This window comes from Chelonia mydas, chromosome 14, assembly GCF_015237465.2.
Source record: "Chelonia mydas isolate rCheMyd1 chromosome 14, rCheMyd1.pri.v2, whole genome shotgun sequence".
Lineage (NCBI taxonomy): Eukaryota > Metazoa > Chordata > Testudines > Cheloniidae > Chelonia > Chelonia mydas.
In genome coordinates, this window is record NC_051254.2 from 15,935,967 (window position 1) to 16,006,656 (window position 70,690).

A 70,690-nucleotide genomic window follows, 5' to 3' on the forward strand; every position below is an offset into this window, starting at 1 on the left:
CCTTGACTCTGGGAGCCAGCCTTACCCCGCTCAGCCCCCACTCCTGGGCTGTTTGCGCACAGCCTCTGGCATGTAAGCCGCTCCTTGGATTGTGCAACCGAATGACATTAGCCAATATCTCCAGTCCCAGACACAACCCTAGGAACCTCCATCTTGCAGTGTCCAGTTATGCCCGCTGGACGCTGCAAGCTTATATGAGTTTGTCAATTTAACAAAGAAATTGATATGCACCAGGCTTGTTATCCCAAGGGGAGTCTCTGACATGCTTCAAATCAAATGCACTGCTTCAGGTAGAATAAACAAATTTATTAACTACAAAGATAGAGTTTAAGTGATTATAAGTGATAGGCTCAGATATGCCTACCCAAGAAGGAGGAGTTGTCATGGTCCATTCAAGGTGTAAACCAGGCCAGTGAGGGGTTGTGTCACTACCTGCCCTGTAACCTTGGGTGCCTCACAATGCTTTACTGTTGTAGCTCCCAACCTGGGCTACTCACAACCAGCCTACCAGCATGTAGGTCACACCCTGAGACTGCCTGGGTTCAGCATCTCTGACCCCAGCTGCTTGTCTACCGCTCCCACCAGCCTGGTCTACAACTTGCAGGTGACCTCAACGCACTCCCAGACCCGAATTTTCCCAACACCCGTGTACTCTGTAATGTCCAGCCCTCTCCTAGCCAGGTCAGTGAAATAATATGGTTAATTTTTTCCTCTAAAGACACAAAAACACATGCCAACTTATGAACTAAACTGTGGGTCAATACGCTCTTCCCTTTAAACACCGCACTGAGTTGGTTTACGGTAAAAATGAAATAAATGTATTAACAAAATATACATAGGATTAAGTGAGTTCAAGAATAAGGAATGAAGACAGTTACAACAAAACAAAACATGCTTCTAAAGGTCTAAAGCTTAATTTAGCAAGATACAGCCTTTGTTCCAGATGGTTTCTCTCACCAGTCATTTTTCTTCCCAGCCATGGCTGACTTTCCCTCAGTCAAGACCCTCCACCAAAGTCCAAGGTGCTGGCTCCCCTTGTCTTCTTAGGTGAACGATCTTTGCCTAAGCAGGTTTCTCACCTATCTTCACTTCCAGAGACTTCAAGCCCCCTCTCCCTGAGGTTGAAGGACCCATCTTTCTCAGCTTGCCCCAGTTCTGGCCTCGTGTCTGTCTAGCGGTGATGCCAAAAATGGCTTCTGTCCTTGCTTATAGCTTTCTAAGTTCAATGACCTTGTTTCAAGAGACAAGGGGATTTCATGCTCTTCTTCCCTTCCTGTGGCCTTCCCATCCCCTATACATAAATGGGGCTTCCATTGTTTTGATTCTATCATGCTTAATTTACACAGGAACCAGGTAAATAGCTACCCCTCCCCTCATCTGGGCGGGAACTATTCCTTATTTTGTTCAGCCACACTCTTTAAAACACTATGAATGAGTATTCATAATTCCTCCTATAGCATTCATACAGGCATTTTACAATATCACCCACCAGTGTATTACAGGCATTCATAAAAGACCTCACATGGTGCACAAATATTGCATTCAATTGATTGATTCAATTGCTTATTATTTGAGGCTTAGCCTCCCTGTCTTTATAGCCCAGTAAACCTTTGAACTAGATTCTTCTGAAAGTGAAACCCAGACCAAGCCTCTCTCTCCTGCTGGGTACAGCCATGCTGTCTCTTCCCCCGCTTGTTAGCTTTATATGCCATGCCAACGTGCCTGGTTTAGACATGCTGACCCCCAACCATCTTGGAGCTTAATAATTCTGTTTACTGCACATGTAAATTGCAAGCCCATTGTATCTACTCAACCCTGTGTCATTTGTATTCAAGACCTGGGCAGACCTGTTTTCCAACTCCCTATGGCATGCCTGGTTTAAACACACTTTAATCATAACTGCAGACTATATTCATAACAATGCACGTCGTGTACTTCCATCACACAAGAATATTAACAATCAGCGAGTTATTTGTTTTCAAATGATACTTCACAAGGCATATTTTGTACCAAGATTATTCCAAAAGCATGTAGGGTGTGAATACAGGGGTGCTTAGCGTCACAGGAGTGGAGAAGAGGACACAAGCAGAGGTTACACGGTGGTTGTAAGAGCCCTTGTGTCCCACACCATAGTGCAGAATGCCTAGCTGGCTTCCCTTGATCTTGGCCAGCTACAGGGTCAGGGAGGCTTGACTAATGCCCACTGGTGGAATGGACTCTGGCAGCCAGGGCACCCAAGAAAATCATAGAAGCCTCATCCAGCAGCCTCTTGGCCCTTGCCACTTACAAACTGATGTGGATTCCTCTGAATTCCTCAGTCGTGGTATGACCATCAGCTGTCGTGGGACAAGAACAATTTCACTAGCGGGTGCTTAGAAGAACCTCCTATCCCATCCCCTCCCCTCCCCCACTCACTCACCACACAGTCGTTGCAGAACGTGGAAGAATAAAAGCAGATGCAGCAGGGAGCACGTGCAGTGATCTGCATAACACCACACAGCCTGTGGTCCCTGCCCTGTCTCCCCATCAGCTGCTTGCAGCCAACATGCTGCAGGACCAAAAGATCTGGACTGGCCATTAGGCGAGCTGGGGATGAAAAACACTTGTTCCCCTTTCATCTTTCCAAAGCCTTCCAGCCACACTCCCTCTTTCACGGGATGCAGTCACGTAGCCATGAAGCAGAAGTGAGACTCCAGGTCGTTGTCCTCTGCTGAAGATTAGATATGGCGTGGAAAATTAAATCCCCCCACGTGACACTCCAAAGCAATGGAGAAGTGCATTTTTATGTCCCTCCGTGCACTGACAGTAACTGAAACTACAATCTCTTTTACTAACCTTGCGATGTCACCAGCTGTCATCTGAGCTTCATCTCTATGAGCAACACAGGTGGGTGAGTGGTGAGCAGCCGAGCCCAGCTCCTGCATAGACAATACCCTCTAGAGTCAAGCCACCGAGAATCTCCTCTAGTCTCCTGGAAGTCAAGGCTCAGACTCACTAATCTCACATGAGGCAGATTTGCATTCACCTCTACAAAAGGCAGAGCCAAGGGGTCTCGACAAATGACATTTTAATTAAAAAAAAAAGACATGAAAGTGCAAGTGAAGGGTGCTGGATTGAAGACTGACTTCATTATGCATGGGACATGGCAGCGTTCACGGCCACATGTGTTGCAACTAGGACGGGCAGGAACCACTCAGACTGGAGGAAATTGTTCCGTCTACATGGCCTAGACGAGGCCTTGGGCTCTCTGCAAAGATGGCCAAAAAGGAGGGTGGCTGAGGGGGCAACTAAGATGTGGCTTTTTAAAATCATCAACTCATTTCACAGAAGGCGCCAAAAAACTGCCACGACAATAATGGCTTCTGGGTACTTGTATTGAGCCCAAATGGGTCAGTTCCAGAACCTGCCATATTAGCAGATGCATAGCCCCGGCACTTGAGTTACATTCCAGCTGTCGTGAGAGCATGGGGAATATCTTCTGTCTTGTAGGTATATATGAAGCCGGATAAGAGAGAGTCTATGAGGTTTATCATATATAATTGGGGGCCTGGTTTTCTTAGGCCCCTTTGAAAAGCCCAGCCTAAGTTCTCAGAGGTTGACACACACACCATAGCTCACTGCAAAGCTCTTACACAATGGGAAGGCCCAGGGTTTATTTCTATTTTGCTCTGATTCTGTGGAATAGGCTCTGGGGCTACACTACTTATTGCCATGCGGACGCAGCAGGAGTGCAATCTCACACCAGCACACCACAAACAATACAAGGCAGGGACCATCTCTAACAGCCCCCCATGCACTCCTTTCACATCAGATGCAATCAGACATTTCTTAAAACAATGCCGGTGCTGGTTCCACTGGACCAGGGGCTTGGGGCTGCAAGTCCAGAAGTCAGAGGCCTCAGAAGCTCAACCACTGCACAGTAAATTGGGCTGGTTCCTCCCCAGCCCACTCACCATGACTTATTCAGTAAAGACCTAGCTCTCCACAATATGTGAAACCACAAGGAAATGAGCTAAGCCAGGAACTCTCCGGTTATAGAGGATGAACAGGGCACTGTAGCTTTCTGCACAGCCTCCTGTTTGTACAACTGGCCTTTCTAAAGGGAGGGCCTGAAGGGGGAGTTGTGTTAATCTTGTCATCAAAGAACAACCAAACATGACACAGGCGATCCCGTTTATTGGAGTAACGAAAATAAATAAGGGTTGGATGGCTCAGAATCTGGGTGGCCCAATTCTAATCTAGCCCTGGTCAGCCAAAACTGAAATTTGTTGCAAGCTGATGGCTATTGGGTGACCTATGAAAGGTTGCTGTCACTGTCCAGTTGCCTGATCATTAAATCAGACTATGAAAAAACGCTGACAATCTCGGCAGGAACAAGGACAAAATGGGCAGAGAGACTTCCTAGTAGGAAAAATACTCCAGGTCCAGGTGGGCTGAGGAGTGGGTTTGTGGGGAATCAGCTCAGTCCCTACTGTAACCGTTCGGTAAACGGAGGATTTCAATCCAGTATCTTTTGGCAATACCACTGTAAATTAATTTACACATGCAGATTAAAGCCCACTAAGCCTTTTTCACCCTGATCTGAATCTTTCCATTTCAAATAGCTATGTCACAGACTTCTAGAAAGAGACTCAAAATATACAGCAGAAGTTTGCAATTTTTTCCACTATAGAACAAACGCCATTATAATATCCAAACGCCCTATAATCCTTATCCTATAGCACAAGGCTCTCCACTCACTTAGCAGGGACTGGCTTACCAATGAAAGAGAAACACTACTGGGCTCTAAAAAGAACATTTTACAATCGTCAGTGACTAATATATGTTTGCAACTTATGGACTTTAGTGCAGTGATGGGAAAATCCTTAGAGATCTAACAGAATCCCTCAGTGGGAACTGAGATACCAGAACACTTCTCTTAGCACATCAAAGTTGCAAAGAAACCCATATATTCTCCACCAGGACCAACGATTTCACCCTGAGGAGATAAGTATTTACAGAGCTCACACATCTTGCCTCTCCACTAAGAACCTCTCCATCTGGAGACACATGAACATAACAGAAACCACTCTGGAGTATTTCATCTGTCATCTAAAAGCTTTCTCCGTGATCCACTTTAAAAAGGCAAAGGCAGACAGGATGGAGTGTTTTCACATGTTTATAAATCCAATAAATACAAGTATAACACCAACCCACCAGAATGGGGCAGGGAAGGAGGCCCAGAGGTGACCGGGAAAACACTGACTTGCAGATGGGAGCATACCAGATAAGTCAGTGGTTCATGCTGATGTGTCAAACAGCTTCTCAATCATCTCGCCCACCTGGTCAACTCTATACTTGATGTACTTCTCAGGGTTCTTGGTGAAGGGCACATTGCCATACCTGCCGAGGGCAAGCAAAACAACCCCAGTGTGACACACAACGGACACTGCACAAAGCCACAGCACCTGGGACTTCCCTTTTCACTACCATCCAGTGCTGCTCTGCTTCTGCCCCCCTCCCAGAAAAACAATATTCCAGCTCCCACATCTTCTGTTTGAGAGGGTGACAGACACTTGGGTAGAGCTCTTCACAGCAAGAATACCTTCTAGCAGGGTTGGTTCAAATGGGTATTCCTGGGTTTCCATTAATATCAAGAGATTTCTCAATGGAGCCCAGCTTTCCACTAGCTAGAACATGGCCACCAGTTGTCTTGCAATTAGAAGCCATTCACGAATGCCGCGATCTAACTGAGAACAATCATATCAGCCAACCTCAGCTTGCAGAATCTCAAGGGCATATTATACAGAGCTGAGGATAGCTTTGGAAAGCCAGAGTGCAGCAAACTGCCTCACTTTTGGTCTGCTCTGGGCCTAGGAGAACTCAGCATATCCCCAGAAGAACCAGGAGAGAGGACACTGCTCCTGGAGAAGAGTGGTCACCTGTGTAAAAAGGCATTGTAGGTCTCTTTCACAATGGTTTTCTGGGCCTTGCGGATTTTGTCCCTCTGCTCCATGTCAGGGATGGCCCAGGCCTTCTGGATTTTACACAACTCCTCCAGGCCGTCATTGAAACCCTTGCCATTAAAACAGGAGAAAACGGTTGGACACAGATGTGTCTAAGTTTCATATGGCGCACTGTGCCAGGCAAGCACAGCTCAGGGTTAGCATTGATCCAGGGAAAGTTCTCTGGCCCCACAAAGGCTTCTTACCTTAAAACGCTCCTTTATCATCTGCCTCTCCTTATCCTTGAGCTGTGAGGAGAGAAGAAGAGACGTTATTTCCCCCTCCCAGTATAAAAGTCCTCACTGCTGCTCACTCTCTGAATTCATGTTTATCTCCACCTGGACTGACCAGCCTTCAGGAGAAAAAGCCAAAGGCTTTATTCCTCAAGAGCCTCCGAAAGGCTTTTAGAATCCCACCACCCACATGGTGCCATCTTTATTCTCATTCATTGGCTCCCACTCCCCACACCAACTCTCTCCTGGAAGTTTGTCTTACATGCTTTAGCTAGGACTCAGGAATGGGAACATGTTGGGGAGGAGAGAATCCCACTTTCAACGAATGTCACTCATCTAAAGATTATATAAATAGGGAAATTTGGGGCCAGGACAGGTATTACTGTGCATGTAGAGCAGTTGTGCTAGGCTCTCAGGAGTTTTACAAGTAGCATCATCTGCCCCTGTTTCAGAGAGAGGCACCGAGCGGTGAAGGGATTTGACTACGGTCACACAGTAAATCTGTGACAGGAGAAAATAGACCCCAAGCCTGATTCCCAATGCACTCTCCACAATGTAACTCTGCCTTCCGGTAGTATTACTGCTTTCCAGAGACATTCGCCCTGGATTTTAAAAATATATATCTATATATAGCAGAGAAAATGCTTTGGCCGATTTCCATTGTCTGAAATTCATCCTTATCTATCACCTCACCTTGACTCCTGATTGAAAGACAGGCAAGTTTCTCTCCGAGATGTATTCTGTTACTTTTAACCAGCTGCAATTGACACGAGAGGGGATGCATTACAGACATAAGAACAGACACTCTGGGTCAAACCAATGGTCCATCTAACCCACTATCCTGTGTTCCAACAGTGGCCAATGCCAGGTGCCTCAGAGGGAATGAGCAGGCAATCACTGAGTGATCTATCCTGTCGTCCACTCCCAGCTGCTGGCAAACAGAGGCTAGGGACACCCAGAGCATGGGGTTGCAACCCTGACTATGCTGGCTAACAGCCATTGACGGATCTATCCTCCATGAATTTATCTAGTTCTTTTTTGAGCCCTGTTATACTTTTGGCCTTCATAACATCTCCTAGCAATGAGTTCCACAGGTTGACTGTGCATCATGTGAAGAAGTACTTCCTTTTGTTTGTTTTAAACTTTCTGCCGATTTATTTCTTTGGGCGACCCCTGGTTCTTGTGTTATGAGAACGAATAAATAACACTTCCTTATTCACTTCCTCCACATCAGTTAAGATTTTATAGACCTGTATCGTATTCCATCTTAGTTCTCTCTTTTCCAAGCTGCAAAGTCCCAGTCTTTTTAATCTCTCCTCACGTGGAAGCTGTTCCACACCCCTAATAATTTTGTTGCCCGTCTCTGTACTTTTCCAATTCTAAGATATCTTTTTTGAGATGAGGTGATCAGATCTGCATGCAGTATTCAAAATGTGAGCATACCATGGATTTATATAGAGGCATGATGATATTTTCTGTCTTATTAGCTATCCCTTATTATCTATAGACAGTGAGTTATCCAGCAAGGAATCTCACAGGAAGCTAGTACATACTCTCCTTAGGGCTAGAGAGTGGGCAGTTTCCACATCACATGTCCAAATGTCTTTCCATGATGAACACTTCCCATACTATGTTAAACTCTTTCAAATCATATTGTTTGTGGTTCCCTTTTATACTGTTCTCTCCCACCACTCAGTTAGGACTGGACATTAAGGTCTATGCAGAGAGTTGACGGTCTCTCAAGCCATAATGAGGGCTAAGGAAAGAGAAAAGAATTAATCCCTCCTGACCTGCGCTGGTAGGTTTGGATCTGCTGCTCAATGTGCTCCCTGTAAGACCTCTCTGCTGTTTTCTGAGTCACGGCCACTAACTGGATTAGCTCAGACCTGGTAGAAGGAGAGAAGAGCTTATTGAACACCCACAGACCAGCTCATCTCCTGCCAACCCACTGTTGCTAATTGGGTGGTGGGGTTTCAAACCTTCATTAGCAAGGCCCCTTGGCCCTTTTTAAATTAACAATCCCCCATTTTGGAGTGACAACATTCAGAACGTACAAGCCGGGACACAGAAATTGCTCCAAGCTGGATGCTTTCCAGTGCTGGATTCTTACTGCTGAGAAGATGAAAGAATCTGATGCACTCAAGAGGCCTGTCTTTTCCTCCCTCTTGTGCAATATAAGAAAGACTTCAAAGGGCAGTTTCAAAGGGGGAAAAATACCAGAGAAGATAAACCAGTGAGGAAATGCATTCAACATATTGGAGTTAAAAAAAAGGGGGGAAAAAAAACAAAAAAAACCCCACAACACTCAACCTAAAGCCCCCACAGCAGTGAAATTCAGTCTGTTTGGAATGCACGGGGATTTGTCGAGAGATGCACTTACTTTTCAAGGGATTTAAGGATGTAATTGTAGTTGTTGTGCAGGAAGATGGCACTCAAAGCTGGGTCCTCATAAACCTTGGATTTACTGAGAAGGTTTAGTTGCAAGTTGCCCAGTACTTTGCCTTAATGAGAAAAAACACATTAATAGAGGAGAAAGGATTTTTAATCAAGACTGCGGAAGATGATGGCCCACAATGCCTTATTATTACAGAAGATAACATACAGGGCTCAATCTTCAAAATCTTTAGGTGCACAACTGAGCACACATCTACTGCATGCAAATCTGCTTAATAATTTGTAGACATAATCATAACCGTGGACATGAATTAGGCGTGCAAAATGCACACAATTGTACATCTACCTTGTCTGAAGTTCCCGCACACAGTTCCTAGTACTCATGCAACCATTTCCTTCAAGGAGCAGCTGAGAGCTCCACAGAGCTCGTACCCCGCTGCACCATTTCCTACAGTGGCATCTCCATGTATTGCATGCCATCATGGATTCCATTAGCAGCAGAGGACCAAATTTGGCCCTCACATCAGCAGCCACTGCTCCCATTGAAATCAATGAATATTCCATCTGCTCGTGCCGGGCTAAATTTGGCCCAGGACCGCTTTTCTGACATCAACCAAGTTTAATGCTGACATGCCCCATCTAAGTGGCTGCTGCATGCTGAATTCAGTAATAGTCTGGCACTTCGGTGCCAGGCCAGAATTACCAGTCAAATAACTTTAACGGCAACTACAACAGCCTTAGCTGTGCCACCCATCTGAACAGTCCAAACACTGCACCAGAGAACATGCCTCGCTGGGCACAAGCAGAGGTGTGGAGAAAGCAATTGAGGGAGAGCTGTGCATGGTACTCACAGATGTAGGTGCTGAGCAGACGTCTGCTAAATTCAGAACTGTAGCTGCTAGCTGAAGAGCTGGTCTCTGTAAGGAAAAGAACCTTAAACCAGTTAACATGCCACCCACGGGGCCTGGTTAGTCTGCCTCTACTCAAACATGTCATTTTATTGTTGCTATGGAATTATAATGCCAGACTCAAGTTGTCAATGAAAATTACTCTCCCTCCTCACCCAGATACGCATCAGATTACTTAGAACAAGAAAGGACAGACTGCACTCAGTTTGACCTCAGTATTTGCACCAACTGCTAGAAAGCCATGCTATGGGACAGACCTATTCCTTCTTTACTATCGTTTTAAGATTAAGAGAATAGGAACTGAGATATAGAAGACACCCTATTAATCAGAAATCAAGCAACTGAATGTAATAAAAGGTCTTTTTTTAGCACTAGATGTTCTCAACCAAGGAACAGAGAAGTTATTTTTGTTAATAGCAAGCACTTATTGTACCGTACCTGCAACATTAATCCAAACAAGCAGCACCACTCTGGAAAGTTTCAGCTAACACCACCCTTGCTGATAGCAGCCTCCCCGGGCTCTGCACAAGCACTGTTCAAGTACCATACCCCATCCACACAGGTGATGGGCTTGGCTTGTGTAAATTCTATTGCCTGCACATGCAAATGTTTTAAAAGTGCACACACAAATATTCTTCTGCAGGCCACATGGTCAGGAAACAGTGTGTGAGCAGAGTCCAACAGAGGCCACTGTCAGAAAACTTGGCCCATAGAATTCCGCATGGCTGTAAGCCAGACCAAGTTTGCTTGAAGGATTGGGAGCCTTTTGAGTTTGTAACAAAATCCCAAACTGCTTTTGGAGCTGGGTCTGATGGCGCCACCAATGAAGCGAAGAGGGTCTTTCCTGCTGTAAGAAGTCTGGACAGCTGTCAAAACAAGAGCTGGGTCTGCAAAGGACAGCATGACAGAACAATTGGGCCAACTCCCCCTGGAAAAGCCTGTCCCCATCAGCATAACAGAGAGCATTCAGTGCAACGATACAGACTTTATCCCATTTTAACTAACATCCTCCCTACAAATTAGCAGCTCATCCACATGTTCACTGTAATACACCACTGACTCTCCTCTCCCACTGAGTCAGGGAGCTTCTGGGTTATTCATTTTTTAAAAAAGACAACTGCTTTTTAATCATTAGATATTGGTTTAAGAATCAACAGAAATATGCAACTATAGTCAAAGGCGATATAACAGGTCGAGTGAGTAACGCACACACTCTGCTTACCTCTGGGATCTAAAGGAATATTGTATGTGTCCCCAAGAACTACAAAGTTTAAGGCAGAGCAGAGAGAAAAGGGGAGGGAGGAGAGAGAAAGAAATGCAAAGTGCAAAAAGACAGGTTAGAGACCACCATCCCTTCAAGAAGAACAAAGCAGATATTAACACAGAGCAGCCACGGAGCTGACAGCAGAGCAGGCAGGATTCGCTCCTTCAAGACAACAGAAATGGTGCTGGAGATTAAGGAGGAAATGTATATTTTGTACTAGCGCAAGGCAGGATGTAATGTAACACTGTCATCACTCAGAGGATAAAAAGTATCACCAAGGGCCTGACCAAACTCCTGTTAAAGTCAATTATTTCAGTGGGATTGGTCCCCCAAGCAACCTGGTTACTGCTGAATAGAACTGAGTGGCTCTGGTCCCCTCCCTTAGCGTGAGCTACATACCTTTCTAGGATATAAGTGGATGAGACAGAGTCTGCCTGGGTATTGTTCAACGCAGGCAGAGAGCTGGTGTTGGTGTTCACCACACTTATTTGTCCTCAGGTGAAAACTCATGTTTGAGTGAAATGTTTCACCAGAGCAAAACACCAGTCAATCACTTCAGACAGAATTAAGAGAGTGGCCACAGCAATAGAAAACTCTACTGAGATGAACAACTCTGCACCGGCAGGGTTAGGTACCCTGTGCTGGGCTAGACTACCAATGGCAGCGGGGTTAATTTCTTTGATTCAATGATAGAATTCCCTCGTGTTGTTGGTGCTGCATGAGAACACTATCGGCAAAGGGAGACAAGTGCTTCTGACACTGGGGATCCTGGAGGAGAGAGGACAGGCTATAATACTTTGGTCACGATTCAGCTCACTGCCAGTTCTGAGGCACCAGATGCCAAGCTGAGTTATCAGCTCTGGAAGCCTGCAAAGGTCTGTAATTATTCTGACCTGTCATTTTACTGAATAAACTCACTGAAGCAGCGTTTTCTCCTGCTGACTTCCACCACCATCTTTCTACACCTGATGGGACAATATGTTATATTTAAAAATTGAATGAGCTTCAGTCTGATGGTTTCCCAGGCATTTCAGGATATGAACCACACTAAAGGCCATTGTAAGCTTTTTGTATGGTCTCCTACGACAATTGTCTTCCCCTGTGACACAGCTGCACTTTCCCTCCCTTTAGTAAATAACGTGAGCCTCACCTTTCAGGAAACAAACAAGAAAATTGAATTTGCACCATCTGTTTGGTCAATGAAAGAGTTAACTCCACAGATGTCTTTCGCCATGAACATAGTTTATCAGGGAAAGAGAGCAGGCGTTAGAGTGGAGGAGGAAATTATGGTATGCTGAGGAGATAGTCGCTGAGATGGGTTAGCCACTGATATGAATATTCTGATTGCTGTTAATGAGAGATGACTGCATGAGGGGGCATAGTGTGAACATGACAGGTAAAATGCAATTCCTCATTAGTCAAACCTCATTACCAGGAACTCAGTTGGAACAACTATTATTCTATAATTCACTCTAGAGATTAGATCTGCACTGATCTGCCTTGCCTATTCTTTATAGGACAGGCCATTTGTTAGCCATCTTACTCTACCGCACTTCATAGCTAGAGAGTAAAGGTTACCCAGCTGTGCATGACGGCAGCACATCTAGAAGGCGAAAAGGGAACCAACTGCAGATCCCCTTGAGCTCTCCAGGAATCAGGTCATGGCAGATCAACCGATAAGACAATCTACTGGCAGAGGAGAAGCTGGCATGCTAATTAGAGTTCTTGTTAAGGAGGTTTAACCTTCAGGAAAATGGCTCAAACATTGTGGGAAAGTCACCCCTGCAGCCAGGGAGTCCCATGCATGTACCTTGGGATGCCAGCATGGCACCTGCTGTCTCCTGGAAATCCAGCAACTGCTGCAGGAAGAGAATGGCCTTCAAGAGAGGGGGGAATAGAGAGGAAAAGTCAAACAGAATTCACATTGGGTTTCTTATCCTCCCTTATTAAACACAACAAAGATGCCCTCACCCACAAAGTCAGCCACAAACCTGCAAGAAACAACAGTACACTCATTTAAAGTGGCATTTAATAATATCTTGTCGGCTCTCAAAGCACTTTATAAACCTACACAGGTACCAACTGTACAAAGGTCACCTGAAATACAGTCATCTCCAGGGTGGAAGACAGCACCTCTTTAACTGTACACAGCTACACTACAGTTTAGGACTAGAAGTGAAGAGGAAGAACGTATTTAATAGTAAGTAAAGGGGGAATTTTGGCAGAAGGATGTAGTTTGGAGTTTGGCCAAGCCACTGAAGTTGGCCTCCCTTTCCAAGAATTACCATTTGATAATTAACATGTAAAAGAGGTCAGGGAATTGGTTTCACGGCATCTCCAGCAGCAGCACAGAGCCCTCTAACACCACGCTGGGACGCTGGTTCTGTAAAGACCGCCAGGGAAGAGCGCTATGTACTGAATCACCAACACTATATCCTGCAGTTCTGTTTTTCCTGGAAGTCTCCCATCCACATACTGACAGTTACCGTTCTGCTTAGCAATAAAAACAGGCATTTTCCAGGCTGTTGGCTAACTATATGTTATATCTGTGCAGTGGCCAAGCACTGCATCTTATCTTCAGATCTCCCAGGTTTGGTGGGACACATAGAAACCTTTAATTGCAGCCCCAGCCTCCTGCATCCCACATACTACCCTAATGCCTTGGGGAAGAAACCAGTGCAGGAATCTAGAAACCATGAAACCAAATCTCTTAATGGAAGCCAAATAATTCCTCTACTGATATCAAAGACAGCCTAATTTAAACACATGCAATTCCCCTGTTGCTCCTGTTGAAACAGAGATACTGGTCTCTGGGGGACTGATGCAAGCAGGAAGAGAGGAGTGGATTTTACAAAGGGATGTTTCAGATCATTGCCACATACATTGCTGGTGAGTTCATGAACTGTCCCATCTTTCGGCATGTTATACTCCTTGTCTGGATCATTCTTACAAGGGAGGAGAGAAAGATACAGATAAAATGGTTAATGAAAGTAAAAAAAAAAAATCAAACACTGCTTTTCAGGCAAGTTTATTGACAAGGTTGTTTTTCCAAGCTTCCTCAATACTGTCCTCACCCTAATGCTCACAACCCCATCTACTGGTGACCAGAGGCTACAACTTCAAAGCAGTCCATAGCAAAGGCGGAAAAAGACAGCTAAAGGCACAACCTGCTTGCTCCAAAACTTATGGATTCATTAAAGACTATCTTATGGTCATCATAAGTTCGGTTCACTAATGTTAATGGATTGATTTAGCGAGAACTCTCCCTTTAGCTAGAGACTGTTTCAAAATTTGGGGCAGGTAAATTTAACTCAAATATTTTCTTATTTAAAAAAAAAAAAAAGATCTCAGGTCATTTTCAAAACGTATGTGCAGTCTTCGCTTTCCCTGTAAAATGATTTGCAGTACTGTGCATTAGGGACATTAAACAGAGAACTGCATTACATGCAACTTTAATTATAAATACATTTTAAAACAAGGGTTAGCAAAGTCTATTCCTCCTTACCCTAACAAGTCAGCACTCTGCATTTCTTTTGCAACTGATACCTAAGGCAATGAAGGGAATGCAGCTCTTGAATTACTTAAGTTGTTGGTAAGGTTGCCATCTCGCAGAAGAAACAGGAAGCTGAACTCAGGTCATTGTGCATTAACATAATATCACCACAGTTCAGCCTGGTGATTCTCTTAGGTTACTGAAGAAGAGACCAGTGGAGCGGAAGTTACCTTAATGTTGTCTGCAAAGTCCTCCAGTGCTTTTGCACCTGTGGTTTCCATGGAGGTGATCAGCCCTGGAAGCTTGTTCTTTGTGCTGGCTGCAGTGCCCTGGAATGGCCCAGTGCATGGCATAAGATGTCTCAGTGAAGATGGTTGTCACTACCTCCCCTTTCACCCACCATCCGACCTTCCCATCATCCCTCAGGGCATCTCTCAGTCTCAATTCCCTTAGTGGTGGGACTTTGCTGGAAGAATATTTACAGTCTAGCAAACCATAGATTCTCATCAGAAATGCCACTGATTGGTTCAGCTGGCAGCAGAGGGGAAGTCCCAAATGAGCCTAGAGCTGAATCCCCATTTTATAATTTATTGATTTCCCCTCTTAAAACACTTGCAGCCACGAGGCTGCACATTGTGGCCACCAATCTCCAACCATGTAGGAACAGGGGGAGGAGGGAAGGGTGTGTCCTTTGGAAAAAAGAGAGTGACTCTTTGCTCAAACTGACCAGTGGGGGGGGGGGGAGGAGGCAATTTAGCAGCTGAACCCAATACAATGATAAGGAACCTCACCAAAGATGGACATAGTGCCTGGCCCCTGGAGACTCTTTTTGCAGCCGAGTGGCACACTGTAGTTTTTAAACCCATTTACAGCAGTTACAAATGAGCTTAATCCACCAATCTCTGACCTAAAAGAACCTCTATTTAACACCATCATCTGCTAGGCCCCTCCTCAGAACAACTAGCCTTTCAGATGACATGAGAAGACTTCCTTAAGAGCACATTCTTAACTAGATTCAATGGTATTGAAGATTAATGACCGCAGGCGTGGTCGGAGGTGTGGTACAAGAACCTAGACATAGCCCGTCACCTGGTATCTGAGCTCCAAATTACTACTTTAACTGGAGAGAACTGTTACTAACTGATGCACGATTCTCCTTTCTCCAGGGACAGAGCAAACTGCCTCTGCATCATTCCCAGTCCTTGATGGCTCAGGGAACGAGAAACTGGGACTCCAAGCTGGGTCTACTGCATGTTAGTGAGTGGCACAACCATATTGCTGGTTGGGTTCTGTTCTAAGTTTTTTAATATTTTTGGCTATTGTAAAAGTCACTTAAGAAGCACTACAGACAAAGCTGCAGGACTTTCTCCAGTCACCACCTACCTGTAAGACTTGATCAAACTCTGGCTTCGTCTGCTTCAGGTGTCTGAGGATGGGGAAGATGGTGAGCACAGCTGAATAGTCATGCCGAATGATGGCCTTCCGGGCTGCCGAGACAATGTTATCCCCCTCTATCATCAGGTTATCCAGAGACTCCTACAAGACAACCACCAGAAACAGAGGGATGTGTCTTCCACTCAGGAAGCACCAGGTGAACAGAGGGAAGTAGGCAGGGAATGGTTCTGCAAACCAAACAATACAAATCAAACCAAGATGATGAGCTTAAGGGACCTGAATGAGGGAGTCAAAGGTCTTCTTCTGGTGGTGCTCTGGGATGATTTCTGTCAGGAGCTGGTACTCGCTCTGGGCCAGTTTCACGAAGGCGCTAACACAGTGAATGTACGCATCAATCTCGATGTCCAACATGTCATCCCTCCCTGTGGGAACAGCACAAATTTATGAGAGCCAGGCCCGTACTGATCCCTCCAGGGTCGCATTGACCCCACCAATGACATTTCTCATTCCAAGACCCTGGTTTACATACAGCTCTCTGGGTTTCCTCTGGAGCAGACAGTTCAGATATTTCACTTTAAAGTCATGTGCAGATGTGACCAGTCTGAGCACAGATCCCAAGACTGTGCCACAGATCCTGCCCCATAAGATTTGCTCCTGAAAGTTGCACACACCCAGTAATGAGTGCGCATGGAGGTTTCAAGCTATGGAAACGGGGACGCAGGGGTGCCATTTGCTCTCTCCAGCATCACAACAAAGCTTGTATTGGAGATGTTTGCTACCAGGACTGCAGGGTTGTGACTACATTTATTAGGGGTAGGAACAAGCTGTTCTAAAACTGGGAAGGGATGAGAGGACTGCAGTGAATTATTCAACACCTTTTCTGGTTTTATTTTTAGTGAGTCTAAATGGTTTCCACCCCTCACGCTGATGAACTACTGCCATTGTGAATCGGCATTTCTGGGAATGCAACGCTTCCCTGGAAGGCATCTGCTCCCCACGGAGAGCAGCTCAGTACTAGAGTGCAGGAGGACATTTAAATCCTATGCTCCTGGAATGTCAGAACGGTTATGCATGAGATTTGCCACATGGGGCTGGATGTGCACACAGGACAGCCAGGAACTCTTAAATCATCTGCTATTTGAAGAGTCTACCTGTATCTGCTACACAGCGAGAAAACCGGGGAGGGGCTGGCTTCTCCCAGACACTATACACAGTTCCTTTCCAACCCAATATCTGCGGCATGTGATGGAAATAGAGTCACTCCATCATACTGATGGAAGTCCTTTAGGTCAGCCTGTAACAGGGATGCTCAAAGTCTGGCACAAACATGACACACAATTCTAAAATTGCGGTCTACAGACTAGAAAGGACCAAAATGGAGTATTGCATGCTGGGACCTGTAGTCTTTTGGCTCCTTCTCAGTACTGAGGAAGCCAGTAGCTGCAATCTGTTCCATTTTCTATGAGACAGGAACAGCCCTCCAGACAGATGATAATCTTTGGTTGGGCAAAGTTTGGGCCCCCCTGCTTTAGAGAGTAGGGCATGCATGCCTAGTAGGAACAAGTTCTCTTGAACAGACAAGAGTAAAAGCTTTATAACCAGAGATGGCCCCTGCTCCATGACTGCCCACATGGAAGGAAAGTCACTGGCTAAGAGACTCCGCGAAACATGCTGAAAAGAAGGGACATTAGCCAGCTTGTTATTACGACGCGGTACTTACCAGCAGCTGGCCCATGCTTGTCGTTCAGGGTATCGGAAAGGTGTTTAACTCGTAAATCATGCTCATGACCTAGTGAGATGTCAGCCGGCACAAACAGAAGGCTCAGTTTATCCAGGGTGGGTACAGCATGGATGCTCACGCAGGCCGGAAGCCACTTCAAGCTTTGGTTATTCAGTCTGTCAGAAACCTACACACACATGCTGTCCTGGAAAGCCCACCCACGTCCCCTCTCTGGGCACCATAGCAGGAGTAGCCTTTTGAAGCCTGATGGGAAGTGTGAACCAGACATGTCATTTGCCAAGCCCAAGATGCCCTTCACACCTCTTGGCACAAGCTCTACCTGAGACAGTGGGCATGGGGAATCCAATTTGCACATTGGCTGTTAAGAGCCAGAACTCAGACAGTCACCTCTGCCACTCAGTATTTGGGAAAGTGTTTTTGAAAGGGTAATTGTAGCTCCTGAGGTCCCCTTTACAGTTGTGTGAACTAAAATATAGGTGAAAATATCTATATGCAGATGAAGTTGCAATCATTTCCTTCAAGCTGATCTCTTTATCGTTACAGGAATAGAAAGAGCCTGAAGATATTTTAAAGCAAGTGATCTCTCTGCTTGCCCATCTTGTTCAAGTCCCCAAGCAGACAGCAGTGCCACGGATGACGTTTCGGGACGCAGGGGCAAACTTGCTTGTTGATGCCTCTTGTGCATACCTCTGAGGAGGAGGAGGAGGACAGCAAATTGGATCTTGGGCCGGTGCTGGTCTGACACATTCTTATCAGGGTTGGAAGGGCCACTACCAATCTGAAGCCTTCTTAAAGTTCAGGCAAAGTGAAACAAAGACGGAAACACCAAGGGGGATGTCACTAAGGCAGAGCAGAGCTTCCCTTAGCCAGCCAACTGTATAATGGATTGACTTTTCCAAGATCAGTTGGCCCATGACCTTACAGAGCCAGCTGAAGAATGGCTTGCTACCCTGGTTTTAATGTTCCATTCCTTTATCTTCTACCAGGTTTTGAGTCCTACACAAATTAACACTTTTCAATCAGTGTAGCTCCTTTGTCAAGTTACCCTACGATCCCCATAGGATAAAGGTTAACACTACCCACACAGTGGGGCTGTGGGCTAATGGAAGCCCTGCCTGGGGAAGTAGATCTGATATATAGTAAAGATCCAAGGGTGAAGAGTGAGAGATGTGATTACCTTCCATAGGAATGAGGTTAGAGGCCCCCTTTTTCCCATCTAGACCATGCTGAGAATACTGTTTCAGAAGGTTCTGAGCCTTCCGGATCGTGCCTGTCACCAGAGCCACAAAGAGAAGAGACAAGAAGACCTAGGAAATGAGTGAGAAAAAAACACCAGCAGCCCTCCACCAGTGCTAGTCATTGCAACCCAGTGAGATTATAATGGGCAACAGTGAGCATGCTCAGTACACACACACGAACCCCAAACTGGGTACCAGATGCGCCAACACAATGGCCTATCCAAATCTGTGGCTTCCTTCTTACTTGAGAAGGCAGAACTCAAACCAAGCATTGCGGAATCAGCTTCAACATGCTTCGGAGGTACTGGGGATGGGGGAAAAGGTCAAATCCGCTGAGAAAGGAGGCCAGGAAGCATCCCTCCAGGGACACTTTGATTGAACTTGGGCACAAAATGCTTAAGACGACAATTCCCTGCTGTGTGAAAGCAGGTACTCACGATCAGTCCAAACCTTCATATTATCCACCAACAGTCCCCCACAAACCAAGGGCATCCAGTGACCTTTACTACACACCAAGAAACCTGACCAGGCAATTAACACTACAGAAAGATATGCCCACCCTGGGAGGTGTTTTATGAGCATGCTCAGTGTGGATCAACGAGGATTCTAACAGTGGAGATGAAGGAGAATCTCTTGCAGTACAGGGCTAATAACAACAGCATCAGGCACCAGTAGCCAAAGAGTGATTAGGGCACAGAATCTGCTCATCCCCCTTCCCTAGTTCTAGAGTTAAAGGGGGCAGGGTGAAGCCAATCACCAGGACACTATCCTTTTGAGGAACTGCAAATCAATTAAGCCACAGAAAAAGACAATTAATATTAAAAAATACAACAGACAGCATTAAACAATAGCTGGTGCTGGACCCCCTGGCTAGGAAGCGCTGCAAGCACAAAACAGAAAGCATTAAAGTGTCAAGTGTAAACTAAGCACTGCTTACATATGGAAAGGTTAGTTTTAGCTCATGGTATGAACATTAACAGAAAACCCCACAGACACATACACACACGGACACCCCAAGGCAGATATTGCTGTCACACTGCTGCATGAATGTGGAATTGAAAACTTTGGAAAGGTATAAGCTGCTCTCTGGAGGGTTAACATGAAATGCAAATAAATTAACAAAAAAATCAAAACATAGCCAAAATACAAAGCAAAACTTGCACTTTTTATTTTAAAAAATCATAACATGCACCAACGCCCAACTTCCAGCAGCAAGTCTGGCTGCCACATCACAGGTGCTATTAGCTAGTCTGGAGATCAGTGTTAAGAGACCTGGTTTATACTGTCTGAAAAGTGAGAAGTCTTATCATAACCGCCTGCCAAAGTTTAAACTATAGGACAGGGCGTAGGGGTGCTAGCTGTTCCACCAAAGGACAATGGTAGCTTCCCTCTCCCCTTACCCAGGTGCTCAAGGGAAGGTTTATACATGTGTGGATAACTGGGAGACACAGGAGGTAGAATGTCTTCGGGAAGATCAGGCTCCCAAATTGGGTAGGATGGGAGTGGGTTGAAGACCCCAGGTGTGTTAAGTTCACTTCCCAATTCTAAAACATTAACCCGTGAGTAAAACACCTCACTTGCAACATTTTCTTTTTCTGATTCATCCCACCAATTTACAAAATGGTCTTAACCACTTATTGAAAAAATCTCAATAGAACAAATTCACATGGTGGTAATTTTCTTACTTCTACACATTCCAAAGGCTTGGGAAGAGTCACGTCCACTTCCTATATTGATATCATTTACTCCACAGGCCTCTGCAGTATTTGTTTTTATGTAATCCTCTACCCAGATCCTAACTGATTCATCTGGGGCAGTTTTAAAACACATGAGTTCTTTTCATACCAATGCCTCGAATTTGTTACAGGCACTTTCAGAAATCTTACTTACAACAGAACTTATTTTATTGTTTCCAATGGCCTAAAATGTGTATGAATCCTGGAAACATTTCTGGTGGTCTCTGGTTTTGTAAGCATTCGTGCAACCCCTCTCCCCACATATATTATAAATTGGAGTCAAATGTAAATTGCAGATATCACTCCTGCTGATCTGTCATGTTGTCAGTAAGAATTCATTTAGCATGCATGCAGCACACATCAGTAGGAACAGCCAGTCCTAGTGGCATGGCCCACAACTTCTTGACATGCTTCTCTCAGATAAGAGCTGCGCTGTCAGTCGTGCATTTTCTCATTTGCACACAAACAATCAGATGCATTTACATTCAAACATAGCAAGTGTTTGTGTGATTATTTCAATGCTGCTGCATCCCTGGTACTTTGTATCACAATTAGGCCTTAATGGATTCTATTGAAGCCAAATGCCTTTGTTCTATGATTATTTCCTCTGATTAGGCAGCTTTCAAATCAAATGGGATAGTGCAGCAGTTACTAATGAAGGCATCAAATTCAAGAGCTGAGTAGGGATCTAACTGGGGACACAGAAACAGGCTATTCATCCTGCTGCTCAAAGATTATATTGCCTTCCCCATGGTACCACCTCCCCAACCGCTAGGTAAACTGGAACAGAAAGAAATTAACTGATATGAGCATAAGCTGATGCTTATGGAAAAAGGCCAATACACTCCTGGAGAACAGTCAAGGTCACCTCCAGAAAATTAATGAGCCTTTCCCTCCCACTAGGGTCAAATATAAGGTGCAAGTTCTCAGACTGCTCTGCTGTCCTTTCCAATATGGCAGTTTCCCATCCTCTGAGCAGTTTTCTAATGCAACAGAAGGTAGCTGTGCTCCCTATTTCCTTGTGAATTGACAGCAGGGTGTCTGTAGGAGAGTGGGTGAAATTCAATGGCATTTGTACGGAGAGGGTCAGACACGATGATCATAATGGTCTTTTCTGGACTTACAAGTCTATGAACACCCAACAGTTCTGGAAAGAGGTTTCTTTAGTTAGCGCCCCCTACTGGCTCTAGAACAGCAGTTAACACAGTGGGGTTTGGTGTACCACACAAAAATGGCAGCTTTTTAAAAGCTTCTTGCCAGCAGAGTGGCGGATGTTTTAAGAATGATATTTAGAACAGGGGGATTTTTCTCGCCATGCTGTAGCAATTTTAGGGCAAGTACCCCTTTGGAGCCCCAACTACTCTTGCTCTCTTCGATGCAGAGCTAAAATTTAGGAGTGGGAAGTGATCAGCGTTTTAAAAGGGCTGTAAAGCATTATGCCTCCAATGAAACATGTTGTGACAAGTTCCACTCATTTGCCAGCACACGCCTTCATTTTAGGTTAGCTTTAAGAGCGTCTCCGTCTCACGATGAAGGATGTTGGAATGCATTTCAATGAATGGCTGAAATTTCATTCCAAAGCTTTAGAAACCTTGCTCATTTTGTCTAGCCCACAGCTGTGAAAAGGATCATTCTGGAGAACTATGAAGGCCTTACAAGTATGTGATGTGACCTCAGGAGGGTGCTGAAGAAGTATGTGGTACAACTGCAAAAGAAACGGTGATGGTGATACAGGACTGCATTGACACAACGAACAGGTATTGATAATAAGCTCCTCAGAACCCAGCTTAACCCTGGTGGGTTCTCTGGCTTGCAGCCCTGCCCTCATACCTTGCCATCATTTTCACAGACACTAGCACCCTTGGACTTTGCTTAGCATGTGAAAGGGCTGTAGCACAGATTTATTTAGTGATTTATTCTTTGCAACAGATTAAAGTGTGGGTCAGGGTCTGTGCTGGGATATTGTTCCATTAGGATTGGGGAGCTCTTAACCTATATGCTTGAACTACCAGATACCCTCCTCTTAATGCTGCCTGAGATTTGATCTGGAGTTAGCTTTGATCACTGAATCAATGGCATAGAAAACATAGCAATTTCCTTGCCCAAACTTCAGAACTATGAAGATTAAAATAAGGGGCAATTAAACCCCAATAGAAGAATTTTGTTATGGAGTGCCACAGTTCTGATTTGGAGATTGGTTAGATCTTCATCTCCAGAGCCATCCCTGAAAGCTGATGAGTCTGTGGGAAATAAGACGGGCCAATGCCAGGAGGTGAAATAGGAAAGGCTAGGAAAAGATCTCATTTCTGGGTAACTATGCAGTTACAACACATGGCAGGTTTATTTGGAGATGGACAAGCCACTAAGAACTTGAGCCTGGTTCAAAGAGAGACTCTGTCCTTGTCTGAGAATATGGAAGACACGAATTAGCTACTATTATTTCTTGAGACTCACAATACCCTAGATGATCACTTTATTGGATCTCTATTTGACACATGTAATGTCATCTCCATTTGTTCATCTTCTGAGTTTGTTTCTGTAACCCAGAAACACAAATACAAACACAGCCACTGCTTGGCTTATCTTACAAACTCTCTGGCTAAACACAGATCTAGGCCAAAATTTCCGAAGTGACTAGTGGTTTTGGGTGCCCAAATGGAGACCTTTTGGGCCTGGTTTTCCTGTATAGTTTCAAAGTCAGATGGTATTGAAGATTGGGGGGCAGATCCTAAATGTAAATCAGCGCAACTAGACTGACTTCAATGAAGGTAAACCGCTTTACACCTACTGAGGCTCCAGCCCTAAGCCTTTTTTGCCTGTCTAGCTGCAGCTGTCTAGCATGGAAGTGCTAAATAACCAGGAAAAGTCTTAACATCTGCTTTCCTTATTGTAATTATTTGATAGAGCAGGTGTTCCCATCAGGGATGCAGAACACAGAATCAAGCGTTATTATGCTTAAGAATTTGGGCTGGATTAAATATGGAAAAACACTGACTCCCCTTAGCAAAAATATCTACACCCACAGCCATTATCTTTCTGGACAGAGGTTTACATGATCTACTCCATCCTGCAAAACTCAGCAGTAACGCCAATGGCAAGAATGGAAATTCACACCTCTCCAGGTGGCTCTCTGGAGACAGGAAGAGTTCTGTCAAACGCAGGTTCACTGTAGCTGGTTATAAAAGTCGTGCCAAAACCTTCCATGTCTTTCATAGCTCTCTGAACTGTCAGCTTTCAGGAACAGCTCTGATGCATGGTACTGAATGTGGGGGTGCACGTTTTAGTATCTAGTTATGTGGTCACCAGTTTTAAAGGTCTTCACTAGCAGATTTTCCCTTTAAATATCCCAGGCACACCCTTTGCTATTAGCAGGAAGAGGACTGACTAGGAGGTAAAGAGGGACCTGGCAAGCTGCAGAGGAGACACACACAAAAACACAGTTTACCTGGAATGAAGACTGTCATTCACATAAGGATTATAAAAATAAAGACAACACAATTAAAATGCATACTTTCCTTCCTCCTCTCTGGGCCCTCCACCAATTGCCACTCCCTCCTCTCCTCTCCAATTTTTTTTGCATATAGGAAGAGCAATAATCTGGGATCCATACTAGAAATAGCTACATTTGAAATGATTTCTTCTGCACAAGCAAACAAATTGCATATTAAGTAGATTGGACCAGATGTGCCAGAACCTTGTGAGTGCTATATTGAAAGTAGATCCTAACAGAGGATCTGATATTCATTCTGAATTTGTAGGTGATTCTTTTTTAGTGCTACTGAAAGTGTTAGACAGACAGCCCTGGAGAGTAAAGTCCTTACTCCACAAAACAGGGACAGCGGCGGGGGAAGCTTTCCCCACAGATATGCAATAACCATGACCTGGAGAGTCCATCTCTGGGGGGAGTGGGCAGTTCAGTTTCCATAGCTTGCTAAATCCTTGGCCTCTTTGCTCAGACACAGTTTTAGGATCACAGGACTTCCCAGACTGGATCAGGCCTACTGTCCATCTAGTCCAACATCCCATCTGACAGTGGCCAGAACCAGATGTTTCAAAGAAAGGTGTAAGAACACCGCAGTAGGCAGATATGAGTTAATCTACCATCCACACGGGTCTCTCCTCAGTGTCTAATAGTTAAAGATTGGCTTAGGCACAGAACCACAAAGTTTCCAAAACTGTTATTAATTATGACAACTCTGGATAGTTACAATATCAATATACAGGTCCAATCCCTTTGAGACCAAAAATTTAGCAAGATTCAAGATGACTTCCTGTGGCGGTGAGCTCCACAGTTTAATTACATGTGGTGTTAAACAGTATTTCATTTTGCCTGTTTTGAATTTCCCACCTTATAACTTCATAGAATATCCCTCTTCTCTCACGTTATGAGACAGAGAGAACAGAAGTTCTCAATCTGCCTTCTCTACATCATTCACTATTTTACTGACTTATGTTCCCTCCTATCTGTCTCCTTTCTAAGGTAAGCAATCCCAATCTTTGCAATCTCTCTTCATACAAGAGAGCTTTTTTAAAATGTCCCCTGAAATATGGACTGGATGAGTCAACAAAATAAGAGATGAAAGAGGGTCTATAATCTAGGAGCTTAACCCAATGCGAAAGTCCCTTATAAGCAAAAAGGTGTTTGCCATTCAACTCCCACCCACCCTGTTGCCTTCAGAACAACTTTTATGACTAGATGCTACCTCATGAGATGGAGAGGCACAAAGGAAAACTCAGGTCAGTGAGAGAGACACCCATCACAAACAAGTGGAACAACATGCTTGGTGGATGTTCTTTCGCATCAGGGCAGGAAACTGATCCTTAAATTCTGGAACTAACCTGGTCTCTTGATAGGCTTTTTGGTCGGTGTGTCCTTCCTCTTGTTCTGAATGGCGGGGGAGTACGGGATGCCTGTGGAGGAGCTGTTCTTACGGAAATGCTCCTTCAGACCTTTGATGGAGCGGTCGAGCTGGCTAGAGCGGATTTGGTAATAAACATTCATGAAGTCTAAGGAGACAAGACAAAGGTATGACTGGTAACCAAACTCAAGGCATTCTTTGCACAATGAGGATGCTGTTGCTGGATCTTTCCTGAAAACAGACTCTGCACAAAAGAGACTGACCTGCTTTGACTGGGGTCCCACATTCAAGTTCTTACCTATAGATCTGTCCTAGGGACCTTTTGCTTTAAAGAAATTGATCCTACATTGTACACTCTTTGGGGAAGGGAGTATCATTTGCTATTCTCTCTGTTTAATAGAGGGGGAAACTGAGCACAGAAGGGTTAAATGACTTCCAAAAGATTATCATAAGCACTACGGAGAAATAGGATTTAAAAAGAATGATAAAATGGGTTGATACAAGGAATCTGATTTACACTACTCACCTAGAAATGCCTTTAAAAGACAGTCAGAGGCTTTGCTACCATTCTTTGTCAGTTTCCAAATGCAATGTGATCTCTTGGCTCCTTAGCTGCAGAACTACCCTGAAAACAGACCTGACTGCTGAGAGGAGAGATAGCTTACTGGCTGAGTTCCACAGTGACACAGACAGCCCTCAGCAGACAGGTTTTGCTCTCAGCAGCGTACAATAACATGGTTGATGGAGACCACTGGAGTGATCAAGATAAACATATCATGTATCACATATCTGCTCGTCTCAGAGATTGGCTCACTTAGGGATTCGTTTTAGTTTACCTTGGTTTCTTCCATACTCCACCAGCCAAAGGGAGATACGGACAATGTCTTGCAAGACACTCTCAGGGAGGTGTTCCAAAATCATATCTTCCTGCGTATCAATCTCATCATCCCCACTGATCAGATCCAGGATGAGGATCGGAGGAACTGGCTTGGTGTGTCGCGTCATCAGACTGCGGAATTCTGATTCCAGAGATTCCTTCCCCCTCTCAAACAGGGATTTCTGGAGGAGAGAGAGCAGAGACAAGAGAAACAAAAAAGTGTTTCTGAAACCTCTCCCAAAATCTTTAAACATCACCTAATCTCTAGCGTTCCTAAATACTGTGTACCACTGACATCTGCTACCAAATGCAATGTAGCCTATTGTCAAGAGAGTTTTAAAAAGTAAGGGAGTTGGGAAAAACAAAGTCAAGGAATTACTCTGCAGCTGAGCAGCACAAAACTTCATCCCCTGCAACCTCTCTAGCTGTTAAGGAAAAGGCAATAGATATTCAAAGGGAATTCTAAGCATTTGCAATGATCTGGAAAGATGGGGTCACATTCCGCTCTCAGTTACACTGCTGCAAATCCATCGAATTCAATGCAATTACTCCAGGTTTACACTGGGGTAACAGCAGATCTGGCCAATAGTATTTATAATAGGAGGTCTTGAAAGAGAGGAGGAAAGCGATCCATGGTCCAGCATTAGTGCTTGGAATAATTGGTTCTGAAAGTACTGCCTCACCAAAGCGTCCATAGCCCAGGTAGCTTAACAGAAGCTAAGTTTAGAAAGAAAAAAAAAAAAAAAAAAAAGTAAGATCTTACGAATTGTTCTGATTCCTTTCTTGTTTCCCCCACAATGCTTCAGTTGGGACAGTTTTAGCAGCCGAGATCTCAAAATGTTAGTTAGCAATTAATGCTTCATACCATGTGAAAGCTGGAATTTCAAGCTGCTTTCAGATAGTAAAGCCTTCTAGCTCTAACTGTTCTTGTGACAGCAGCTGTTAAAATAATGCCAGAATTTAAGCTGTGGCACAGAGTGGAGAAGGGATCACAGGTGGTGGTGAAAGAATTCAAGATAGCGATGAGCATATGGGATTAATTTAAGTGTTGATACAGTATTTGATCTATTTTAGGTACTTAAATGACCTCCATTAGTGCAGTATATGAATGCTTCATAATCTCATGTATTTATCCTCACAACCCACTGTGAGGCAGGGCAGTGCTATTATCCTCACTGTAGAGATGGAAATGGAGGCACAGAGAAGAAAAATGACTTGCTCAGGGTCACACAGGGAGTCTGTGGTGGAGCAGGGAACTGAACCCGAGTCTCCCAAATCCCAGCCTAACCACTGGCGTATCCATCCTCTCATATCACCAGAGCTAGAGACTAATCTGTCATGGCCAGGATTTCTAGAAACCTAAGGGAGTTAGGCATCCAAATCCCATTAAATTCAAAGCACCTAACTCCCTTGGGCACCTTTGCAAACCCCAACCTATACTAGTTAGCAAAGCTCAGTTTCTCTGTTTTCGAAGTGCATGAACATTTGTTTCTTATCCTGGGGATCCATGGGCTACTGGACCATTACCTCACACTACCAGTGTTTCATAATGATCCAGGGAATGAGCGTAGCAAACCCTGGGTGGTGGATTAAAGATATTTTCTATCTTTACTAGGAGTAAGAAATAATTTAGGTGCATGCAAGGTACATGCTTTCAGCTATTGTAGGTCTTATTGGTACAGAATACTAGGAAAGCTAACAGTCAGGAGGTAAAGCATTATTCTTGCTAACAAATCGAATCGGGATCCTAAGAGAATGCTCCTACAAACAAACCTCACTTTGCCACTACTTGCCAATATGCTGCCGATGTCAGAGAAGCAGATGCCCACACAATGCCCCTGGTTTTCAAGCACATTACATACCACCCGGTTCAGTTCTGGGCTGTCAGGATTGTTGTCCTGGAAATATTCTACAGCCTTCTGGATTCTGGCCATGCAGCCCAAATACTCCTCTAGTCTCCCCGTAGGGCTGAAATTGAAATAGTGCACGCATGAGAAAGACACCAAAAACCTCAACAACGGTTGGAACAAAACCAGTGAAGACCTCAACTCCACTTTCTTCAGTCAGAGATTAAAGGGAATTTTACAACTGCCTCCACTCACCGCCACCTCCCCCCACCACCCCAAATCACTAGGCAACTTAGAAAGGTTTGCTTTAAAAAGACCTGATTCAAGCAAAAATGGCAGCCCACGGTCAGTGTACCACAGTGCTATGAGACTGGGTTCAGTCTGCAGCCTCTCACTTCCCAAGCCAGCAATTGCTTTCCTCGGTATTCCCACCAACCCACTCAGCTCCTGGTGGGATGGGAGCATTTCATACAGCACCACAGTAACCCCGCTGGGCAACCCAAGTGCAAGCATCACTAGCTCCATAAAAGGACACCCATCCAGTCCACGTTGGCTGGAAAGATGGAGGCAACTACAAGAAAGCAAAGCGCCGCTGTAGAAAAATTTGGAGAATGGGAAGAAAGGAATGAACACAATGGATGGGAGCTCCACACAGGGATCGGGTGCAGAATATGTAAGAGGACCCCAGTGTGGATGTGAGAGCAGGATTTTACCCTTAGAGGTTTTGCTAAAAGTTCACGCTGAGTTTCCTTTGGGGTAGGCACATAGTTATATAAAAATACAAAGAACAATAACAAGATTTTTGTAGAGACCTGCCCAAACAACTGCCCCTATTCAAAACAGACATGGGAGAAAGAGATCCAGCAGAGGAAAGTAGGGGCCTGCTACTTGACTTACCCTTCCTTTATGATCTTCTCTGTGTCCTTAGCCACATGGTAATAACTAATGACATGATCCAGACAGGACAGGGTCTTCTCAACATTCTCCTGCAGACGTTGTAGATTCTCCGTCTGCTTATGCACAGGGATGATAGAGTTCTCCAGCTTCATCAAACGGCTCTCAAAGGAGGAGAGGATGGAAACCTAAACCCCCAAAAAGGATCAAACAGCATGGAGTATTTCCTTCCACATAAAACACAACTGTATTGTGGGCTAGTAGTTAGAACAGGGTACTAGGAATCCTGACTCCCAGCTTCTATTCCTGGCTCTGCCACTGGCTTGCTTGTCTCCTTGGGCAGGTCACTTAACCCCCCTATGCTTCAGCTTTCCAATGTGTATATGGAAGTAATATTTACCCACCACATAAGCATATGGTGATGTTTAATTAGCATATGTATAGCACTCAAATCATCACACAAATTATTTGACAGCCTGGGAAACCTATCCAAAAGGAGACAAACTGTAGGTGCCTCAGGTCAGGGGAAAGGCTGAAGCAGAACCTACCGAATACTTTGCTCAATTGCACTGAGTACATTTGAATGAATCTTACAATGAAGAAGCCATTTGACTGATGTTCACAACTCTGCTCTGCCATGGCTATTTGGCTGTCAAGAAACTCCAAGTTTGCAACCTACTGAATTGGCGGGCAGGTGGCCTCAGGAAAAGGGGATGTTATGGAGGAACAAAGTTCGTCAAAGTCCTTCCTGCTTTTCGCCAAGATCACCTCTGTCTTGTCTTGGTTCAGCACAATCTCTCAGCTTTCCCAATACCTAGCTGAGTTCAGGTCCTGGACAAAGAGCAGCTGAAGTCAAAACTTAGCAAGAAAGAGGGGATACTGGCATGAAAAGTATGTTAAGAACTCACCTCCTTTATATCACCCCTTCTGTCAGAGGTTCCTGCCATCAGATCATGACAGAGGTTTACAATGTTAGGGTTATTTTGGACATCTTGCAACAGCAAACAAAAATACAATCCATCCGTATTCCATCCAGTCAGACTCAGATCTCGCTACAGCAATCCAGACTCTATTACTGACATTCAAAAGTAGGAATAAAGAGTGGTGGTGGGGATTCATTAGGCACAGAATGCAGCAACCCACCTGTTAAGCAACACAGGTGCCCATGAGCACATCAACGGTTTCTCCCTGTGCATGGGCTCCCTAATTCATACCAAGTCCAATTCTGGGCCTCTGTTCTGATGCGATAGATAACCAATCACCTCTCCCTCCACAGCCAAGATTACTAACATCAGCTACATTCCACTGAAACTACAAAACTGTCAACCAACATGGGAAGGCTTATGAGCTTAGGAGACAGACCTTTCAGAGAGGAACTGGACCTAGGCTCCAGAACTCACTACCAGATGAGTTCAGAAAGATCTCTAAGTACATTGTATTTTTAGAAATAAGTGCAAAACTCATCTCTTCAACTTATTTTTCCAATAGCTCTTCACCCCTGAGCCCTGACACACAGAACATTAGCTGTTTTCCCTGCTAGCTGGAGAGAGTTTATTTCTATTGGCATAGACTTGGGAGGTACTAAAATACTGAGATGAGGAGAGCCATATAGGAACCTAGATAGATTAGATCAGATTGAAGGATCATTTGGACCCAAGTTTCCAGAACTGACAAGCTTGTGCCCCAACACACACACTGTAACCTTTCCTCAAGATGTCTAATCTAAAGAAAGTACCTGTTGAACCCACAAGTTCCGCAAAGCCTATCCGACCCTTTTAACTTAATTTACGGGACTCTACTTACCATGTTTTTGGTGAGCTGATCACTCTTTTCAAGACTCTCTCTTATAAAGGACAGCGTTTCTTCTTCCTGTCATTGGAATGAAGTAGGATTCAATAGTTCTGCATGATAGGTGAATTTCAAACCTTACACAAAAGGGTCAAAGAATAAATACTTCTGTGCATTTCTAACTCCTGATAAAGAAAATGGCAAGTAATTTTGGTTGAGTTTAAAAACACATGCCTTTAATTAGAACAGAAAACTTAACATGATATAACTATTTTTTTAATTTCAATAAAGAGGTATCCTGGATTTAGACATTTGTCTCTGGTGTTACAAACTTAAACACAACAAAATAGTGTGAGTGGGTGAGAATCAACTGATAATCTACATACAGAGTAGCACCAGTTAGACCAGGGGTCTCAAACATGCAGCCCACGGAGTTATTTGTTGCAGCCCGCCAAGCTCCCCGTGCTCCCCCCTGCCCCGAGTTATTTCCTGCAGCCACCAAGCTCCCCTTCCTCGCAGCGAGCCGCATCCCCGCTCCTCTGCCTACTTCCAGGTGCTTCCCACCGCCAAACAGCTGTTTGGTGGCACTTAGCGCTTTCCAGGAGGGAAGGGGGAGGAACGGGGAGCTGCACGCTCAGGGGAGGAGGCAGAGAAGAGGCGGAGCAGGGGAGGGAATTTAGGGAAGGGGTTGGAATGGGGGCAGGGAAGAGGTGGGGCCTCATGGAAGGGATGGAGTGGGGGCAGGGGCAGCGGGGGTGTCAATGATGCAGCCCTCGGGCCAATGTACTAGTCCTCATATGGTCTCGTGGTGATCCGAGTTTCAGATCCCTGAGTTAGACTATAGGTTTTAATTTGTTTAAAAATCAATTAACCCAGTGTAGCAAACCCTTTTAATTCAATTTAAACCCGTCTTACGCCTGGTCTACACTACAAATTTAGGCCAATGTGAGTCACCTTGTATCGACCTCATTGTGCATGTGACTACATTCAAATTTGTCTCCCACCAATGGAAGCGCCCCATTACGACAAAGCAATAAACACCACCTCCCTGAACAGCATTGAGCCATGGTCAATGTACTGTGGTTGACAGTGCAAGCGTAGACACCGCATGACCTATATTGATCCTAACAGTCCTCCAGCAGCTTCCCACAATGCTCGACATCGACTGCTCTAGTCACAATTGTGAACGTCACTGCACAGGGGGCATAGAGACCCGGAATCCCCGCTTTAAAACCCCCCACGTATTTTCAAAATGCCTTTCCCTGAACTCTCAGCTTGGCAAGCACACCTAGCAGCTCTCCCTTGTTGTGTGCAGCTGCCCAAGTGAACATGCCAGCCACACGCTGCTGACACACTCTGGCCTGGGGCAGATAGGATGTCCTGATCTTCTGGGATTGTGGGGAGAAGAGGCTGTAAAGGCACAACTATGGAGCAGCTGTAGAACCGTGGACACTGGGCATGCCGGCGAACGGACATGACAGGGATCAGCAGCAGTTCTGCATGAAAGCAAAGGAACTGAGGCAGGCATACAGAGTGGCCAACAGTTGATCTAGTGCCAAGCTGTATACCTGCCGCTTTTAAAATGAGCTGCAGCCATACTTGGCAGAGACCCACCAGCACCTTGCAGAGCATCGTGGATACCTCAGTGGAGCATGAGGCACAAACCCCTACCATGACCGGCAAAGGAAGAGGAGGAAGAGGATGGGGGACAGGTGACCTGGTGGTCCAGCGATACTGCAAGCCAGGAATCATTCGAGACTTCACTGTAGACTAGTCAGTCCTGGCAGCCAAGCGTGGGCAAGCCCTATGCACAGGAAGAAACCTCAGGTGTGTAAACGTATTTCCCATTACAATCTTTTAATGAATAGATGGTGCCTGACCCCAGTGTAGCAGGACACAGGTTGTGACTTTTCATTAATTTACTCGTACTAGAAGAGGTAGCGGTACAATAGAGGTCAAGTTGTAATTTGCTGTTCATTCCCCTCTAGGGTTGGGAGCAGGGGGCCTGAGGAGCAGTTTGTTCATGTACACAGGGATGTCCCTTGAATCCTGCTGAGTGATCTCGATGAAACTTTCATGGAGGTTCTCTGAAATCCTCTTCCTAATGTTTCTAGGGATGGCAGCCATCTTTCTTCCTCTGCGGTAGGGCGCTTTCCCACGCTAGTCCGCAGTGACTTCGGCAGGCGCCATTGCAGTACACAGGCTAGTGGCATGTGGGCCTGGGCAGCTTCGGGACAGCTGTGCTCTCTGTGCCTTTGCTACCCTCAGGAGCAAGATAGCTGCTAAAATCACCGCCGCCGGTGGAAAACAGTGCCAGTGCTCAGTGCCATTGCCCTGCACTCGTACCCAGGGAAACGAGCTGAGATTTTAGTGCTTTGGGTAGCCGAACAATTTCCTCCTTGTTTCCCCCTCCCCACAACGCCTGCTGGGCCATACTCCCCATGGCTGGGACCACACAGCAGTTCTGGGTGGGGGCGCTCCAAAGCTGAAGTGTCAATAAGCATGTCTTGATTAAAATATTTGGAGAGCAAGGGGAGGGAGTTCTCAGTCTTAACTTCCACTTTCCGTTGTGATTATAAAAACAAATGACACCTCTGTGTGCTTTATGTGTAGCTGCTCCCTTTGTGGCCTTGAGGGGTCTCCACTCCACACCTGGGAACACCCGACCATGATAAGGAGGAGAAAGAAGAGGACACGGAAGGACATGTTCAGCGAGATCCTGCAAGCCAGGATTGCACTGGATCGCGAACAGAGGGTGTGGAGCGTGATTATTGCAGACAGTACGGGAGAGGGAAAGAGCAGACAGAAGAAAGGTGCAGGAATCAGAAAGGCAGGTACACCAGGAATAATGGGACTTCTCCGGCAGCAAACACAAATGCTGCAGACTCTTGTGGACCTACAGGTTCAAAAGTCAGGATCTTGCCTCCTTTTGAAACCAACGGGGAACTCAATTTTAACACCTCCCAACACCCCCCTCAACATTCAACTTCAGGGGCCTTATCCCTACCCCCACCACTCCACACCGGGGGACAGTAAGGAGAACTATAGCTTCATCTACACTGAGCTGAGAGCGCCATGGTTGCTGTATGTGTAGCCAAAATGGACACAAATATTCTTTTCCACTTGTTAAATTCTGTTCCATTAATTTATTTCAGAAGTATTTATTGTACTTGTTTTTTATTGCATATTGTTTTTCTACAGTGGTTTTGGTATGCAAAAAAAATCTGTTCACAACATATGCTACAGAATGCCTAGTGAATGAAAGCACCCACAACTTCTTACACTACAGAGTGACAGAACTCACAGATTCACTGACAAAAACTGTGTAATCATTATAAATGTACAGCAAGCACCACAAAATTAATAGGTGCATTAACAGATAGTGTTATAATAGATATACACCAAATATCACACAATTCCTACTAGTAGGGGCCTTCCTGGCCCCCCATATTAGCACAGGGCACCACACTTCATTACTGTTGCTGACTGGTAAAGTGCTCTTACAAGGCCTACCTCACCCACATAGTTCTGCATTGAGCTTTTCTAACTGCAGTTATGTCTAGCTACTCAGAACAGCGGCCTGCAGAGTTTATCTCCACCCCAGTGGCAACATTTCCCGCTTTGCTACACACAACAGGAGACAAACAAGCAGGTACAACCATTGGGATATTTTTCTCACTGAGATCCAATCTGGTCAGTAAACAACATCAGCATCCCTTCAATCTACCAAAAGCACATTCAACTGTCATTCTAGACCTGCTGTGCCAATAGCTGAATCTTTTGCTGGTGTATGGCTCCAGAAGCCAGGGGAGCAAGGCGAAGGCTGTGTCCCTCAAGATCACTACTGGCATTTCAACATTGCCAATGGTAATTTGCCAGTCAGGAAAAAATGTCCCTGCCTGCAGCTTTCTGAACACTCCTGTGTTCTTAAAGATGCGAGCGTCAAGCACCTTCCCTGACCTGCCAACACTGATGTTGGTGAAGCGTCCCTCATGATCCACCAGTGCTTGCATAATGCTTTTGTTGAGTTACTCTGTGGCAAGGTGAGCTGGTGCCAAAATACGGAAATGCATGCTGTCCATTGCCCACTGCTATTCAGGAACCCTATTGCTGAAAATCCATCTATGACCTGCACACTGAGTAGCAGGAGACGATTAATGGCCGTGCACACTTGCATGACAACAGCCCCTACTGTGGATTTTTCCAAATCCAAAACAATTTCCCACTGACTGGTAGCAATCTGTCATTGCAAGCTTCTACAGAGCAATCAACACTCACTTCTCCACTGCCACGGGAGCTCTCATTCAGACGTCCCTGCGCTGGTGAGCAGGGGCAAGCTCAGCGCACAGATCCAGAAATGTGGCCTTTTGGATCCGAAAGTCCTGCAGCCACTGCTCATCATCCCAAATCTGCATTACGATGAAATCCCACCAGTCAGTGCTCGTTTCTCAGGCTCAGAAGCGGTGCTCCACTGTCTGCAGCTGCTTCGTGACCACCGTTGCCAACTTCGAATTAATGTTCAATATGTTCCACAGCAATTTGTCCTCCACCAAACGGTCATATTCCCCCATCGCTGTGGTTCTTCCTGAAGCTCTGCAAATTTTGGAGGATCGTTCATCCTGGGTTTGCAATGCTCATGACGACAGCACAGAGCTGTATGGGCTCCATGCCTCTGTCAGAGATGATGGACTGTGAGAAGTGCCGCACGGGGTTGTGGGATTTTTAAAAAGCATGAAAATTATGGGATAAGGATGGCATCATGGGATGGAGAAAGTTGCTTGATGGAAACTTGACCCCTTGCTCCTGGCCACCTCTGCATGATTCATTTCTGCCTCACCATGTACTGCCACAATTTCACAAAAGACAGCAAGCTGGATGATGGTAACTTGCATACTGGGACACCTGTCCATGGTGCACCACACTGTGCATTGACCCAAGCACTCTTGGGTGAGTATGTGCAGTGATGACGCAGGAACCAAGTATGCATGCACACGAAAGCTATACTAACTGTGGTGGCTTTAGGCTGACGTAACTTGCGTCAAGCAAAGTTTGCAGTGTAGACTTGGCTTATCAAGTTAGTTTATGCCTGTAAATTTAGGCAACAGACACAAGCTAAACCATTTTTAAAGTGATAAAATTCTGCCCACACAGGGGTTTGCACCAGTTTAACTAAACTGGTTTAACTGAGGCTATTGGCATTTCAATTGTTTTTTCTCAAAGTCCAAATTTCTTGGTCAAGGTATAGTCCAGGTCCAGACTCCAGAGAAAAACAATAATAATGATAATAAAAAGAAAAGGAGTACTTGTGGCACCTTAGAGACTAACCAATCCTTTCCAAATGCAAACAGATGGACATCATACCAAAAGGACTGAAGATAAAAACTGGTTAGTCTCTAAGGAGCCACAAGTACTCCTTTTCTTTTTGCGAATACAGACTAACAAGGCTGCTACTCTGAAACCAATGATAATAAAGTAAATAAAAAATTTTTGTGGTTCGTTCAAAAGCATCTGGCAGTCCGGAATTGGCCCCAGGCCCACCTATTGATTATCCCTGGTTTAAATTATCTTAATTAAACAGCTGCAAGTTGTGTGTGCAAACAAGGCTGGGGATCAAGATTGAAACTGAACGGTCAGTTGTCATTGTCCAGGATCAGAGAAATGCAAGAAGTACAAGAAATGAGTCTTCTCTTTGCAAGGGAAGCATCCCTGGACCCTAAGGAGTGCTGTAATCACACCAGGGGTGGTGTCTATAGGTTAGTCTCCAGCTGGGGAAAGGACAATTCTCATGGGTGACATCCAAGGCCCAAAGTGGGGGAGGGTCGGGGTGTCACAGGAGTAGTGCTGCCTAGTCTGGCTCTGTGGGAGCAAGAAGGTCTCAATTCCAGGGAGGTCTATCTGGCAGGCTCGGCTCCAGAGAAGCAGAGCAGTCCAGGGAGGAATCTGACTCCAAGGAGGGTCCCCTGAGCCCCACAACGGGGGAAAGTTCTGGGGTGGGTCTCTTAGAGGGGGCCAATTCCAGGAGAAATGAAGCTGTTTAGGGAGGGAGGATCTCAGACGGCAAGGTAGGAAAAGCAACGAGGAGTCCTTGTGGCACGTTAGAGACTAACAAACGTATGGGGGGGTGGGGTTGTTGGAGCTGCCCGGGGGGGCTATTCCGGGGGTGTCTCTCGGGGGTTGGAGCAGTCCAGGGCCGAGGAGTTTTGGGGGGTGGAGGATCGGGGGGGGGGGTATGTCAGGAGGAGTCTCGGGGTGCGGGTGGGGCTGTCCCGGGGGGGGGATGTGTGGTGGCCCTCAGAGAGCCGAGCCCCTGCGGGCTTCCCGGGGAGCGAGGTGGGGGTGCCTGGGACTCCCCGGGCCGGGCCCAGCGCCCCCCTCTACCTGCTTGAGCTTGTCCTCTATCTCCCTCCTGCGGGCGGAGGCCTCCTCCGGAGGGATCATCCTGCCCCGCCCTGGCGCGGGGGCTGCCGCGGGACCGCTGGGAACAGCCAAGGGGCACCGGCCTGCCAAGCACCCCCAACACTGCCGCGCCCGGCGCTGTCAGCCTCCCCGCCCCCACTTCCGCCTCACGCCCACCGCCGTCAGCGCCAAACCGCCATGTTGAGCGTGGCAGACAGTGATGCGCCGGAGCCCGTCCACAGGCAGCCATCTTGAGTGTGGTGGGAATCAGTACGCATGCGCAGCTGGACGACCCGACGGGAGCGGCTCCTCCCTAGCAGTAATGCGCATGAGCGCCTCCAATAGGAGCCATATTAAGAGTGGCAGGCAGTGGAATGACTGTTCAAATACCACCATGTTGGGAGTGCCACTGGGTCTCTCTTGGCATATTTAGTGCTGGGCTGGGCGTATCACTAATGACTGGGGAAGGAATTAGGAGGCACATATTAAATACAAAAAGGAAAGAAGTACTTGTGGCACCTTAGAGACTAACAAATTTATTTGTGCATAAGCTTTCATGAGCTACAGCTCAAATACAGCACACTTGTTATTACACTCCCTGGACCATATAGCTCCCCCTCCTGCTAATAGCGTGATGGGATGGGTGGTAGATCAGTGTCCTGCACATATATTCTCCACTCCATTAAACCAGTTTAACTACTCCAGTGCAGTTTCCCCACAGTAATGGAGTGGGAGGACCAGGCTCAAAAGATCCTGCACAGATCCAAAAAGCCAGTGTCCATTTTTAAAAGATTGTGTCCACATCTGTTACACAATTAACATTCTCTTCAGTTCAGGGGGGCAGTTATGTGACTATTAAGACATTTTAGGATTAGACAACCTTCCCTTTTAAAATACCAGTTGAAAGTAAGGAGGGGAAATGTTGGCTCGTGATTATAGCGGGGATCTGGGAGTTAGGGCTCCTGGTTTCTTTTTCTAGTTCTGCTACTGATTTGGGGGCAGTCACTTGGTCTGCTTTTGGCTCTGTTTACCCAATCTCTCGCTTTGTTCTTCAGTTTACCCTATTGCAAAGTGGGTATAATACCACCCTCACATACATGTCACAAAGATACATTAATACTCTTTAATTCTCCGAAAAACATGGATGGAAAGCGCCATCAATGTGCAAAGCTGTATTATTAATATCACCGTGTGTGAGGTGTCTATGGTACTGCAGCTACAAAATGGGCAGTTAGAGACCAGGGGTCAGGATTTTCCCCTCAGTGCTTCGCTACTGCCACAGAGGCACACAATGCCAATTTATGGGGGCTACACACTGTACTCCCTCCACATGGAGATGAGGGTAAGTCCCTAGACATTCTCTCTCATTTTGGGAGTTCGCATCAGCACACTCACCTTCTCTTGATAATTCTGCTCCCCGAGTGGCTTGCCCAATACAGAGATGCTCAGAAGATACGATGGTGAGGAGCAATGTAAAACAACCTAGCGAAAGTATACATATAAGGACAGGTAGAGAACATCTCACGGCCTCTAGCAGCAGATCTTGATTCCTTTTGAGCCTTCCAAACTGAAAGCCACACAAGAAACACACATCAAATACTGTTGCTGTGATAATGAGAAGAGCAATTTCAGTGGGACCAAAGATCAGCAACATGCAATGAATTCCCAGAACCATTAAAGTCTGAGAATTATGTGTAAAATGCAGCACATCCACCAGATGTCCCCAAGCACCAGCTTTCCTCCTTTTGCTACTTAGTAGGGAAGAAAAGGGGGGAGTTATACAGTAGAGCATCCGATGAAGTGAGCTGTAGCTCACGAAAGCTTATGCTCAAATAAATTTGTTAATGTCTAAGGTGCCACAAGTACTCATTTCCTTTTCTTTTTGCGGATACAGACTAACACGGCTGCTACTCTGAAAAAAGTTCTCAAACTGTGGCTCGGGACCCCAAAGTGGGTCGCGACCCTGTTTTAATGGAGTTGCCAAGGCTTATATTAGACTTGCTGTGGCCAGGGTCAAAACCCGAGCCCCAGCTTCACCATCTGGGGCCAAAGCCTGAGCGCTTCAGCCCTGCATGGCGGGGCTCAGGTTACAGGCCCCATGCCTGGGGCTGAAGCCTTGGGCTTCGGCTTTGCCCCCACTCCCTTGGGGCAGCGGAGCTCAGGCTTTGGCCCCCCGCTCCTGTGGTCATGTAGTAATTTTTGTTGCCAGAAGGGGGTCACGGTGCAATGAAGTTTGTGAACCCCTGCAGTAGAGTCTCTAGGGCTAGCCCAGAACCAAAGAAATACAAGAGAGGACTTTCCAACTATTAACCAGAGCAGCCATAGGAGGGAAATTGTTTTAGGCAACTCGTCCAATCCAATCCAATCCTCCAACACCCTTCACCCCTCATGTGCAACATGTGCCAACTGTAATTTATTTGAGACATTCCTTTGGGGGTGGAGGGAAAGGTCTTAATGCCACAGATCAAGGTAAATATTATGTCGTAAGCTATTTAGCAAACAATAATGCTAATACACAGGGAAGTGGGAACTATGTTACCTGGCTGGGAAGTCATTAACAGCTAGAAACATAGCATAAAGAGGGGAATTTCCCTACCTTGGTCCCCGATAAATGAATCGGCACATCATGGACTACCCAGTTTCCCTGAATCCATTACTGGGGAAGGGAGCTGTATTTTAATGATTAGAAGGAAGTCTGAGGTGTTGTCTGTTATTAAATCAGAATAACAGCTCTTTGGAGCAGGGACTGTAATTTACTATTTGTTTATACAGCATCTAGCACAATGGGACTATGACTTAGGGGAGGCTTCTAGGCAATACAAAATTGTAATAAAATAAAAAGTTTATATTTTGCCCTTCACAGCATCTCAAAATGCTTTACAAATAAATCACAGAGTATCACAGGTCCCCTGAGGGTAGGAATTATTATCCCCATTTTACTGAAGGAAAAACTGAGCGAGAGAAAGATTAAGTGACTTGCCCAAAGTCACATAGCAAGTCAGTTGCAGAGATGAGGATGGAACCTGACTTCCATTTAACCCCTCCCAGCTCCACCCATTAAAAAGCATTACCTCCCAAGCAGAAAGGGCACCTTTCCCCTATGAGCATCCATCTTCTCTGCTCCACAGGGAGCTGGGTAGAGTAGTTAGATTTATTTGCACAGATGATGCCACACTGTTGGCACCAGACTCACTTGCTGCCCTCACACTGCTCCCAGCAACCAAGAATGTTGCCGTTTATGGGGCGTTGCCCTTTCATCGGGATACCATCCAGTCGTTTTGGGTTGCTTGCTTTTTTATTTTATTTGCAGCTAGTAAAACCCTCTTAGAATCTTGAGGGAGAAGGGAAACGTCCCCTTGCCTTTTTCCTTCAGTTGGCAAACATTGATTCCCCCGCCCCGGTGTTTTGGATGGAGCTGAAAGTAACCAGGGGCTGTCTTTGTTCAGCGACAACTTCAGCATGTATTACAGAGCACCTTATCTTGCTGCAGACAGCTGTGTTTGTGCACCAGCTTCATTGAATGGGGTGTGCGCAACCGTGTGTTTCGCCTGTGAAATTAGTTGGCTGTGACCATGCGTGCAGGCTCAGCTGAGGTTCCTAGTTTGGAGACTTTGGTCCTATGTGTGTAGGGAGAAGAACCTCTCTCCAGACCCCCCTGCGTTGGTTCGGTGCCCACGTTTCAGATGCCTCATATTGCTTCTGCGACAAGCTTTATCCTACAGATATTTGAGATATTAATGGGAACACAAAGATGTCAGATCAGTTCCTTCCCCCCCAGATGGCTGCCGTCAATAACAGCCCTTCTGCTGCTCTGGCTGCAAAAGCAGCATCCTTTATGTCAAAGCTTGCAGTCTCATTCAAAGGAAAGCGCAAGCTGAAAAGGCTACTGATGAGAGCTTTCGAAGTTCCATCCTTTTTCTGCACCATGCAATGATCTTACTGTATGTTTGCTCCCCTCCCACTGTCCCACCACCTCCCCCCTGCCCTCCACTAAGGGACTTGGATGCCAGAGGTGCTGGCTAGACTGTGGCCCCCTTGACATCAGCCTTTTGTTTGAGGATCTTCTGAACAGAGCTTTATGTCTGTACCGAAAGGCCAGTGAAAAGGCTCTGCTCAATCCCTATGGAATTACTTGGCCCATTAAGGGAAAGAGGTGAAGCTGGGGTCAGATGCCAGAGAGAGCGACATAGGCCATTTCTCAGGAGCTGACCCTGCCCCCTGCTCGTGGCCTCCTTACCAGGCAAGCTTGCTGTTTTCACTGTAGGAAGGAATTGAATTTGTGTTGGCAAGTTTGGGCTGGAGGGTTTGGAGCGTCTGAGCTGATCTTGTTTTCAAAAAGCCCCTAGGAAGCACCTGCCAATAATAAATTGGGCACATAATCAGGCAAGCGTAATCAATAAACGTACAATAACCAGATAATCACAAATCACCAATAAATCATCAGCCCAAACACAAATCACAGATACAGCGCCACATCAAAGATAAGACTTCAGATCAAACACAGAGTGTTGGTAAAACATACTGTCATTCAAGAGGGGACAGCTAAGGAGTTAGTAAAAACACCAGTTATTTTTAAAAAATTTGAAATAAAAATATGAAGGCCGGGACACTGGGTGGCTCAGGGGATTTTATCTCCAGGCTTCCAGATTCAATCCGTCCCACACTGATAATGACTGAAAGCTGTCACCTTCGATGGCTGTTCTGTGGCCTATGTGAAATTAGTCTCAGTCCTGTTCCCTGGTGCAGGGGTGACCCCCTCACAAAACAAACTACTGTCAATTGTTGTCTGACTCAGCCTCAGGGAGAGCAAGGATTGCAGGGCCCGTGAGGACTGAACCCCCTGGGATTTAAGGGCAACACATGTTGATGTGATTGGGTGAGGCAGCCTAAACTATGCAAGAAATTCCAAGGAAAAGATTAAGGGGTTAAATATAAGGGTCCCAGCAAAGCAACAATAACCCCTGTTGCACCCAGCAAATACAGGCAGATTAAGTGCTGTGTCTGGATTTAGAGCTGGTGAATGGGGCCAGCAGATAGACCTGCAGAAGGAACTCTTCTCTCCACAAAACAGGCAAGGCAGGGCAGCAAGCAGTGCAAGCTTTTAGATGAGGAATGGGAGCTGTACTCCCACTGCACCCCCTTTCTTTAACAGCTGCGCATTCCTGACCCTGTGGGACCCCCTGGTCTGAGAGGGGTGTTCAGTCTCCAGGCCCCGTTGAGTATTTGGCTTCTGCTGTTCTCCAGCCAGTGGCAGGGCTGAGTCCGACTGGCAGGCAAGGATTCCAAAAGGCAGAAGAGCAAAGGCCTCCTGTTTCAGTGGCCGGTCCCCTTTTCTCTGCCTCTCTTTAGCTTTGTTCTCCAACCGCTTGCGTGGACCAACCTGCCAAACCACCCAGAAGAGGGAAACTTCTTGACCACAAGCTTCTACCTGCTTGGCCAAAGGGAGGGAGGTGGAAGGCCAGGAATACAGTTATGAGTGGCTATGCCTGTTTTGGATCCATTGTCTCCAGAGGAGAGACATGCAGGGCGGTAACTCTGAGGAAATGGGAGGGGAGGGGTGAGCAAGGCCTACATGTTTCCTGAATCTTGAAGGAGGAGGAAACACTAAAAAGGCCAAATTCTTGCTGGTGCCCCAGCAACGAAACTGCAGTTCCTTGTAGGAATGGGAGGTCAGGGGTGGAGAGTCAGCGGAAATTGAGTGCCCCCATGCTGGCCCCTCTAAGAGTCATGGAGAAGCCACAGATCTTCTGTAACCAGAGGAGGCATTGCAGGATGTGCCCTAGAGTGGTCTAGAGGTCAAGGGGCTTGATCCAAATATCAGTGTGCGGCAATGAGCCAGCAACGGCCTTTCTGCACAGCCCTGTATCCACTTAGAGACCTGAGGGGGTTGGCAGCCTCTTCTACTGGAGCTGGTAGCTGTTTTGGGGCTGAACGTGCGGTCCCTGTACGAGCAGTACCCTACATGACCACCCAGGTATCCTAGGCCGCCAGTGGGAAGCAGGAAGTACCAAATGCCTGCTCTGGAAAGATTTCCAGTCCCTCTGTGGGTCAAACAGCCATGGCATTCTAGTTTGGGAACATCCTTAGAACCCGCTCCCATCTTCAGTGCAAGATGCACCCTAATGACTTTTTCCAACAAGGATTTTCTCAATAACAAGCTGCAGTATTTAGATTACTTGTGTCTCCATGAAAACTGTCCTGCAGTTTTGCAGGGGGCAGGACTCCACCAAGCATCTCTTCCAGTCCGGTAGAGCAACTGATACTGACTTGAGAGGAACTTTTCTGCAGAGTGAATGAAAGTAGGAGAGACGTTGATTCAGCACTAGCCAGGGGATGTCAGCAAGGGGGCTTCAGCAGAATGACAAGTCATCAGTTCCATTCTGGGTGCGGGAAGCCTCCTTAGTACCAGGCAGCATGAGGGGGAGAGGGAAAGAGCAGCCCTCCTTGTTATTGCAGGAGTTGGGGCAGACTAGTCCAATTAAGCTGAATAATAATACTGTGGGGCCTCTGTGGTTGCTTGACTGAGGTGCAGGGAGCAGAGCTTTCCAGTGTCACTTTCAGAGCAGAGAGACAGGTGACCGTGCGCACGCACAGCCAAAGCAGCAGCGTTGGGAAACAGGAGGAAGTAAACAGAGAAAATGGCTCTGAATGAGAATCTGTTCCTCGGTATCGTTTGGCCAGGGGCACCCGTTGCGCAAGAGTAACGATTTTGTTTGCAGGGCGTGTTGAACAAAGATAGAATTGATATGCTGAAAACGTCACTACCTGGGATGCTGCGGTCAGATCAGGGCTCGGTAGCTCGGATCATGCCGTCTGGTTCAAAACAGTCACCACTGTCAGGCTACTTAAAGGGCCCCGTAGCTTAGATACAACTTTTAAAGGTAGGTTTCAATACCAAGTGTCATAGGCACAGGGAGGCAGGTCGAAATTGTCATATTTTGCATGACTCTAGCATTTTCCATCCAAGGATCTGACGGCACTTTGCAGACATTTATGAATTCCACCTCACTGAAAGGTTTAGCTAGCCCAGTTTACAGACAGAGAAACTGAGGCATGGAGCAATGAAGTGATTTGCCTAGAGCCGCACAGTAACTCGGTGGGAGAGCTGGGAACGGAAGCCAGATTTCCAGTGCTCCCTCTCACGTTCCGAAGGGCTACTACGCGAAAGATATAACTTTGATCAGAATCTGGCAAAACAAACCAAGTATTCGTAGCTCCAGAAGTGAATGGTTTCCTGTGGTTAAATGTCTTATTGAAAAATTAAATATTCTACAAAAAGTGATGCAGTTCCTGTAGGTCCTATACACAAAGCAATGTAAGCATGCTATGACTGCAGAGGAGCACGTGTGGATAAATATAGAGGTATATGTGAAATTTGACAATGCCCTTTTGAGTGCTGAGATTCCAGGTTTCCCAGTATGTTACAATGAGGAAAGATTACGGCAGCGAGAAGTCTACAAAAGGCTTTTGCATTTGCTGTGGGAGAGGAGAGACAGAACAGAGTGCAGAGCAGCCAGGATTAACATAAAATTACAAAACCTTCATTATCGCTTGAAGGGACGTCCCACACTGGGAGCACTCCCCCACCTCAGATTCCTCCTCCCCTTCCTACGTGACCTCCTGATGCCCTAGAATGATAGAACGCGTGGGAACAACCTCCCCAATGCCACCAACCACCGCCTCCCCATGCTCCCGCCCCCCCCCCCCCGTCCGTCTTACCCACAGACATAGAGTCTATTATCCGTTTCATTGGGTCATCCAGATTTCACTTGCAGACAGGGTTAAAATAAGTGTGTGTGTGTGTGTGTGTGTGTGTGTGTGTGTGTGTGAGAGAGAGAAAGGGAGAGAGAGCATACAGGTGTGTGTATGGGAGCGAGAGAGTGCATGCAGGGGTGTGTCCATGAATTTGGAGGTGCAAATGTTAGAAGGGAACCATCCTTCCTGTTAAGTCCCTTCTGGGATTGTTATTTATAACATCTCACGGGAAGCTTGAAGCTATATTCAGGCAAGGCCAGGCACCTACAACCTCCTCAAGGTGCTGAGCCCCACACATGGGAGTTGCAGGTGCTCAGCACTTTAGGGTTCAGACCTGTCTCAGTGAGGGCACGTCTACCCTGTAGCTGGAGGTGTAATTTCCAGCTCGAAGAGACATACCTGCGCTAGCTCTGTTCAAGCCACTGTGTTATAAATAGAAGTGTAGCTGTGGTGGAGTGAGAGGCGAGAGGGGCTGGTGCCCGGAGTATGATCCCATGCAAGAAACTAGGTATGTATTCAGGGCGCCAGCCTGTCCTGCTGCTTGTGCCACAGCAGCTACACTCTACTTGTAGTGTGCTGGTGCGATCAGAGCTAGCGCAGGTATATCTGCTCGAGCTGGAAATTACACCTTCCTGCTCCAGCGTAGACGGACCCATGGGTTCTAAGGGCCTGGTCCAAAGCAGACAGAAGACAAAGGATAAAGGATCAAGAGATGGCCAAGTCCACTTCTCCTCCACTCCCTGCTCCAAATACTGTAGCTAGGATCAAGCGTCCCCTCCCCACAGGCCCCCATTGACAAGAATTAGGGACAGAAGCAGCAAGAGACGTCAGGCCCAGGACAGAGCAAACGTAAGGGAGGAGCAGAATTACAAAAGACAGGTACAGAGGCCGTGTCCCAAGGCAGCACCATGATGGGACAATGAGAGAGCAGCCTTAGCCTGGGAACAATCGCAAAGTCCAGGAGCTCAATATGTAATGGCTGCTGGCTCACCTGCTAAATAGTTTCCCCCAGGCTTAGGCTCTGTACAGACTTTCTCTTCAGTCTCGCGTGCAGCGTATAAATAAATTGAGTGCTGGTGAGATTTGCTAGGTAGGCAGCCCTGGAGAATGTGATGCACAGAGCAGCATAGGCATCAGTGCAAGCTTCCCACTGAACTCTGGGCGAGAGGGTGGTGCAGTTGCCACATCAATGTCATCTTGTGCTTCAGTCCTGTGGTGATGGTGCATTTTTGTGGGGACCTTCCTCTCCTGGGAAAATAACTGAGACCACAAACTCATTGACACGGGAACCCAAATAGGACTGAGAAGGTAGTGGGTTTTGGTCACTACTGACCTGGATTTAAACTGATGACAAGTAAGCTGCTGAGAGAGGCCATGGGCAGTGATCAGAGAACTTGCAAGGAATTCACTTTCCTTCTCTTTAAAATTTGGCTGGGACCTTTCCTTCCAGTGTGGTTCAGACTGAAGACCCTCAGTGCTCCCTAAGTGTGGGATTTGCGATAGCTATTAGTCTCCCATATGCGCAAGGGTAGAATAGAGAGCAGAGTTTGGCACACTGGCTCCAGGCAGTTAAATTCTACAATTTATTGGTGTAACAATTCCCTCACCATGGGCATCCAGTGGAGATAGAAACCTAGACCTTCAGCTGAAACGCACAGGTCTCCATCACAGAGATAGAGGAGTGACTTCTTGGCAGTAGTAGTAGGAGGTTATCCTCTTTGTGGATCAGCCACTAGAGGGAAACACAACCTATTTAGACAGAGTGTTACCATCAGTACTGTGGGTTCTGAGTGACTGGTTAGCAATGGGATCCTGCAGGAAAAGTTGAAAATCCATCATCCAAGGCCCTGCTCCTGTGCTCATTGAAGTCAATGGCAAAACTCCAACAGTGGCAGGATGAAGCTCTGTATGTGGATTAGCTCCCTATGACAAAATACTCTTGGTTGGCCCCTGAGGAAGACCCCAGGCTGAAATCCCAGAATGAACCCCCATTAGTGCATTACAGGAACAAGCTGTGGTCTCCCTCCCCTGGGCTTTATTTGCCCAGGGAATTACGGTCCTGCTGGGAAAGCCTTCCCTCTGCACTGATAGCTGCCTGCCTTGTGGTCCCTAAATGGCTATTTGTAAATGAATGATCAGGATTAACTAGTCTACGCTTTACAGTGTTTACATAGTGTTCGGCCCCCTGCAACTCTGAATTCTCCATCTATGCTGTCCAAGGTCCAGGGGCACAGGCAGATCCCAACAGCAGGCAGAGATGAAGAGATCTGGGAGGCTAGAAATAACCCCTCCCCCACTCGCCTTTCTCCTTAGAGCCGGGTTTCTGCCAGGGTTCCTGGGACCACCAAGAAGCCAACCTATACAAGAGAAGAATGAGATGCTAATAACTGCCCCAAATCCCATGTGCACAAACCAAGAAAGGTCTGTAGGTCTCTGATCCAAAATGCCATGGAAGGAAATTCCCAACCAGACTCGGAAGAGAGAGTCTGATATCACGGGTTGCATGAGTGTGAGTGAGGGCAGGATCTGGTCCCGCATGTAGAGTAGCTACCGCACGTGGTGCTGCCTGGATTTTATGTCAGGTGAGATGCTGAATCACAATGTCTGTCACTGTGCAGATCTATGCCCCATCCTGCAGTGACCCAGAGCGCAGGAAAGGTAGCCCAGGATGACCTTTCCAACCCTGATAGCTATAGATCAAGCAAACTTTGGCACCACAGTCAGGGAAATCAAATTTCAGACAGCCATAGAGATGGGTATTTATTTTCCTAGTGTCTGCAGTCTTAAAATAAACTACTCTGCAAAGTGGGGTCCAAACCGCCTGCTCCTCTCATTCCTCAGTTTCACCATAACCACTGACTTGTCTGCCATGTCCCCTGTCCTGTCGCTGGTGAATACATCTCATTTCATTGACGAGGCAACAGGCGCTAGTAGATATAGAACTAGAGGGGGAATCAGGAGTCCTAGGTTCTATTCCGGTCAACGCCACTGACTTATTGTATGACCCTGGGCAAGTCGCTTCATCTTTCTGTGCCTCAGTTTCCCCTCCTGTACATTTGAGAGATCTCTGAAGGAAAAGGATTATTATTTCCCATGTCCAGTAGAGCCTCCTCTAACACTTTCCCTTTGTTTTTATCTGCTCGTTTGCTTTTGGTTGTTACTAGTTCCAGAGATTGTGGCCTGACCTCCCACACAAATTGCAACCTAAATTGATACCTGCTGAGTTAAGAGGGCCCAGCCAATGGGGTGGCACCAATTTAACTAAATCAATTTAGCAACAGATCAATGCAATTCTTGTGCACAGAGCAGCCCTATGAGTCACAGAGGGAGAGAGACAGCCAGGATCCAGCCATTTGGGGCTTCACAGGTTGAAATCAACACCATAAACTTCTAGGGCGTGATTGTCAGTTATATTAAGGCCCCTTTGCATCATCCTGGCAGCACAAAGGGGCCTTAAAGCGACTATAAAGTTGGCAGCGTAAAGGCTCCTTAAAGCATGTAACTGAGAATCAGGCTCCCTGAGTTGCCAGAGCTTCAGTTTTTACTCCAGTTCAATCACAGTGCTAAAGCATCTGAGCAACGGTGATCTATTGCGCTTATGTTTTTAAAGAGTACTATAGCTGTGCATGGTGCCTTAGAGGCAAAGAGAAGAACAGGTCCCATGCAGGGTGCATTTTGGAAGCAATATGCAAGGACATAACCATGTGACTCTCACTGATGCCAAGTGGAGTAGGGTCCAATTTCAAGCGCGTTAGGAGGAACAGCAGAATAAGGCAGAAAATCTGGGCTACAGTTTTATCCTCAGTCTCTATATTGCAGGCAGGCATTGCTTGGATTTGCCTCCGTCACACAGAAGCTCCTGGCTTTTGAGAATGGAAGGCTCTGGGTGAAATTCTGGCCCTAGTGAAGTTTTGCCATTGACTACCGGGAGTGAGGGGGGCAGAATCTCCTCCTCTTTCTCTCTCCCAGGGTTTCCTATCGCGCCCCTTACCATAGTGTCTGAGTCTTATGGCAGGCTCCTTTAACATGGTGGAAGTAACTTCAAATCACGTTCTATCTAGTGGAACTCAGTGACCTTTGGATATTTATACATTCCTCCCTGTTAATATGTCTCATACCAAATGCTGCTGGAGCAAACCATTACCTCCCGCAAACACAGCACACATGTGGCCATGTGGGTCACCTCTCAGATTCCTCCGGCCAATTCATCAGTGTCCGTCTCTCACATCCTCCCCCATGCCATCCTTCTAGTCTATAAAAGAGCGTTTATGCTCACACATGCGCGCGCACACACACATTAACAGATCTCTTCGCTCCCAGGCACAAGCAGATAGGTGCACACACCCAGAGATTGCTTCTACACAAGCAAACAGCTGTAATTCCCCAATGGTGTAGGGCCATGGGTGCTAACTACAGCGTAAGTGCTGGTGTGGCTAGGACACAGGCTTTTGTAATCACCACGTTGACTCTGCCTCGTTACCGCTCCCACCTCTGAATATGGCCCTGCCTCGGCCAAAACAGGTTCAATCAGAACTCAGGAAAAAGTCCACGGGTTGGGAATATTTGCAAAGCCAGGCTCCTATCCAAGGTCCCAGGCTCAGGAGGGCTACAGCATTTTGATGTTCGAGTACTGAACAACATAGCAGATCCACCCACGGGGAGCACTTTTCCTGCTGTGGCTGGATGTCTCCAGTTACAGTAGTGGGGTCTCACATCATTACTGCCATATTGGCCTGGGGCTAGCAGCTTGTGTGGGGCACTCAAGCTGAGACTGGGGGCTCAGTGACACTGATGAAAACAAACACAAGCTAGCTTATCATGGTCCAGTGGGTCAGACACCAGGAGACTTGGGATCTATTCATGACTTGGCTGTGGGTTCTTGAACATGATATTTAGCATCTCTGTACCTCACTTTCCCCACCTGTAAAATACAGATATGAATACCAACTACTGCCATTATAGTACAAACATATGAAATCTGCACTCAGTGGCACAAAAAATGGTATATAAATGCTATGCATGATCATCACTGAGTTGTGACACGAGCTTGCATGGCGACGTACTGACACCATCACAGTGAGGGAGCTCTCATTCTGATAGGCTGGATTTAAAAAGCAGAGTCACTAGTAGCCATGGCCATTTAGACCCTTACAACTCTGCAGGGTGTTCTGTCCCATGGTTTCAAACTCATTCCTTACCCTACAGGAAGAGCACGCCAGAGCCCTGAGAGCTCCATTCTACTCTGAAAAGCGACAATGCACAAACAGCGTCTTGAGGTCTATGTTCATTGTGTCTCAATGGCTTCCATGGGAAATGTGCTCGGTTTGCAAGCAGAACAAAGTTTTGTTCTAACTACTAGCCCTGCAAACTCCCCCCAGCACATGAAAGTCAAGCTGGGTTGTTGTAGCTTGTGCACCAACACCAGTAATGTTCTCCATCCAAAGAGAGTGGACTCCTCTGTTGATGATGATGCACAAGCCAAAATAGAATCCAGCTCGTTCTCTGCAAGACTAACAGGTGTGAAAACCAGCAGAAACCTATTTTCATAAGGAAGGGCAGCAGCTGGGACTATGAATTAGAAGCAGGTCTAAAGTTTCCCAGAGTTCAGGGTGGTTGGCTCGGATCATTTCAAAGTACAGCAGCCAGCTGCAAAGTTCAGGTTTGGAATCAATCTTACCCCAAGTGCAAAGGGGGTTTGAACCTGATTCTCTTTGGACTCCACACTGGGCCTGATTCTCCACTGCTTTGTACCTTGCGTGGCCACGTACACTGTTGTAGGTGCCTACTTAAGGTGCACACCAGTGAAGTAGCAGGCCCACAGGAAGTAGATCCTGCAGGATTGCCAACTCTTGTGGTAGCTGATGTTTTTCTTAAAGGCCCAGCTCCTGGAGAAAAGTAACTACATGAGAATCACAGCTTTCACTTTTTAAAAGTTAAGCTCCTAGCCCTCATGGCTGCAGAGAAAAGCTTGAAAATGTGGTCCCCTAAAGGCTCAAAACCCAGAAGTAAAATCAAAAGAATCACAGATTTATTGTTTAAAAAAAAAAGAGTCACGATTTTTAAGAAAGTCTTGTGATTTTGGGGGCCGGGCTCCTGATGTTTGAACGCTAGGGGTTGTCAGTACTGGATCTGTTTCATAAGGAGGTACCAGGGGCACTTCTCTGACCTGAGCTGCTCTTTCAATCGATTCCCCCTCGCCCAGCTATTGAATGGATACGCAAGGCAAAGTGACTTATTCAGGACGCACACGCACAGCATCAGCTGTGAGGGGTTAAACCCCCTTTCTTGGTACCGAAAGTCCTAACACTGGCTGGCTTTGCAGGATCATTGGTGGCATTTTCTTCTCTGCAAGGCCTCTTCCCTCCTCCACCTCCCCGCATCCACATCAGGCCTCTTAGCCCGCGCGCAGCTCCCCACCTTCCTGAGTTTGTGGTTTGCAGGAAGAATGCAAACTACCTGGGCCTGGGTCAGGGGGCTGGAGGAGGGGGGTTGGAATTCACAGCAATCTTCTCCTGACAGCCTTTACACATTGTCCAAAGCAGAGCTGAAAGGGGCTGGCTGCACCTGTTGGTTCCGGTCAATGCTGGCCTAATTCTCCAAGCTCCTTTCTCTTTTCACGGGCATGCCCCGACCTGCCGGTCCATTGTCTCACATTCCCCGCTGCAGCTGAGAGGAACGTCAGCCTGTAACGGCTGGGTGCCATGGATGTTGTTTATATTTGTTTACCTCTCTGTCCTCTCCAGGGAGGGAGAGAAGGGAAAGGTAATAACAGCAGCGGAGCGGATGGGTTCCCTGGGGCTCCATGCTTGGTAGGATACACACATACGCTGCGGCTAGCAGAGGTGCCATCATGGGACAAAGATGGGGAAGAGCCTCCTCGTCTGCCCATCTCAAACCATCGTTGCAGGCAGCGATGGCTGGAAACACAGCCAGGCTCAGCGAAAAAGCCAGAGCCCCCAAAATGGTTCCTGGAGGGAGACAGTGGGTGATGCTGGGAAATATATTCACAATTAGGGGACTGGAAAACAGGACACGAGCAGATTAGCAGGGAGGGGCTGCAGCTAGAAAAAAAAAGTGTGTGTGGGGGGGAATCAGTGGGGGCTGCACCTTAATCTATCACTACATTTTAAATGTATATATTTCGAGAGCTCTGGGTCCATTCCAGACCTTGGGCAAGTCACTGCCCTTCATTGTGCCTCGATTTCCCCAGCTCTTTTGTGGGGATAATGACACTCACCTCACCTAGCTCACTGGGGCATTGTGAGGCTTCACTGATGTTTGTACTGGGATCTGAACATCATTAGGGCACAATCTTCTGACGAGGAGTTCCAGACGCCGGGGCCCATGGCAGAGAACGCTTTGTCCCAAGTTCGAACCTGGGCCTCTCACCCCGGAGGAGTGCAGTTGTCTTGGGTGATTTTGGGGGGTAGAATGGTCCTGCAAAGTAGCCGGGATCCAAGTGAAGTGCCTTTGGGCTTACTTTTCCTTTATGCTATTCTGGTCATGTAAAGGGCTCTAGGCTTCAACTGTCTTCCCTGCTTCTTCCCCCACCTCTGTTCCTACATTGCATGCAGGTTAGGCTTAACAAATAATCCGGCCCCAGGCCTATGAAGCAAACAGGGAGCTACTAGCACTTGCAAAGCCTAGCTGTGAGGTGTTTACAGCACTCTTTGCTGTAAACAAGGGTGGCTGTTACCCGCTGGACCCCTTCAGCCTTTCTCTAGCAGCTGCATCCAACCTCAGATTGAGCAAGTTACAGTAGTCTGACCTGGAGGTGACAGAACCATGGACAACTATGGCCATGTGTCCATCTGAGAAAAGGTGGCAAAACCCTTCTGGGGAGACAGAGTAGCTAGGACTGAAGTGTCATCTTGAGATGCCTGATCCAATGTCCTCAGTGACCAGGGAGGGTAAAATACTGGCAGCTCCACAGGGTGCTTCCTCCCTCATACCTAGACTGAAAGACTAAGGCCAGAGGGACTATGACAGTGATCTAGTCTAACCTACAAAGATCAGCATCACTTCTGTCTTTCATGGGTTGAACTTGGGACAACTGCCCTTCGTCCAAGTCTTGGGTGAGTTTTCTCTCTTCCAGTATGTGTCCTGTACCCAGATGCTCTCAAACTTCGGAGCAGTTCACATCTCAGCCCTAGACCTGAACTCCTACCTGTGGGACTTGCCATTCAAAGCGGCAATGCCAGAAACTTCACCAGAAATCTTCCCATGAAATTTCTTGGCCAGTTCTGCAGACAGAGGGAGGTTTGGATAAAGCATTTGCGCTTCTGGATGCTTATTTGGGAACCTGAATTCCTAACTTTGGAGGTTCGTTCATTGCTATGCAAAGCGTGTTCATTCCCTTCCCTCCCTTTATATCCTGCCCCCCTTCCCCTCCCAGTCTAGTATGTTAAAACTGGCTGAATTTTCATGATGAGAAAAAATAAGGGGATGCCCCCCCACCCCCATCAGCTGTGACCTCCTCAGAACACAAGGCATCAAATCCACACAAGGAAAACAAAAGCTGGGTAGATTAGCATTTCCAAACAGACCAGAGACAGCCCCAATCTCTGAGCTGTTTATTCTGGGCGTTGATTTTCAATATTTAGAATGATTAGCAAGTGAAAGCAGGTTGTTGCCAGGTTGGCTCTGTGCCAGCCCCCCCCCCCCCCCCCGCTCAATGGAAGCCAAAGAAAGAGAAGGCAAGAAAAGGAGAGAAAAGAAGGGCTTATGTGTATATGTTCCCTCTGTCAATGGGAGATTGGTTTGAGGTGTTGTTGTTTGCCCATTAAGAAAGGATGATAGATGAAGGGACATCTGGAGGAATATGGGAAATAAATAATAAAGGAATGATTGTGATGATCCTAATGACTGGCATTGATGCCTGGATCCTTTCATCCCTAGACACTCCACAAACTTTGCATAAAATCTGAGGCAATCCCTGAAGCTCCTTACCCATCCAAGGCATCCACTGGTTCCTGCAGGAACCACAGGTGCTTATCACCTGGATTTGGCTCCGTGGTTTCAGAAAAGTTTGGCCAGAATAAATGTTTACCGGATTTGCCCAGCTTCTCTTCCGCACACTTACAAAGAAGGATCTCTTCCTGCATCCCTGAAATGCAGCCACCTCTAGGATGGAGCGTGGCAGTTCTTTCTGGCCTCAGTCTAGCAAAACTCTTCAGCTCTGGAGTCACTTTAAGCACAATCCCAAATGGCTGTTCGTGGGCTTAAAGTGAGGCACGTGTTTAAGTGTTTTTTCTGGATCAGGGCCTGAAAGTCCAAGCAATGCTACATGATAGGAGGAAATGCACCATCTCCAATTGAAGTGCAGTGGGGATTTAGTTAGGAGCATGACAACCCAGGAATCCAGCTAATCCCCCATCTCTTACAGAGCAGGCAGGAGCTTTCTTTCAAATCTTTTCAGCAAAACCATAGGAACCATGGAGGATGGTTCAGTGGACTGAAATAATTCCACCCAACAACCATGGCTATGTCTGGACTCCACAGTTCTTACATTTTCTGCTGTTGCTACTGCTGATGAGATCCACCAGTGACAGCCAGGGACTCAGGCAGAGATCCACTGCCCGTGTTCTAACCACGGATCTGTCTAACCCTGCCCTGACGACGAAGTGGCTCAAACGCCGGTGGCCACGGCTGACCTGGCCTATTTATATTAGTGGCTTTCCCTGAGCAGGGAATAATTGGCAGTAATAGGACATGTTACGGAGAGACAGTGCAGTGGAAGCAAAGCCTAAGGGTCTGGTTCTCTTTTGTGGCCAGCTGCACTTGGACAAAGCGAGTGCACACAGGATGTAATTAATACACTTCCCCCATCGGAAGGATTGCATCTCACACTCACTTTGGACTGGTGAAATTTATGATACCCAGTTCAGGGCACAGAATCAGGCCCTGGGGCCCACATCTGTTGATACATGCACTGATCCTATTGACTTCAGCTGAAGCTACACAGCTGCATGTGGGTTCAGTATGCTAATCTAGCAAGCCGGTCGATTATATTTGTAGTAGCATCATAATACCCAGGATGGAAGGAGACCAGGTCACCCGGTCACCCCAACCTGTATACGTACTCCTCAGTCACTAATATTTGTAACCACTGAAGTCCTTATTGCACTAACACACTTCTAATGCTGCCTTCATGAGTCCTTAATTACCTCTGCATAAAGAGGTTTTTTTAGTTCCCATAGAGAGTGGGCCTATGTTCCTCCACACAAGACCAACCCATGCAGGAGGATGGGAACTCCCTGACCCTGCAAACTCTCCCCTTAATTCTCCCATTGCACGTGTGGGGTTTTTCCCCATTGAAGGGGCAGGGGGTTTGCCCCCCAAAACCCTTGGATCTCAGGGGATGTCATGGAAGCACATAAGTCCTTGTCTCTACACTGCCACCTGGCGAGAGGGGTAAAAGGAAGGGGAAGAGAAGAGAAGAGAAACACAAGAAAGATAGTAAAGGAGAGACATAAGGAGAGAGTGAGGAGGTGAAAAGGCAGATGACCAGATACCAGGAGGCTGTAACAGTTTAAGAAGAGAGAGATAGAACAGTAGAAGAGTCATTGAGCCAACATGGTGTAACACCATTGATTTCAGCAGGACTCTGGGCAGAGAAGGCTGGAGGGGGGGAGTCCAGGTCTGGCCCTGTTCTGGGCAGCACCTATAGGATATGCTAGATGGTGTTGCTGCCATCAGGACATGTGTTGCAGTTTTCTTTGCAAGTGTATTGGCATGGGCAGCAGCTTGTCAAACTGGCAAACAGCCTTTTAGCCCTTACAGAGATGTCCCAAGCTTCACTGGGAGCCTGCCTGGCTAAATAAACAAATCACTCCCCCACTTTCCCATTTGGCTAGTTAGTTTTGCAATTCACTGTAGCATTTGTGTGTGAGTGGGGGGCAAACGCACCACATCCCCGGGAACAGATTGAAGCAATGGGATCTATGGGAGAGAAAGAGGCCAGGCTGCAAGCTGCAGTGTTTGAAAATCATGCTCTCCCAGGCAAGCCTGGGCAGGCCAGACTCTGAAGGGGCCTTGACCTTCCTTTCTCTCCCTCTCCCTTTCTCACTGAGTACACACTGCGCTTTGTAAAAAGCAGCCCAGTCTCTTTAGCCTGCATTGGAGGGCAAAGTTTACAACCCAGGGAGAAAGTTTATTGTCTTGCATTCTTTCTCTCAATCTCCTTGGCTGGAAGAAAGCTCCAAGCTTTGATGGAAGAAAAGACCTCCAAGCCCTCCCCTCTCCCTGGTTACTACAGTATTGTCCCTGTCTGCCGAGGCCTCCCCCTACACACACATTAGTCATACATCTTCTGGCTCCTGTTAAAAAAAAAACAAAAAAAAACACCATTGAAAAATTTTTGCTTGGAAGTTTGTTTTGTTGGTTTCACAGCTGAACTAAATGTGGTTGTTTCAGATCTTGCCCGGTGCTGCCCGTATCTCCGCCCCCCCCCCCCCCCACACACACACTTTAAAGGCCCGCATCTCCTATTGGGACATTATGTTTGTCATCCCTTTACATTTTCCACGTCCATGCAAAATGCTCATCTGTTTCAAGGGGGTTTGAACAAAAGCAAGCAGCTTGCCTCTTGCTAAGCTAAAAAGGGCTGCTTCACATGGCCCCACTTCTAACAGCACGGCTGCCCCTGAGCAGTCAAAAAATCAGAAGTCAGTCGCCTCCCCCAAACTCATGAGATGTTAAGAAACAGTCAAAGCTGGGATCTTATTATTTGCCTTCTGGGTTTTAACCCTTTGTGGGTCATGCTTTCAACCTTTTCTCCACAACGAGAAGAACCAGAAACTCACTGTGAAAAATAAACCAACAAAAAAGAAAGCTGAGATTCTTACACAATAACAGGACTCCAGCAGTTTGGGGCTTTAAGAAAACCCCCCCACCAAATCTCACTTGCGATCAAATCAAGAGAGTTATAAACCAAGCTTCTATCTGCTCTGCATGAACATTATAATCCTCATTGCTCTTTTCTTAAGAATATGGCCATGGCTTGGCCAAACTCCCACCTTTTGCCCCTGTGTTCTAGTTAGCAGCTTCCCCCACCTCCCAGAGGTGGCTGCATTTCAGTGGGATTCCCATGTGTGCAGTTACCCATCAGGCCTGGTCTAGGTTTATTTGGTCCTGCCTTAGCACAGGGGGCTGGACTTGATGACTTCTCAAGATCCCTTCCAGCCCTACAGTTCTATGATCCATGGTTCAGGACCATTTGATATGAACAGAGGGGTGAGCTATGGTGACTTAAGTCATCTGGTGTGTGAGCCATTGCCTTGCGCTCCCTCCAGACTGGGTTAAAGACCCTCTGTGCCTTCTCTCCTTTAGTGCCCTCTTACCAGCATCCAACACATGCACAGCCTTTATCTCCCCCACCAGGACACCTACCTTAGATGCTAGTTTTGATCCGGCTGCATGGGGGGCCAGCTGCTGCCAATGGTGAGGAGGCTCCGCCCTTCCCACTAGGAGGAGTGCTGCTGGTCGTAGCAGCTGCCACCATTCTACAGGGTGCAGGGATTGGTGGTGCTGGGAGAGTAGCTGATGCAAGTGCATTATGGGTAGCGTCAATGCGCTGGCTCTGCAGAGAGAGTTAGTGCCGAAGATCAAGGGAGTGGTAGCGGAAGGAGCTAATCCTCAGCTTTCTGGTCAATGGCCTTTACCCTGCATCTATGCACCCAACAGACTTTCCCCCCCAAGAATTGGGAACCTTTTTAAAGGCAGGTTTAAAGGCTGTTTATTACACAGGCCAGGCTGTGCTTGCCATCCCAGGCTGTTTGGAAAACATTCTGGGATCCTTAGATGTTAAAGTACAAAGAACATGGCATTTGCCCTTGACCTTGGACTTTCCGTGTATTCTGGGAGGTGGGGAAGGTCCCCCATCTCTGTCAGGGCACAGAGGCGCCCTTTCATGTCCCCTCGACCTGCTTTTATACCCCTGTTCTCGAGGCCCCTCTGTAACAAACACCTGCCTTCTGCTCAAGACATACTGCACAGGCTCCCTTTGGAGCCCCTCCAGACTGCAGGGCCAGGCTGAGCAACTGGAAGAGCCTCCGGTGCTCCTAGGCCTCACCAGCTCAAGACTAGAGACCGAGGCTTGGGCTACCTGCACGGCAGTGCTGAGCAGCTGGGCCTCATCCTTCCCTCTTCACCTTCTCTGCTGCTTTTTGTTCCTCTCCTCTGGGCTGAGGCAGCTGACCAGCGTTGTTTTTAATGAAGGCACTCGTTCTCTGCAAGCAGGGCTTGTGTCACTCTCCTCCTGGCTCTAATTCCCACTGCTCTTCAGGGACGCATTAGCCAGGGTGGAGACTAAAAGAGTTGCCCTCAATTGACCCAACCTAGAGGGCAGCTAGTTAAAAAAAAAAAATCTTACCTTGAGCCAAGCGATCAGACAGCAACCCCTGGGGCCTTCGGGCCCTGGGGATCAGGCAGCAGCCAATGGGGCCAGGTCAAATTGAAATGGTACTGAAAACATTCTATGCAAAATCCTCCATGTCCCTTTGCTCTCTATGGCTGGCTGTGCTCCCACCCCCCCGTTGTCCCATTCCTCTGCCCCCTAGGTAAAGATAGCCTCACCATCCCCACCATGTGCTGGGCTGAGCTCCCCAAACAACCTTCCTCTGCACACCTCCGAGGTCATGAAGAGTTCACCCTCCCCAGCCTTTCAAGTCCCCCCCCCCCCACATCCTTGTGGAGCCAATTGCTTCTCAGCGTAATTAACCTCAAGTGGTTTCATCTGTTACTGTCTCTTTTGTGCGGTTCCCCCACCCTCCCCAGCTCACGGCCTCCTTCCCTGGGTTGCTGGGGCTTTTCTTCTGCTCTGAAGGGCTGGCTGGCTTGGAGCGACAGGAAGCGTTTTCCCCCACAACCGCTCTTAAAATGGGCTTCTGTGGATCCAGTTGCTTTTGAGGGGACCAGTGCCTCACCCCTGAATTGCACTTTCATCCAGTTAATTTGTGAGGATGTGGGGCGTTAAATGCTTCTTTCTCCGCTCTGGCGAAACAAACTAGGATCAGGGCAAAACTCAGAGAGAGCCCCTAGTATCAAGTTGAATGGCTCCTCCCTGGGGGCAGCTATAGGACCTAGAGGAGACAGTTTGAACTCAATAAGAACATATAATATCTTATGGTCTGAACTATTGTTTGTTAGACGTGTTTTTAGTCATATTACTCCCAAGCGTCTTACAATTCCCCTGCCAATAAACAGCCGCACATCTCTGTGCTGTAAGAAGTCTAGATGGAAAAACATCATTACAGCAACCAAAACTGGGCCATCCCACTGCTCCACATCTTCAACATATTCCTGGTGGTCCAGATCTCCTGGCTACCATCTCTGGTCCTTCCTCTCCATTAGCGTATTAAAAGAAAAAGGTGTATATGGTATTTCCAGCCAGCTCTCAATCAACTGACCATTGAGAGATTAGTTTCCAGTGCCGGGCATCATGGGTATCTCAAAAATATGTGTGTGCAAAATGTGGGCCAAATCAGTCAGGTGAAAGTCTCTTTGAGGTCAGTGGATGTTCCAACAGAGAAAGGACCGAGTTAAAAGACCTCAGGATTTGGCCCAATGGAAGTTTGCTTGTGTAAAGACTTTGGACTCTAGTTGTTTGTGTTTGGAAAGCTGCCTCTTCTGCTCTCCCCTGGAGTGAAAGTTCCCAGACTGGAGTGGGTGAAAATGTTTCCCTTTGGAGCAATGAAACCCAGACATCTCATAGGTGGGTTTGCAGAACCTCTAATTACAGGCAACCCTGATGGCCTTGGACATCAACAGGAGCACGGGTCCTATCAGGAGAAGAGGAATGGGTGGGGTGGAAGGGTGCTCTTGGGGCTAAGACTAGGACTTAGCGACTAGGAGATTTGGGTTCAGATGCTAGCTCTGCCACAGACTCCCTTTATGATCTTGGGCATGTCACTTCACCTCTCTGTTCCTCAGTTCCCCAGCTGTAAATTGGGGAGAGTAATCCTTCTTTTGTCTAGTAGTTAGATGGTAACATCTTCAGCACTGATTCTTACTATGTGTTGATACTGTATAGACAGATTAAGGCAATACGGGGGCCTAGACCCACCAAGACACAAGACCTCTTTTGGCTCCACCCCATGCTGTGGCCCCATCTCTTCACTTTGAATGACATGGGGGCCCCTCTCCCATACCAGAGAGGTTGGAGCAGTGGCATGGGGCCCCACTTTCCCTCCCAGGAGTTTCTGCTCCCTGCAGGGGTCCCCTCTCCCCTCTCAGACAGGTGCAGTAACAGGGGCATCTCCCAGGACTTACCCCAGTAACTGAGGCATACCTGGTTGGGTGGGCTGAGCCTGCGGCACTTTTGGTGCCCCTTGCACACACACTGTTCTGCTGGGGTTAGCGTGGGCTAGGCCTCCCGGCCCAATGAGACTTGGTGTTAACACCTCATTAAGATGAATGAGGCAGTTCACACTCCACAGAGCTACTACTGCAGGGTCTCTGCAGATTCAGGCACACTTAGGTCATTTTTCCAAGCTTTTCTTCTCAACCCATGAGAGCCTTTAGGCGTTAAGAACATAAGAACGGCCATACTGGGTCAGACCAAAGGTCCATCTAGCCCAGTATCCTGTCTTCTGACAGTGGCCAGTGCCAGGTGCCCCAGAGGGAATGAACAGAACAGATCAAGTGATCCATCCTGTCGCCCATTCCCAGCTTCTGGCAAAGAGAGGCTAGGGACACCATCCCTGCCCATCCTGGCTAATAGCCATTGATGGACCTATCCTCCATGAACTTATATAGTTCTTTTTTGACCCCTGTTATGGTTTTGGCCTTCACAACATCCTCTGGCAAGGAGTTCCACAAGTTGACTGTGCGTTGTGTGAAAAATACTACCTTTTGTTTGTTTTAAACTTGCTGCCTATTAATTTCATTGGGTGACCCCTAGTTCCATGACCCCTAGTTACTGTAGTAGAAATAAATAATAATAATATTGCATTTTACATCTTGACCCCTCAGATTGGTGTACTTCTCCCATCCCTAAAAATCTTATGCCTCCATGAAAAGAGAAGAAAAATGATCCAGCGGTTAGGGCACTCTCTGGACTTGGGAAACCAGAGTTGAAGTCCCTACTCCACCACAGACATTCGGTCTTACCTTGGGCAAGTTACTTAGCCTCTCTGTGCCACCATTCCCCATCTATACAATGAAGACAACCACACTGGCCAACCTTACAGGAGTGCTGTGAGGGTAAATGCATTAAAAATATTGTGAGGGGTTCGGCTGCCATGGTAAATGGGGGCCATATAAGTAGTGGACAGAAAGAGACTCAAGGTCAGTGCTTTAGGGAAACAAGGAGGCAAAACCAGTTTTTCATTGGACATGTTTTTTAATTGTAAATAGCTTTCCATGAAAAAGGTTAAATTGCACACTTATCTTTGCAGTTCTTTCAGCATCTGTATGAAACAGGCCCCGAAACAGGAGAAAGAAACAAAAAAAAATGAAGCATTACAAAAAAGAAACAAAACACTGGACTAGGCCCAGTCTGATCACCAGTAGCCTTGGAATGGAGATGGAAGCCATGCAGCTATGTCTCACTGGGTGGAAATGCAGCCAGCTCTCGAAACAGTGCAGGCTGGTGGAGGACACCCCCATTCGTTTTTGCTGAGGTTTTTTGGAGGTTGTTCACTGAGTATGTGAGATGGTTAAAATTCCAACCCCACTTCCTCATTTTATGGAGGACTAGTGGGACCAACCCTCTGGAGCCATTTGGCAGTCATTGCAGCTTGTATCTTTTGATTGTCCGCCAGACCCAGGGGAACATTGTCTAAACCATGGACCCTAAGGTTACATCTACACTGCAAGAAAAATCTCATGCCAATGAGTCTCAGAGCCCAGGTTAATCGACTTGGGCTTGCAGGGCTCTTGCTGTGGGGCTAAAAATTGCAGTGTGGATGTTCAGGCTTGGGCTGGAGCCCAGGCTCTGAGCCCCATCCGCCCCATGGGGTTTCAGAGTCTGGGCTCCTGCTGCAATATTTAGCCCCACAACCTGAGCCCAAGCCAGTGGACCCGGGCCAGCCACGGTTGTGCCACAGGTCTCTTATTGAAGTGTAGACACATCCTAAGAGTTCCACCCCACTCCAGCAGCCACCTGTATGGAGATCAAGGGGTCAACATCCTCTGCTGCGGTAAGCGTGAGTCGCTCCATTGACCTCAATGGAGCTAGGCCGATTTGCACCAGCTGAGGATCTAGCCCTATGTACCTGAAAACCCATATGCAATGCATTGCATTTCCGACCTCTGTGACCTTGAATGCAAGTTAATTCATTAGTTAATACAAGGGTTGTCTTTTCCAGCATTAAATCAGGCTGTTTTTTTAAAACGACAACTAGACTCCAGCTAAGTTAGTTTGCTCACATCAAGGTTCCTAAATTCTTACTATAGTTTCTAAGCAAACAAACAAACAAAAAAAAGTTTATAGTTTTATGTTTTTCAACAAGTCTAACACACTCCAAAGTAACCTCTTCTTTCTGCGAACTAGCAGCTACGTTATGTTAACTATATTTGCCTGTACCAACAGAGAGGCTTAGAATCTGATTCTCTAGAGCTTGAATTCAAGTTTGAGCAAGATTTTTTATTTTTAACTACCATAATATTTCTTTGCTGCCTATGCATATTTCACAGACACCTGTCCACACTCCCATTAGCAAACCAATTAGGGGGCAGATCTTCGGCAGGTAAATCAGCGTAGCTCTGTTGAAGTCAGTAGAGCTACGGCAATTTTCACCAGCTGAGGCTCTGGTCCCAAGTTGTTAAGTCTCGAGAAAGGAGTCAGGTACTTTGCCTCTCCTTGCTCTGCCTTTCCAGGCACTGAAAAACACCAGGATATTTTCTACCTGCTTTGGAGAAACCTTTAGCCTGCCGGCATCCCCTTCACACCTTTAAGAGGCAGTATGGTCACAGGACTGGGAGCGAGGCTGTGCTGTTAGGCCTTGGGCAAATCAGTTAATTGACCCCTGCCTTGTCACCCCCATCTGTAAAAGGGGGTAATAATACTTACCTTGCAGGGGTGCTGTGAGAATTAACTGGTTAACCTCTGTGCAGCGGGTTGGAGATGGTAAGTGCTCAGACTGATTATTGCTTTAGGAGACGAGCAGAGTAAAGGGGACACATTCGGTAAGGCAGAGAAGGGATTCTAAACTCTGCTTTTCTTCGTAACTAATGTTTGTTGCATACACAGTCTTTGGCCTCTTACTCCCTGACCGAGCCCCGGATCCAGATTTCATTTTTTGTTAGTCCTATACAAGAACATTCGTTTAAATAAAATACAAAATCACCAAGAGCTGGGGAGCATCCCCCTGCATGGGAAACCCCAACATAACAATTCCAAAAGAAAGCAATGTTTGATCACAGCTGTCTCACTGAGGGAGAAGGCTTGGTCCTTAATCACCCATCACTTGATTTGTCTCCTGGATCATCACAAAGGCTGTTCAGAGCCTGGCATACAGGCTGATGAAGGGGATGCTTTCGGTTCACAGTTTCTGATCAGAAAATAGTACATTGTTTTGTCAATCATTCAGAAATGTAGCAGGTTCACAGTGACACCATTCTAGGCCTTACAGCAAATACAATCGCTCGTGACTCGAGGCAAGGAGTTCAAGATACAAAAATAAGTAAGAGCACAATCTGGAGAAAGTCAAGTCTCTTCTCCTTCTCTCCTGTCTTGATCCTTTTCTTGATCCTTAAAGAAATTCATTGCTTCTGATGTAGGAATTTTCCTTTGCATATTTTGTTACAATAAACATCTGACACGCTTCATTTTTAATTTGCAGAAAAATTAACATTAGTCTTTATACAGCACAGAAAAAACCCCGTTTCCACTGCCATCCCATCAAAAAGGTACTCTACTGATTGTGCTAAAAATATAGGTTTCTTTGAATAGATATATATTTATATATAATAGACTATACAAAAACATCTGAAGAGGGCGACTTGCTGATTTGCATCTGATTTTACAGATCTCGTCTTCTTCCCTAGCCCCAATTCTGGAGGGAGGTTGAACTTATAGAACCCAGAAGGAACTTTTATTTACCTGCTACTTAATTATCTCATGTTATATCTGGCAATATCCCTGGACAGAGAAAAAAAAAAGAGAGAGAAAGAGTCAAATGGAGAAGAAGGAGAAGGAAATTGCACATGGTCTACAATGTCCAAAGTCATCAGGAAATCTCAGCTCTTGCATGTAACTTAGCAACTGTTCTCCTTTGTCCTAGAGGAAACATACGTTCCTTCCATTTCCACAAAACATAGGATAATCTACATTTCTTTAAAAAAACAGAGTCCCAAAATAAGTAATTATTTCTTCTCTTAGGGAAACCCAAGAGGCAGAGACTTCTCCTGATGTGTCGCTAACAGATATATCCAGCCAAATCTTCTGAGTTTCTTTTGGAGTTTCTGTGAATAACCATACTTTGCAGCTGATAAAAGTCAACGTGGATGTCCCCGTTTTTAGAGATCTTGTCCCTTGTAATCTCCAGCAGCAATGGGAGTATCTTGCTAATAGATAAAGTCTACCTGGGTTTAACTTGATCCTTCTAACCGGCAGCGGCCTCTTATAAAAAAGATCCCATACTGCTCCAGTCACTCATGTCTGTTGGCAAAGAAGAGTCGTTGAGTTCAAACAACTGGTCCATGTTGACCGAATTTGAGAGATAATCGTTTCTCTCTTCATCCCAGGGATGCTGAAGGAAAGAAGTGGCCATGAAGGTTTCATCAAAGTCTAAGTTGTTCTGGTTGGATTCTGTTAGGACCTGATCCTGCCCAACTGGGCACCATTCCTGTGGACAGTCAATGTGTCTTCCATGCACTGTCAAGTCCACATCTCTGGTTATTGGGCTAATTGGAGGTGTGAGCTCCAGATCCTCAAAAGTGGAGAAGTCACCATTCAAGGTGGTATCAAAGATAGCTTCCCAGTCAAAGTCACCTTTCAATGAGCCAAGCTCTGTCTGTTCTTCCTGGGTGAGCAAGGGGGAGCTAGAGAGGCGAGCTGTCTTGTGCATCCGTTTGGGCAATGGCTGCTTACGTTTGTGGCCCATTTTCCCATCTGCTGGGTTCCAATTCTGATCACTCGTGACTTCCTCAAACTCTTTGAGCAGCTGCTGTGACTCCATGTTGACATTCAGGACACTGTCATTGGACCAAGAGGATGCTGCCTGGTTGGCAGCAGTCCCGGCTTCTTGTTGGACTCTGCTGGTGAAGGCCGGGTGGATCTGCACAGGGGGCATCCTGCGTTTCTTGAAGGCTCCATTCATGAGCCTGTCTGCGTACTGAGGGTCGATCTTCCAGAACCCACCTTTCCCCGGCTCGTCCTTCTCTCGCGGCACCTTGATGAAGCACTTGTTCAAGGATAGGTTGTGGCGGATGGAATTCTAAACCCAAAAGAAAACAGCGAGGTTGGACATGTGCAACTTTGTAAATGATCCATTACAAAACATAAACCCCTCCAGTGGGGTGAAGATACATAGGACCATCAGGGAGCTTCTAACAATCGGAAAACAGAGATGGCTGCAATAGGAAAACACATTCCAGGCCAAATCCTGAGTTGTGTGGCAGAGCAGAAACCTCCTTGGCCAGCCATGTAAGTATCAAAGTGGAGGCAGCCACCTCCATTCCAAACCGATCCAAAATAGCCAGAGCCAAGGGGCCTGATCCAGAGCCCACTGAATTCAACAGGAGTCTTTTCTCTTGAATTTGGATCATTCCCATGGAAAGGCGGGATGGGGTGTGAGCTGTGCCAGTGTTAGCAACAGTGGGAAATGATTTGGCAAAATTAGCCAAGTGTAGATACCCTTCTACCACTGGTGTCATCACGGCACCTAGATCCCACTTAGGCATGTGTGCTCCCTTCTTCAGAAATGCCCTCAATACACAGGCCCACGTGCTGGTTATTCCTACTCTGACTAGGAACCGATTGCACAAGGGGCTGGTCTTGGCCACGGACACCCATTTACATTGGATTTGCACCCCCCATTAATTGCTCCCATTTCGAGCACCATTGCTGAATTTGTCCGTAAGGCTTAGGAAAGCTTGGTATGAAATCACTGTCTGTATCTTCCTAAACACAAACCAAAACAGCTGCAAAAAAGAAAAAAGAAAAGGAACTTTCTGCTTCCCGTTGAGCTGCTCTGAAAAACATGAATGTCGAGAGTGATGTGCATAATCAGAAAGGAAACTCAGTTATTGGGTAAATAACGCTGTGTTACACTATACAAAGCCAAGAGGGTGTAAAGAGATTGGATATGGTGAAGGGCTTTTTTTTTTTTTAATGTTGCCTGGATATCTTTATGCTTATTCATCCATAATCCGTATTGCCGGATAGCAAAAACAAAGCTTGAATGCCTGGAGCCCTTACAAAAAAAAAAAAAAAGAAAACTACAAAAAATCAACACCCCTCCTCCAGGCTGAAACTCCCTGGGCAAGTTGGCTCCTCTCCAAAGCATGCAGCTCCCACAGGAATCTATCCATCTCCCCCAGCATATGGGTGGCATGACCTTTTGAGTCTGTCTCCGTTTACAGGAATTGGGGTAGAGGGATGAGAACACAGCTACGGTGGGAGAATAGGAAAGAAAGGGGGGGAAAAATCCAGCAAACATTCCAGACTCCAGGGATTCAGAATTTACTGTTTAATGAATTTTTACAAAGGTCAGAGAATTCCAAGCCAAATTCTCCACCCCCACCCCCAAATTTCACTCAGCCTGGCTTGCCTGCAGTTGATTATTACCCAGCCAGTTTGCATATTTATCATTCCTCTCTACAACAAGCAATCTAACCACCTGCATCTTTGCAGAGAGGGATTGAGAACTTTTTTTTTTATAAACGCATTTAATTGAAAATATGGTAATTATCCAGAATTCAGAGGAGAAGTCAAAATATTACCTACCACTTGCCTCCTACTTGCCCGCTCTTGTGTATTCCCCAGTGCCCATGAACGTTGACACGCTAATTCTAGGCGATGTAAACCAACAAGAACTCTCGTCTGTGGCGGTTCTTTATCTAGGTGAGTTTCCCTCAATCGCTGGCACTCACAGCCTTTGTGCCTGTACTCTGCCAGCACTCATACCATGAGTGTGACCCTGCTGGCTCCAGTGGAACTGCTCCCAATTTACAGAATAAGTGAACCAGTTACTGCTGCCCCCTCCAATTTCGCAGTGCATGTGCCAACCTGGAATGGAGATTGGGGAGCTATCACAAGCACAAGGTGGGGGTTGGAGATGCCCAGGATTCACCTGGGTTTAGAGCGGGTGAGGTTGAAGGGGAGACAGTGGGCGCTAGTTAATCTAGTCATGGTTCCATGGCTGCTGCCAGGCTTAGCTAACCTCCACCTGGGTGCAACTCCTTGTTTTGTCAGACTGATTTTGTTTTTGGAGTCATGTCCTGAGCAGGGCAGGTCTGGTCTCCTTGTTCTCAGAGTTCTTAAAAGGACGGTCGACAGCCGGAAGGAGCTGGCACGTTAACGAGGTAAGCAGGCAGCTGAACCGTGGAAACTGGATTTTGCAGCCATTTCATCTGTGGCTGGCCAGTGCCCACTGCCATGGGAACCCGTGTTTGATGGACCTGATTCACCCCTGTGCTGCTGCAGAGCTTGACCCTCTCCTATCCTGGGGTTGCCAGGGCCAACTCAGTCTCTAGCGTAGGTGAGGGCAACACTCAATTGGCACCCTGCCTGCCATGGCCAATGTGGCCCATGCAGCAGCCTGGGATTAACCAGGGGTGGGAACACCCTGGCCACGCCTCCTCCTACCCATGACGCATCGTTGGAACGCCTCCTGTGCCAGGAGTTCCAGGGAGGGGAGGGCATGGAGCCAGTGTACGTGGGGAAGGTCCTTGTGTTGAATACGTTCCCTAGGGGGCCTAAGGTGGCTTTGTGACCAGAGATGAACCTGGTCCAGTGATTACCCCCACCAGCTTGGGGAACATCTTCAGGTTAACTCCCAGGCTGCAGCCAGTTTAGGATTCAGTCTTGAAAGGAGCGCAGGGTGTTACTTAGCATTATCTTTGTTATGATGATCTCCAGCAATCTAGGGAAGTTGTTCGTCCTTTGAACAGAAGGCAAAGGAAGCTGGCCCTGGACACGTTTTTCCATTGGCAGAAGAAAGGCAAGACAAAGGAACACTGAGGCTCAGGGCTCTCATCACAATGATGAAATTTTCCCTCTCACTCCACAAGCCCCTGTAGGATACAAGGCTCTGTACTGAAAGGGGGCACAGCTTTCCATTGTACTATACGTTGGAAAGGAACAGTGTTTGCTGAGCTAAACACTGCTGATCAGGGATTTTCTACATAAAGGTATTAACCCTTCCCCTAGATCTTTTCCTTTGTGGCTATAGAAATTGCTGGCTCAGAGATCTGATGAATTCACTAATCCACCAGGGGATTGAAGAAACGAGTCCTCAGTTTTAGGGCTGCCAGCTCATATATCTGAAGAGAACAAGGAGGTGGTGCTCAGGGATGGAGATGCCTCCCAACGGGAGCGCCGGCAAGCGGCAGGGAGGAGTTTCAACTGCTTACTGCAGAATTTGTACCTTTCAGTATCATCAAAATGGCAGTGGCCTATCGCAGGATAATGGCCATCTCACTGTAGCCAATAGCTCGCCTGGTCAAAGCCACCTTTCAAGGCACTGTTGGGTTTCTAATCTCTGGAATAGGGGAGCCTCCCGTGGGTCTCTGATCCTGATACAGAAGTTAAACACATCAGATACAATCTCCCTTCCCCTCTCCCTTCAGCTCGTTCTCCCTGTTTTTCCATCCTCTCCTTGTCATTGTTCCCCAGACTCATCCCCTCTCCTCCACTGTCTTTTTCTTTCCCCCGTCCCTCTTCTCCTTTCTGTGCTCTCCGAGCCAAATTCTCTTCTCCATTACACTGGTGCAGCACCACTGAAGTGTGCTGATGTAACAGAGGAGAATTTGTTCTTTTGTCGCCAATCTCAGCCTCTGTCCAGCACTGGAGGAGTGATAGATAATCGCTAACTTTGACAAGGGTAAATTCCTGTTTATACTGGGCTATGGTCCCGTTTACAGCAGCTTCTGTGTGCTAGAGAATGTTCACTCAAGGCAAAAGACCTGGGCAGGAAACACACCAAAAGTCATTAATTGGATCCTGAAGAAAAGAAAAGAAAAGAAAAGCAAAGAAAGAACTGCTGCCATGAGTGCTACCATTAGAAGGTCTGCTGCCAATGTTAATATATCCACAGAAAGACTCCCACTTCTGCAGAACCACTTAGAATTGGCAGCACAGCTCCTGATGCTCCTGTAAACACATGCAATGGATGCTAGACGCACAGTGTTGGAACACGGTGTCCATTGCTCCTTCTTGTACTGCTCTGGGCCAATTTGGAGCGGGACCACCAGCAGCTCTTGAGGAATACCTGACTTCATCTATTTCCCCAGGTTCTTCTACTGGCACCATTACTGCAGTGTCTGATCAGCTAGGGCAAGTCCGCCCCAACCCAACCAGCATACTGCACATGCTTATCTTTAGGGACAGATGCAGAGAGGGAGAAACGGTGGCTCTTTGGGATCCCTACCTGCCAGGTGGGGTCAGCGTGTCTGAAGTAGCAGAAGTTGTCTGTAATCCATTTGTAGATGGCCGAAAGGGTGATTTTGGTTTTCTTGCTGGCTTCCATGGCCATGCAGATGAGCGTCGCATAGGAGTAAGGGGGCTTCACATGGGGGTTGGTCTTGTAATCTATGTCTTCCAAGGGCTGGGCCTGCATGCCCATCCCCAGGTGAGTAGTCCTGGAGGTGGAAGATGATATGGGCTTGCCGGGGGTGTGGGGCATCCCAATGCAAGCTGGGTCAGCAGCCAAGGGGGAGCAAGGAGCAGCAGAGCCAGGGATCTTATGGTAGCCGTGAGGGTCCGAGCTGCTGGGAGAAGAGGAAGACTTGCCCACGTTGGCATTGATGATGGAAAACTCTTGCAGCCACTGTAGGCTGGTCAGACTGTCGTCCAGGTTGGCAGAGTCCCCCATGCTGTTTTCCTGCCCTCTTTCTTCCTCTGACTGCAGGTTCAACCAGCTGTCAGCCATGTCTGGGGAGGCCAGAATGGGCAGGTCCAACATTCAGGAGGTGTGGGGTGAACTGAGGTGGGGGAAGGGAGGGGGAAAGGGGCGATCCTGCAAGAACAATATGAAGAGATTCAAGATCCCTGACAAACAGGCAACTCACAATAGTCAACAGGTTTTCAACCTAACGCTCACAAAGACCCTGGCTCCGTTTATGCCTGGTGTGCCTCTGCAGATGACACCGAAGTCACGCCAGGGATGGCTGAGTCTCCCTTCTCCATCCAGCCTCCCACACAAGGCAGATGGAGTTCACTTGTGTCATTTACAGCAAGCTATCTTCTGAATCACCAGAATCCAAGCAGCTCTGATGCTATTGATACTGTATGAGAATTACCATGGGAGCATTACACCAAACCAGAGACTTGTACCTCCTTCTGGGTGCTAACACTTTTCTTGGTGGACTTTAATTCCATGGGCGACAAACCAGAATAATAGCCTCCTGCATTTGTCAAAGTGCCCTGAGTATTTCTTAGATTACTAACTTCCATTTCCTTGTTGCATTTCATTTTTCTCTTTATGCAGGGCCCTGCCATCTTTGAAAAACAACAGGTGTATAAAGATATTTATAGCAACCCAGGGGATTTAGAGGTATAGCATCTATTAATTTTAATGGAAGATGCATCTAAATCCCTTTGACTGCTTTGGCAGCCATAACTGTGTATTTCTTCCAAAGAGAAATGCAGTCACGATTAGAATACAAATGTTATTTCAGGCCAAAGAGGTGTGTAGCATCTCCTCTGTGCCAGGCTAACAGCCAGACGTAATTGTAAATTCTGCTGGTGTCTTATTTGGATAATGTAGCTGTTAAATAGCTC

General features: G+C 46.8%; 2 protein-coding genes and 1 long non-coding RNA gene across 19 annotated transcripts in view; all 3 read right to left on the minus strand.

Moving 5' to 3' along the window:
- Positions 1–795: 795 nt before the first annotated feature.
- Positions 796–37,362, minus strand: EXOC7 (exocyst complex component 7). Of its 16 annotated transcripts, XR_006285641.1 has the most exons (24): positions 37,030–37,266; positions 30,667–30,732; positions 28,867–29,051; positions 27,985–28,090; positions 26,082–26,304; positions 25,226–25,393; positions 23,832–23,843; positions 18,590–18,682; positions 17,392–17,460; positions 15,948–16,093; positions 15,660–15,812; positions 14,507–14,605; positions 13,666–13,728; positions 12,594–12,660; positions 9,463–9,528; positions 8,598–8,718; positions 8,008–8,103; positions 6,911–6,974; positions 6,191–6,232; positions 5,922–6,055; positions 5,264–5,382; positions 2,836–2,971; positions 2,420–2,710; positions 796–2,336 (listed from the first exon to the last, which is right to left on the minus strand). XR_006285641.1 is itself a non-coding variant. In XM_037915190.2 (23 exons), exons 3-23 carry the CDS (start codon positions 30,667–30,669, stop codon positions 5,280–5,282), a joined length of 2,052 nt encoding a protein of 683 aa, XP_037771118.1. In that variant the 5' UTR covers positions 30,670–30,732; positions 34,930–35,244; positions 37,030–37,170; the 3' UTR covers positions 5,143–5,279. The 16 variants fall into 16 exon arrangements, 15 of the variants coding, with proteins under 15 accessions (XP_037771118.1, XP_037771103.1, XP_037771104.1 ...); XM_037915190.2 differs by lacking the exons at positions 796–2,336; positions 2,420–2,710; positions 2,836–2,971 and adding exons at positions 10,742–10,780; positions 34,930–35,244 and having other exon boundaries at positions 5,143–5,382; positions 37,030–37,170; XM_037915175.2 differs by lacking the exons at positions 796–2,336; positions 2,420–2,710; positions 2,836–2,971 and adding an exon at positions 10,742–10,780 and having other exon boundaries at positions 5,143–5,382.
- Positions 37,363–55,219: 17,857 nt separating this feature from the next.
- Positions 55,220–58,424, minus strand: LOC122462913. 2 transcript variants are annotated; one of them, XR_006285816.1, is made up of 4 exons: positions 58,175–58,424; positions 57,908–58,031; positions 57,193–57,382; positions 55,220–56,120 (listed from the first exon to the last, which is right to left on the minus strand). It is a non-coding gene; the product is annotated as an uncharacterized LOC122462913 (long non-coding RNA). The 2 variants fall into 2 exon arrangements; XR_006285817.1 differs by lacking the exon at positions 57,908–58,031.
- A 2,529-nt stretch (positions 58,425–60,953) lies between these two features.
- The window catches only part of FOXJ1 (forkhead box J1), a 10,661-nt gene continuing 924 nt past the window's right edge, over positions 60,954–70,690 (minus strand). Inside the window, exons 2-3 of the mRNA XM_007072539.3 lie at positions 69,339–69,926; positions 60,954–65,183 (exon numbers count right to left, since the gene is read on the minus strand). Of these exons, the coding sequence (XP_007072601.1) occupies positions 64,368–65,183; positions 69,339–69,872 (1,350 nt within the window). The 5' untranslated portion in view covers positions 69,873–69,926 and the 3' untranslated portion in view covers positions 60,954–64,367. The remainder of the gene's footprint in view (positions 65,184–69,338; positions 69,927–70,690) is intronic.

Bases quoted from the DNA above. Each gene is read 5' to 3' on its own strand.
- EXOC7 (XM_037915175.2), bottom strand. From the start codon at position 37,089: ATGATCCCTCCGGAGGAGGCCTCCGCCCGCAGGAGGGAGATAGAGGAC. The intron at 29,052-30,666 runs GTAAGTAGAGTC...TTGGGGGTTTAG, and splicing joins ATCAGCTCACCAAAAACATG to GTTTCCATCCTCTCCTCCTT. The intron at 26,305-27,984 runs GTATGTAATGTG...TCTCTCCTCCAG, and splicing joins GCCCAGAACTGAACCGGGTG to AAATCCCTGTTTGAGAGGGG.